The following is a 72089-nucleotide window of genomic DNA, read 5'->3' as shown; positions in this document are numbered from 1 at the left end:
CAGTATACCCCATCTTTCGGAGGCCCGTGTCTTCCTCCCTATAAAGCAAGTAACAGTCAAAATCAGACTTGCTGAGCTTTGATACTGCAATTATTGCTACAAAGAGTTAAAAAAACGTAGTCATTAGTATGCATTGATAATGAAAATAATCTCTATGACCTTTCTTTTGATTATTTAACTGTAATAAAACTTTGTATTGAAATTGATTCTTCAGTTACCTTCGGCATCAGAAATACGTTCTCCCCCTGTAAGATTTTTACACCGAGGGTCAGTGGAATCAAAACATTTAATTAGATGGTGTAATTTTACAAAAAGTGATAAGTTTCTTAATTAAAGTTAATCAAGTCACTGAATCATATTGTTTACCTCCTTCAGGGGTACAGCAGTAGTGTTCTATGGATGAAACGCCACACGGTTAGTTGAAACTCTTTACTATTCAATGAAATCTGTCATGTCAAACATACAGTATACTGTATACACATGGTATACACCATTTAAAACTAAAAGAAGAAATCAAACACTGCTTCACAATAAAAGACAAAACCTAAAATATAGACACTATATAAAATAAAAGTAACAGAAGGGCACAGTTTCAGCACCCCCCAACTCTACGCACCTTCCAGCGTCCCTGGTCAGGAGTGAACTCAAGACTTTTATGAGACCCAATTAATTACACTTTTGTTTTGTTTTCATTTGAATATACAGCTATGGTATCATTGTGAGCTTACCATTGCACCGGGGTTCCTCCTGTTGGGCCTCTTGCCTTTTGAAGGTCCTCTGTGTCCAAATGACCAGTCTATTACACTTGACCCTCCGTCTCCATCTTCTGGGGCTGGTGTCAATGACTGCTCATCGTCACCATGCTAAACAAATAGGTAATTCAATGAGAATTACTTCCCATGCAGTGGGTAGAAGCAGCTCTACACCTGTGTGTCTATGTACTGTATGTCTAAACCCTGTTACCTTAGAGTCTGCATCCAGCTTGGGTCCATTCTGCCATGGCCTCCTGGAGTCTGGCTTAGCAGCTACCGCTGACAAAAGTAAAGCTGCGATACACAAGAGCTGCATTACTTCTGAATAACCTGCAAGAAAACATTAGATTAAATTGAATTCTTACAATGAACCACACCATTTTATGCCCTTAAAACAGACCAGACATTTCACATAGCAAGTCACTTACAGTATAGCAGCAGTATATCTATTGTAACACAGTTATGCTGGGTAAGTATGTTTGTGGCCCCTCATGCATTGGTACTTATAGCAGGCATCAGACATTGAGACACACCACACATTTCTCAAAACAACACATCTTAGTCACGCTTAAATGTTTGCAAAACAGCAATTACTTCACACATTGTTCATAGTTGTCACATTGCTAATTGTCTTTGATCCCTGTTCTTCGCAACAGTACATGAGGACAACAGTGATTGATCGTTAAATAAAATCTGAAAAGACAAAACCTCTTTAGATAATTTTTAACGAGTATACTGTACATATTATTTGCGTAGAAAAGGGAATAGCAGCAACTCATTTCCTAAAACAAAAGTAGAAGAGAAAGAAAAAGAAAGAAAGAAATTCACACTTCATTGGGTGTTTCCTGTTACCTGCCTAAGCCATTAAGTCACTTGATTTGCAATCACAAGACCAGGTATTACCATGTGTGAATCTGTTTTCTGATTTGCCAATACTGAAGGGTGGAGAATAAAGAGAATGCACCTACATACAGTAAAAATGTTAATATAAAATGTTCTCTGACTAAAACTGATTAAGACCTCGTTAGATTTGAATTTTAGACAAATCCAATGCACTAAAGGATATTATTTATGATATAAGCTATAAAATGGATGTTAGATTAACTGGTGGGCTGAGCTGCATGTTGGTAAAAAGAACTGTGTGAATAGTTTTAAGAAGTGAACACAGTACATAGAGACATCTGGGTGAACAATTGCACAAAACTGTAAATGAATGCTACATTTCATGCAATCCAGGTGTGGTTTCCATCTCTGATCATTAGCTACACCTAGAAATGTGGAGGTAGGGGATTTCCTAACATTTGCTGTTTCCCAACATTGCTGTATGCTAATGAGCTGACATCCATTCCAGTAACTGTATATAAGAAAAGCTCCACATTCAGAGCAACACTAACAACCTCCTCGACCGTCTGTGAGACAATCTGCTGAAGTTGTGAAGACTTGAAGGTAATTATATGAATCTTTTGTGTCTGCATTTTCTGTGTGAGATTGGTGGTGATTATGCTGATATTATGAAAAGCTGTTCATCTGATCATGTCTTTAATATTTCCTTTTCAACAGGTGTGATCACTGTAACCATGCTGAAGGTAGTATTTGTGCTTGGATGCCTCCTGAGCTTCGCTCTGGCTCATCCTGTAAGTGTAACATTCTCATATTCAATATTGATACCAGTGTTGTTATGTGTTGATACCATTACTATTATTGTAATAGTATAATGCAGGCAATATCAAACTTGCAACTTGTTGATTTTCTACAGATGGACATGGAGCACAAACGACTTGCTCGGTCAAACTCCGACTCAAACTCCAATGAGGTAAGAAATAGAAATACTGCCCCCCAGCAGCCTACTTCTGACCAGTGGTTCCAGTTCTTGTATTACTACATCCAGCTACGACTAACTACTACTGCAGCACCCGCTACAACTACTACTGCAGCTACTACCACTACTGCACCTACTACTACTACTGCAGCTACTACTACTACTACTGCAGCCACTACTACTACTGCACCTACTACTACTACTGCAGCTACTACTACTACTACTGCAGCCACTACTACTACTGCACCTACTACTACTACTGCAGCTACTACTACTACTACTGCAGCCACCACTACTACTACTACTGCAGCCACTACTACTACTACTACTACTAGACCTGCTACTACCCCTGCCCCAGCTGCTAACTAAATAAAACCATGACTTTAACCACAGATCAATAAGTGAATGAAAACCAGTATTGAATGATGTACATTTTTCACATCAACTGTGTTTTGTTTCTCACGACTGTGTCTTTCCATTTTTAAATTGAAATGATGTTGTCTTAACCAGGGTGTTTTCACACCCTTTATTCTAGTTAAATTAAACATGTGTGTTTTCACTTTTATTTCATATCTGCTGAATAAACCTTATGGAAAACATGAATCAAATATTTTTGTCTTTCTTAAAATTTATATTTATGGGGAACATTAATGAAACTGTTGAATGGTGTGTATCAGAAATGATTAGATAGACAAACAGTTTTAACGCCTTCACTATTTTCCAACACCTCTGTGTGTCTGTCTGCATCTTGAGAAGATTGTGGTCAGAATGAGCCACCACATACATGGTTTTATCACATTTCACACCATTATTAAAAACACAAAATCCACGACCACTTTGACAGCTGATTGGATAACTGATGGGTTAAAATGCCTTTGAAAAGTGGATCTGAAAAACAAGAACCATGGCTAAATTAGACACCCTACATGGCTTACAATACTAATGATTTGAATCAAGGTAATATTATTTCCTTTAAAGAAAGAAGAAGAAAACAGTGACTACACTACAATAGTGCAACAGTGATATGAACAAGGACAAATGCCCATGGACAGAGAAGGTGACATCTTTTTAAAACAATGTGTTAATTTAGCAGCTGAACTTGAACCTTTTTAGTCTTTTGCCCTATGTGGAGTTGGGCGTGGTCTGCAATCAGCTGCAGTGGAGAGAGATGTGGCGATAGAGCAGGGGAGCACTGCCAGTTGAGTTAGTTGTCTCAGCTGTTCATTATTGTACTAATTAAACTCTCCCTTTACATGCAGTAGCGTGCTGGACATTCAGATCTGCCACACAGCACAGAGAAAGGAATGGACTGTGAGAGAACGTTTTGTTAAGTTTTTTGTTAAATCGTTGAGCAATGGGCTGTGCGCCTACCAGTAGCAGGGCAGTCGGAGGCGCACGATTGGTAGTTGTAAAGTTGTGTTGAAGTGTGAGTAGTCAAAAAATAAATACAGTTTGCCTGTAAATTGTCTGCCAGCTGTGTTCCGTGCTGAGGGTAACCCACGGTGGCAGCAAATCTTGCTACACCGTACAAACGAAAATGCCTATCTCACCTATAAACAGCTGGTTTTGATTTTTTACTTCCCAGTATTGTGTTCCTCCTACCCTGTAAATATTGCAAACAACAATCTTCAAATCTGTCTATGAGTCACATGTTCTTTTAACTGCTGTGGTGGTGTTGAGGTATTGTTTTCAATGCCTAATGCAGGTAATTGAGGTCTGTTGAAAGACTTTTTTTGTATCTTAAGGTCTCTGAGGTGAACAAACGAGTGAAGCACCCATGATAGTGATCAGGTCAGTATCTGGACACGTGTTGTAACCCACTTTCAAAATAATCATGCATACTACAGAATAATACATCGCTGTATGAAAAGTGCTTTTCTTCTTAACTGTTTTCCAGATGAACCAGAACTATATGCAGCTTAGTTCCAACCATTTCCTGTCCCCATTCCTGTGCGATTCTCATGGCCTTTTGATTCCCTTTTGTCTTCAAATCTGTCCCTCCACCTGTCTTACCTGTCATCCCTCCAATTGGAAACTTGAAGCGACATTGTGTAAGAATTTCTCCCATCTAGCGGTGAAATTGTATATGACATTAATGAATGAATATTACTTTCTAACCCCTCCCATTCGATAGGGAGATTTCCTTTCATCCCTTAAGAGTGTAACTGTGAAGACAGCCTTTACACCAGTCCCAGCTGTATGGGACCAAAATGTTCAAGTCGGCATATAAATGTACGATGAGTTACTCACAAATAGAATAATAGATGGTTTGGAATTTAAAACACAATCATTTGTGGAAAGCAAAGTTAACTTTTTCAGTTACTATTCCATATAAGTCTGTCTGAAGCTGCTCTTCCAAGGATTTCTAAGGATATTTTAATGTCCTCTGATGCAGGTGATTTTGTGTTGGTACTTCTTGAACTCAGTTCTACGTTGGACACAGTAGACCATCATATCCTGATTAAGAGGTTACATGATTGAGTGGGCATATCAGCCATAGCTTTAGACTGATTTTAATCGTATCTAACTGACAGAAGTTTAACTCTCTATTGGAGACTTTGTGTCAGCTTCCCCTCCACTGTCCTGTGCTGACCTGCAGGGCTCGGTTCTGGGGCACCTAATATTCTATTTATTTATTTATGCTGCCCTTGGGTCAGATCTTAAACAGCTTTAATATTGCTGATAAGACAGTCTTTCTGGTTACTGCTCCATAAGCAGGTTGCCCCCATGATCATGCTATATATTGGGCCTGCGTGATTTAGGGGTAATATTCAACACTTTTGACACCCATGTTTAGCAGCTGACCAGATCTAGTTTTTTTTCCAATCAAGAAACATTAGTAAACTAAGCTCTGTAGTTTCAATTGCTGAACTTGAGATGCTTACATACCTTCATCTCATCTCACATTTACTACTTCTCCTCACTTAGACAGGCTTACATTAACCCTGTACTTAAATCTCTTGACTGGTTTCCTGTTGCATTTAGGATTTAGTTTAAAATCCTCACTCTTACATACAGAGCATTGCACGGTCAGGCTCTTGCATATGTGGCTTAGCTACTTCACCCATATTTGTCTAACATGTTAAATATACTGTTTGTCCCACACACCCGGCTTTAAGGCTAGTTGTGATCAAGGTTTTGAGTCTGTAGCAACTCAACTTTGGAACACTGACTCCACCCATACAGTCTTCAGTTTTTGTGGATTATTTTATAATAAAGACATACCTGTTCAGACAGGCATTTTATTAACCTGTCTGAATTTGGTCTGCACTTTGTGTATTATTTTGTAATTTAAAATGTGTATCATGTTCTCATTAGGTATATGAACGTTTTGTTTTGTTATGGTCATTTTATCGTGTATGATTTTTTTTGTCTCGTATTTTGTGTTGTGTCTGTGAAAAGCACTTTAGAAATAACATTTTACTTCACCTACTACTGAAGCATATTTCTGATTAATTTGTGTGACATACACTGTAATGTAGCACAATGCATTCAATAAAGAAGTGACGTTTACTGTAATAAAAGAATCTTGGTTTATGGTAAATTAAAAAAATAAAGACGTTTACAAAGACAACAGTGATACATATTGCAATATGTGTTGTTTGAGGTCATTGTGTAATGAGTAACACATGTTGACAGTGTTCTGGTACAAGAGTTGATGCAAGTGTTTTGTTTTCATTAGTGCATTTTAGAGTTATATTTGCTGAGATGCATTTTTGAGATCTGCGTGAATAGTTTTGAACAAAGTACGTAGAGAAATTTAGGTGAACAATTGTAAAACAATTGTAAATGAATGCTACATTTCATAAAATCCAGGTGTGGTTTCCAACTATGATCATTAGCCACACCTAGAAATGTGGAGGTAAAGGATTTCCTAATATTCGCTATTTCCCAATAATGCTGTATGCTAATGAGCTGACATCCTGTCCTCTAACTGTATATAAGAAAAGCTCCACATTCAGAGCAACACTACAACAACCTCCTCGACCGTCTGCTGAAGTTGTGAAGACTTGAAGGTGATTATGTGATTTTTTTTTAATGTGTTTTTCTCTGTGAGGTTGCTGGTGATTTTGCTGATATTTTGAAAAGCTGCCCATTTTACATGCATTTAATATTTCCTTTTTCAACAGGTGTGATCACTGCAACCATGCTGAAGGTAGTATTTGTGCTTGGATGCCTCCTGAGCTTCGCCTTGGCTCATCCTGTAAGTGTAACATTCTCATATTCAATATCAATACCAGTGTTCTTATGTTTGTCTTACAAGTTGTTACTATTATTGTAATAGTATAATGCAGGCAATATCAAACTTGCAACTTGTGGATTTTTGACAGACGGACATGGAGCACAAGCGACTTGCTCGGTCACACTCTGGCTCAAACTCCGGCTCAAATTCCAATGAGGTGAGTGCTTTCTCAAACCTCTACAACTCAACATTCAACTCATCTGAATCTCAATTTGTATGATGCATATTTGACAACAAATGTTTCTGTTTCTCTTTAAGCGAACCACCCAGCCACCTACGGTGACTACACCGTCTACGGTGACTATCCCACAGTGGGTCCAGGCCTTACTTGCCCTCATCCAACAAACTACCAAATAGCAGCACCTGCTACTACTACAAAGTAAAATCTGGAATTTCACCAGAGCTCAATAAGTGAATGAAAACCTGTACTGGACGGAATATATTTTTGACAACTGTTTCTTTCTCTTTTCAAATTTAAATTATGTTGTCTTACAGTAAGTTCAATTAAACGTGGATCAAAATCACTTTATTCTCTGTGGTAGCTGACAATAAACTTCATATGGAAAACATGGACCAAATATGTTTGTTTTTCTTACAATCCATATGTATGAGGAACATTGATGAAGCTGTGTAGAAAGGTGTTTCATAGAACATTTTTGACAGATAGATGGTCTAGAATGATGTCAGAATGAGCCACCACATACATGGTTCACATTACATTATGTTTAGAGCACACACATCAGGTTATGACTTACTGACCATTAAACATAATAACATAATTTGTGGGATCAATATGGCACATTTACTGAAACAAACTTACAATTGTCAAAACGTCAAGTACAATCCTCACACCCTGTAGTACATTCTCACACCACTCTGTGACCTGTAAAAGGTGATTACTCAATCAAAAGAATTAACTTGTTCCAAATGTAAATAAATTCATCAATGAATAAGTCATTGTCATCAAAAGGTTCCTTTATCATTGCTTAGAGCAAGACAGTTAAAATTCTGAGACATCTTGTCAAATGACAGTGTACTCTGAAAGTGTGATAGTTACCCACTATGTAATATTGTTCAGTTGCTAACATTGTACATTTAGGCAGCTGAATAGTATTGATGTCAGCCATGACACACACCATACTTTCAACAAAACATTATTTTCTCAATGTACAGTATGTACATACCAGCCAACCACAAATACATAAAAAAAGCTTGTACAGAAAAAATGATATACAGCAGAATTATCAGGAACTTCTGCACAATATGTGCAAGACAAAATAAAATAGGCTGCAGTCTCCAAGCAGCCTCTGTCATACTTAGGCTGTGGTTGATTACATGTTCTATAATTGTTGCCCGTATCTCATTTGATATTTCTCTGTGCCTTCACCTTTCTCTGGCTCTTCCTTATCCTCTGTGCCCCCCTCTCCCTCTTCCTCTGCCCCTCACCATATCACCCCGCACTCTTATGCCCCCTCCTTTTGCAGGAGCAGGCTCTTGCCCCTGTCTGTCTCCTGCATGCTCCATATTCCACAGCTGTAAAATCCAGTCTAACCCTTGCAATATAAATTAGTTTGAGAACTAATTGGTTATGAGTTTGACCTGTCAGCTAAATTGGAAAGCATTTGCATTTGGTTGCTCTAAATTGTAAATAAATTGAATTGTACCCCATCTAGCCTACTTCTATCCATCTGACCACTCTTACCAGTGGCGCAACTACCCAGTGTCAGAGGGGTATGCAGCGACAATTTTGACCCCCCCCCCAAAAAAAAGAAAAAAAAGAAAGTGCCGGACATCATCATGTATGGGCTTTAAATAATAAAGGTTTATTTTAATGTATATCAGCGGCGTTAACGGTTGCACGGTTGCCCTTGGCAACCAAATTGTGACAATTGGCAACCTAATCATCACCCCTGGTTGATGTGATTTGAGTGGTGAGTGGCTTTCCATCTCTGTCTGCACTATTTCTTTCCCCAAAAAGGACACAGTGAATAGGTTGGTCAACAAAACTTCAAACCATACTGGACATTTAGTTTTGTGTGGTCTAATAGAACTCCTACCTGATGTCATCACTAGTCTCATCTCTACTTGATGCCATCGCCGACCTCATGTCTGTCTCATTCACTCCTTGCCTGTGTTCTTCTCCACTAAGACATATTGTCAAACAAACATTATGTAATATATTTTTCATTAGTTTTTCCATATCAATAATATTAAGAAATGAATCTGTTTGTATCAAGTGGCCCCCCCTACACTTCCACCTACCTGTTGCCTTCCCCTGTCTTTCCTGATCCACCATCCTCACACCTCTATGAAATGAACTCACTGTTAAATATAGCAGCCTAAATTCAATTATTATCAGCCTAGTGATGGCATCTGATAAGACAACTATTATGCAGTTAGGTTGTGCTGCTATTGAAATTACATTCACATTTTGTATTTTCAATATTTTTTTCATATTTATTTATTTTTCTTCTTGTCATTTATTGTGCATGCTACCTTATATTTACCAGTTGTTATTTGACCTTTTGAGAAGAAAATTGAGATATGCATGCATGGGATTGGTACCATAGGGTTTAACCAAAATCTAAATGTAGCTATCAGCAACATTGGTTTGCATTAAGTTAGCAAACACTAGCCAGTCTGTTAACATGGATATTTGCAAGCCTCCAAGTTTGGTAGCAAATATATGCATGATTCCATGGTAAACCAGAGTTATAGCATTAGGGTCCGTGTACTTTTTCGTTCATTCGATTTTCATTTCATAAACAGTATTAAAAAACAAAAAACGAATGCTTATTTATTTCTAGCTGAGCTGGGAATCTGCCGCGCTCGTGTTTTAGTCATATTTTCTTTTGTTTGCAGATAGTGATATGCAATGAGGCACTGATGTCAGGCAGGCTTGCTAGTTGCTTTTAGTCGAAGTCTGTGAGATAACAAAACTTCCTTTGAATATAACGTGCATATAAATAGACGGAATAAATAAAAGTCCCCTGAAATAAATAAAAGTAAAACATATGTATTTAGGCTATTGAACTATAATGACTAATGGCTATGTTCATATGTATTGCCTCATTTATGTATTTCATGATCTATTTCATAGCCATATTTATGTATATTTATGTAAAGGGGGGCAAAAAATGGATGATCGGTCGCTCAGGAAGTTATAGGCTACAGTTTCCCTCCACTGCAGCCGGGACATTCTAAAACGCTTAACGTGAAAAAGCTTAACATGGTTTAATCTACCTAAACAATGATCAATCAGATATCAGTCAGTTATCAGCCAGATAACGTCCATAATAATTGGACTTTGGGTTAGATTTTTTGACAGTTTTCAGTGGTTATGAGGAGCAATATGAGATAGAAATTTGGTAATCATTGATCATTGTTTAGGTACATTAAATCACGTTAAGCTTCTTCCTCGCCATAGGCGCCAATGAAGAAGAAAACGTTAACGTGAGAGAACTTCTATAATCGTTGAATTTCAGTTTAGTTTCTTTGACAGGCTAAGTGTTCATGACAAGATATGGCCATGAGAAATATGGTGATGGTTAAGTGTTTTTTTTTTTTCATGTTAAGTGTTTTAGAATGTCCCCTGCAGCCTGAGTTAAAGCAAATATGGTAGTGTATGTTTTGGTCATTCGATTTTCATTTCATGAAATACATAAATGAGGCAATACATATAAACATATGCATTAGGGTTTCCAAAGTAATTTTAGCCTGGGCTGAAAGCACCACTGGTAGGCTACACTGGCGCTGTTGCCGTGGAAATGACAACATCCGGTCTCTGAATATGAAAAAACAAGCCAAAGCCCGTCTAGCCGTTCCATTCCCTATTAAGCCCCATTGTACCTACTTTGGTTGCAGTTCCACCAGAGTTCCACTGGGGGTGATCACGGTCCAGTGCAAAATGAATGGGACTAACTAATGGGCTAAATTTGTCTCTTTCGCCTGATTGTCGTTGAGAAATCTCAGATTTGATTGTAGTTTTTGCAAGTTCAACATGGATTATAGGTCAAAAGTTGAATGAACGAGTACTTATGCCCTTTCGATTTGTTACAGGTTGAGTCGTTGTTGCCCATAACACGCTAGCATTCTGCTAATGAATTCTGATTGGTCAGTGAAGGACTGATTACGATCGGAGATCCCGTTTGACGGCATCCGAAGCAGAACTACGGTGGCCCTGAAGTGAACAGCAATAAGAAAAACGCGACGGCAAATATGAAAACACGACAGCGAATATGAAAACACGACGGCAAATAGGAAAACACAACGGCAAATATGAAAACACGACAAAAAATAGGAAAACACGACAGCAAATAGGAAAACACGACGGCAAATATGAAAACACGACGCCAAATAGGAAAACACGACAGCAAATATGAAAACACGACAGCAAATATGAAAACACGACAGCAAATATGAAAACACGACAGCAAATAGGAAAACACGACGGTAAATATGAAAACACGACGGCAAATAGGAAAACACGACAGCAAATAGAAAAACACGACAGCAAATAGAAAAACACGACAGCAAATAGGAAAACACGACAGCAAATATGAAAACACGACAGCAAATAGAAAAACACGACAGCAAATAGGAAAACACGACAGCAAATATGAAAACACGACAGCAAATATGAAAACACGACAGCAAATAGGAAAACACGACAGCAAATATGAAAACACAACAGCAAATAGGAAAACACTTCAATAAATCGCAAAACACAATGGCATTAACTTCTACCGGAAAAGGTAGGGCCTATCTAGCAGTGGACGGACCCTCCTGATTGGACAGACGCACTGTCTGTCTTTCGCGCTCCCAAATCACCCACAATCCTATGTGCGCGGCTCTGCCGGCTCGTTAAAAAAACAACAACAATGGCGGACCTAAGTGGGAGTTGGAGCGGCATCGCTGATGGCACAATTAACATTTAAATGTAAGTATATTTAGTGTTTGCCGTACATTTGTTATCACCGTTAATGTGTTACATCAATGTCAAGTGTTACGCATTAATGCTGGTACAAATTGCTATTATAATTAGGTAGATACACCCCGAGCTAACGTTAAGCTAACTGAACCTATCATTTAACATTAGGCTGTTAGCTAGCTAGCTGTGTTGCTGTCTTTTATGCCATTTGTGTTCGTAAAGTTTAATGTCCGGTGGCATTTTCATCTCTTTTTGTAAGCCGTTACTGTATATGCGTAATGTTAGCAGAGATTTAGAAATTGGTGTGTTTATCAGTTGTAGCTGCAGGATTGGAGGTAAAGCTGCACCTTGTTAACTTCACTAGCAACGTTAAATGAAAGCTAAAATGTATGAGTAGTTTCCCATGTAACAAGTATAACATTCCATTATAGCATTTATAATGGTAAAGATCTTTTTCTTGTGTTTGCTGTCTTTTAACAGGGACTAAGGAACAAATGGAGGCTGCACTACAACGCTGAAGTTGGCATCCGATTCGCAGCTTCCGATTCGGCAGTTAAGGGGAAATTTAAGGGGAATTTAAAACTGTCCGATTCAGCAGGGAAACATAATTTACATTGCTAAGTGACTGATCCTCCGTTTTTTGAACCTCTTACTGTATTGAATGAGTGTTAGTCATTAAGGTAAATTATTAATTATGTCTAAAACACACTTTTAGATTTGTGAAAGCTTTATTGTCTTTATGAGAACACAATAAAGGGAGATTTCACCGTTTTTCTAAACTTGTCAAATCAGGACTAAATTATCCCAGAGAGTCTAAGGAGTCTTAAAAACACAGTTTGAGATTTGTGAAAGCGTTATTCTATTTGTGAAAATGCAATAAAGGGAGATTTTACTGTATTTTTCACATATAGACTACATTGGACCAGGTCCAGATCCAAAACCACAATACTTAAGACTTGTCAAATCAGGACTAAATTATCCCAGAGAGGCTAAATAAACTGTTTTATTTTATTGCAACAGCATGGCCTTTGCTAATTGACATTCAACGTAGAAGTCCACGTCTCTCCATGTCATTTCTTATATCCATGAGCAGGTCTTCCTTCTCACTTCAAAAGAAAAGTAGAAAAAGTTATTTTTACCTTTTGGAAATCAATCCAAATATCGTCATAGATTTGCCAGTGGTTTAATTTACTCTTCAAATCCTTCTCCTTCAACATAAGTGTTGTTTTCTCACCTTTCCTCAGAAAAAGAGGCAGGACTGAGTATTTATTAAGATTTTTTTTAATTCATACTTCATAGGCCATTGTCTCAGGTGAGGAGCAACCCCACTTCTGGGGAACGCTGGGTCCCGATCTTTGATGATGAAACCCAGCTGGACAGGATTGTGAAATACCTGTCAAACTTCCTCGACAGCTGTGACACACTCTCTGATAAAGTGTGCACCATGGTGTCTTCTGACAGGATCAAATACATCCTAAATGTGTTGCTGTCAGAGATAGGTCCACAGCAGTTCCACATTATATTCATGAAGACATTTTTTTCTATGACTTAAAGTGGCTATATGTAACTTTCAGTTTGTGTTAATTCTAGCGGCCACTTTGGACAAAAGTGTTAGTATTTTCACCACACCTGCTGTCGTAAAGGTCTTTTCTTTACGGTGCTGTATTGCCCACTGTAGATTACCAAGTTTGCGTTACCGTGTTTACACAAGTACAGGGGAAGACCTGCTCATGGATATAATAAATGACATGGAGAGAGTGAGTTAATTCTTGTCCAGTTTTGACAAGTTTAGGTATTGTGGTTTTGGATGTGGACTTGGTCCAATGTGGTCTACATATGCAAAAAACAATCTCCCTTCATGGCATTTTCACAAATAGAATAAAGCTTTCACAAATCCCAAACTGTGTTTTTAAGACTCCTTAGCCTCTCTGGGATAATGTAGTCCAGATTTGACAAGTCTAGGTGGATCTAGACCTAGTCTAATGTGGTTTATATGTGAAAAAAAACTTATTGTGTTCTCATATAGACAATAAAGCTTTCACAAATCTAAAAGTGTGTTTTAGACATAATTATAAATTTACCTTAATGACTAACACTCATTCAATACAGTAAGAGGTTAAAAAAAACAGCTTTAAGTTCCCCTTAACTGCCAAATCAGAAGCTGCGAATCGGATGCCAACTTCAGCGTCGTGGCTGCACTTGTGTCACCAGAAGGGAGAGATGAGGAGGAGAGGGAAAGCAAAAGACAAGCAGGGAGACAGAGGCCAAAAAGAGATGTTGAATAGATTATTTGCTATATTAGAGATTGCCATTCAAAAAATAAATGCATTAAATTAACTAGTTTGTCTGTGTCTTTTAAGTTTTTGGGTGTGTATATAATATAAACTGTTTTTCAATGTTTATTTTTCCATCAAATTATGACCTGGACACAGGAAACTTCTAACTGAGTAATTATGTTCAGATGCTACCTGTTTTAATAACTAGTTAGGTATACAAGCTCTAAAAAGACATTAATGAAACGTGTATCTTTATTATAACATTTATTCAAACATTACTATATACTGTACACAAGTATATTCAACATGAAGCGGCGATCAGACTCAGCTCCCGATGATGGTGTTGCTTCTGGACTGCAGACAGAAGGAGAAAGATTAGGTTAGTCCAGTAGTTATCCAACCTGTCCTGGTAAGATTAGAATTGTATCACAAGTATATTTAAGCATACTGAAACATGAAGGTACTTCATGTAACTGTGTAGTGGTGTAGTTTCTTCATCATGGTCTTAACTGACAACTGTTGACCATTTAACACACTTACACCTACCTTTACTGTATTAGTGGGTGTTTATCAATGGAGGTATTATGACTTTTCATATGTTGGTTGTAGCCTTGTAGCTTGTGTGTTTACAGTACTATTTACCCTTTCTCACTTGCAGTTTAATGCATATCATACTGCCTGTGGTAGCTCATTAGCTGGTAGCGTTTACCTTGTAGTTGCTGATCATATTTTGCACTGCATTTGTCTGAAAGCTAGAAGCTACTGGACAATGAGCTAATGTTGCATACATGCAGTAAACTACAAGCTAATGTAAACGGTTAGCTACTGCAATTCTCCTTACCGGTAAGTGTTATGACTACTGTACAAACATGAACTCCCACGAGTTTTTAATTAATTTATTGACATGGGATAAATAAGACAAAACGACTATTGCTTACATTAAAGCCTATCGGTGTCGGTAACGTTACCTACCTTTGCACGTTGCGAGCAAAGTTCCTGACAGAATATTCTCCTCCTGCAAGCAGACTGACGCCGATTCACCAACAGCACAGTTCATAGTTCCACATCCATTTCGTCCAGTGTTTTGAAATGAGAAACGGCTAGTCCGTCTGTTAAAAGCATAGACAGTGAGGCACTTTTATTTTTTCACCTCTCCTTCCTGTCAAAAGACAGACAGTGCGTCTGTCCAATCAGGAGGGTCCGTCCTCTACTAGATAGGCCCTAACTTTTCCGGTAGAAGTTAATGCCGTTGTGTTTTGTGATTTGTTGAAGTGTTTTCATATTTGCTGTCGTGTTTTCATATTTGCTGTCGTGTTTTCATATTTACTGTCGTGTTTTCCTATTTGCCGTCGTGTTTTCCTATTTGCTGTCGTGTTTTCCTATTTGCTGTCGTGTTTTCCTATTTGCCGTCGTGTTTTCATATTTGCCGTCGTGTTTTCATATTTGCTGTCATGTTTTCCTATTTGCCGTCGTGTTTTCATATTTGCTGTCGTGTTTTCCTATTTGCTGTCGTGTTTTCCTATTTGCCGTCGTGTTTTCATATTTGCCGTCGTGTTTTCATATATGCCGTCGTGTTTTCCTATTTGCTGTCGTGTTTTCATATTTGCCGTCGTGTTTTCCTATTTGCCGTCGTGTTTTCCTATTTGCCGTCGTGTTTTCATATTTGCCGTCGTGTTTTCCTATTTGCCGTCGTGTTTTCCTATTTGCCGTCGTGTTTTAATATTTGCCGTCGTGTTTTCATATTTGCCGTCGTGTTTTCCTATTTGCCGTCGTGTTTTCATATTTGCCGTCGTGTTTTCCTATTTGCCGTCGTGTTTTCATATTTGCTGTCGTGTTTTCATATTTGCCGTCGTGTTTTCATATATGCCGTCGTGTTTTCCTATTTGCTGTCGTGTTTTCATATTTGCCGTCGTGTTTTCCTATTTGCCGTCGTGTTTTCATATTTGCCGTCGTGTTTTCATATTTGCTGTCGTGTTTTCCTATTTGCCGTCGTGTTTTCCTATTTGCCGTTGTGTTTTCCTATTTGCCGTCGTGTTTTCCTATTTGCCGTCGTGTTTTCCTATTTGCCGTCGTGTTTTCATATTTGCTGTCGTGTTTTCATATTTGCCGTCGTGTTTTCATATTTGCCGTCGTGTTTTCCTATTTGCCGTCGTGTTTTCATATTTGCTGTCGTGTCTTCATATTTGCCGTTGTGTTTTTCTATTTGCTGTCGTGTTTTCATATTTGCTGTCGTGTTTTCATATTTGCTGTCGTGTTTTCCTATTTGCTGTCGTGTTTTCTTATTTGCCGTTTTGTTTTCATATTTGCTGTCGTGTTTTCATTTTTTCTGTTGTGTTTTCCTATTTGCCGTTGTGTTTTATGATTTGTTGTTGCGTTTCTCTAATTGCTGTGGTGATTTGCACTTCAGGGCCACCGTAAGAACCAGAATGCCAGATTGAATATTTCGGCGTGGTCTTTAAAACATTAGCAAACCTCTTTCTAGCACGTGTATTGACAGGGAGAGTCTAATCTGTCAGCTGTGTTGTCGATGCCTCGAGAGAAAAAAGGAAGTGACTCAGAGCTTGCCGTAAAGCAGAATCTCTGGCTGTATATGTGTATGACGTCATTGACATTTTAAAAGGCTTTTTATAACAAAAAAGCCACTTTAAAAAAATCTAACACGCAGCAGTGTGTATTTTCTTAGCCTCCCCTTTCAAATGCAACATTCAAATTACTAGACAAAAAATTATATCCTGAGAAAAGTGGATTTTGAGGAGTATAGTTCCATAGAGTCCCATTCATTCTGCACTGGCCTGTGAGCGCCCCCTATATGGAACTCTGGTGGAACTGCAACCAGTTCAGAAGCCGGAAGTAACGAGAGAGTGGAACTTCTTCCCATATTAGAAATTCTTTGAACAAGCCTTTTTTCGTTTCTATTTTCGAGTGATTTTATTTTTTGTTATATGAAATAGAAAATGAAAATCAAAGTATATTTTAAATTTCTCCCATCCCCTTTTGACCATGAAAAGGAAAAAATGCCTTGTATTTCAATTTCAAATTTTGTATTTTAAAACGAAAATCAAATAACCATTCGTTTTTTGTTTTTAATACCTGTTTATGAAATGAAAATCGAATGAACGAAAAAGACCCGTGTGGGTCCGTGTACGTTTTGATAGTTTGTTTTTTCGTTTGAACCACAAAACAAAATAACGAGAAACCACCTGTTTTTCGTTTGTAGTTTCAAACCAAAAACAAAGAAACGGTAAAAAAAGAGCCGTTCTCCTGTTTTTGGTTTCTGAATCCAAAAACGAAAAACGACTAAACCAAATTCAAATAACGGTCCGATTTGTTTTTTTTTTAAATTCCTTTTTTCATTTCTCCGTTTGAATATCTACATTAAAAGAAAGACAAGTTGGCCAAGTGACCCGGAAGTAATAGTAAATATAGCCTATAAGGTCCGTGTACTTGGTGGCCAACGGATTTTCGTTTTGAAAGGAAAAAAACAAAAACGAAAAACGGCCAGTTTCCCAATTACCATTAATAAATAGGAAAACAAAAAACGGAAAACAACCCATTATTCGTTTTTTGTTTTGATATTAAAAATCGGAAAACGAAAAACAATCTCGTTATCCGATTTTCTTTGATGTATTTGTAGATGGAACTCGGAAATTAAAATGTGTGTATAAATCTTATTCCTTTGTCAGTACCCGATCCGTACCGCCTGTAAAATCCGTTCTGTGCACTGCCTGATCAGTTCTACGCTTGCGCGAACACCGGCAAACTTCACAGCTCTATGCACGCATTGGCATAAGGATGTTTGGACATTCCCGGTTACCGGAAGAAAACATTAGACAGTGACAGTAGACCATTATGATGGCAAAGATGAAGTTTACAAGGTGTTTGCTGGAGTTGCCTAAAGTATCTGTTAATGATATACGGAGCGTCGTCTGGCCATCCAGTACAACACCATGTAGCAAATTAAATAAAGGCATCAAATTTTACGTTTCGTCATTTCTTTGCAACTTTGAAGGTAATTTGCTAACGCTAGCTAGCCTGAGCTAGAAGCCTTGCTTTGGTGTTATAAGTCATGACTCCGTCCTGCTTCAGGTTAACCATGTTTTAAATAAAGTTTAAGCATGTGTATACCTCTCACTTCATGTGTTTGTACTTTTATGAAAGTATCAGGTAAAAACAGGGCTACAAATGAGATCTCTGTGAGAGACCAGCATACTCCTAGCAAACTATTATGTAGCTCAATGCTGGACATTTCACCCCTAATTCCGGTCACTTTACTGTATTTGTATTTGTTTAGTATTTGGTTTAGAAGCCTTTATTGGTGATTTTTTACGGTACAAAGTCCTGCTATATACGTACATAGCTAGCTATATATGCTCCGCTATGTCGTGTTAGCATGCAGCTACAATAGTTAGCTATGAGTATGCTAACGTTAGATTGTAGTGGAACGAAGCAGCACTTTCTAACGTCAAAAATCGCAGACCAAACACTACACAATCGGACATGTTTCAGCAGGAATGTGACCCGGAATTGGGGAGAATTTAACAACATTGCCAGCTAAGATGACCGTTAGCATGTAGCTACTATAGTGTTTACTGCCGTTAGCATGTAGCTACTATAGTGGTATACAGCAGTGGTGGCTGGGAGAGCTGTCATCCCATCTTCAAAAGGACACTTATGTACGTTTACACTTCATCGCATTAATAATAGACAGTCTATGGTTATTAGTCAAGACGAAGTATTAGGTAAAAACATTAACGTAAACAACACAACAACGATGTCGCTACACGGTTTTGGATCAGTGACAAGTTTCGAATGTTTGTAGCTATGACTATTGTATAATAAAGATTTAATAAAAAAAGATTTAATAAAAAAGTTGTAATGTTTGGTCGTAAAGTGTTGACACGTTACTTATATACAGTCTATGGTTACAAATGCACAGGGACATTGTTAGTTTTCTACTACGTAATTATGCGCATGCACAGAACGGATATTACAGGCGGTACTGGCCAATAAATGCTATTGAAGGGCGGGTCTTGGCGTGGCGGGAGTAAACGAAAAAAATACCAATGCAAAATTAAGGAATACGACTTATACACACGTATTTTAATTTCCGAGTTCCATCTACAAATACATCAAAGACAATCGGATAACGAGATTGTTTTTCGTTTTCCGTTTTTTAATATCAAAACAAAAAACGAATAATGGGTTGTTTTCCGTTTTTTGTTTTCCTATTTACTAATGGTAATTGGGAAACTGGCCGTTTTTCGTTTTTGTTTTTTTCCTTTCAAAACGAAAATCCGTTGGCCACCAAGTACACGGACCCTATAAAAATAAAAGCCAAGCTTTTAGAACGGTCATAATATGCAGCACTAACATTATACCAGAGTAACGTTAGAAGAAAAAAAATCAATCAATAAATAAATAGGCTTATATAAACCTGGACCGAAAGAAATCTGTTAGCAACAGTAGTTTATTACAGTGATTTAATATCGTGCCTATCCACGTATGCATCACCAGTCACGTTTAATCAGCGCATTGTTTGGTTCAATACAGTTGGTAATAGTTAACCTAAGAACTTATTGTGTGTGCAGAGTTGTTACTGTTATATTATATAATTAAATTAATATAATGGAAAAGCTACAGAAAAGTTTTGGGCCCATGGTGGGGCTATCATTGGATACCGCCTGATGCATTTTGTTTTTCTAGCACCTCATATTCATTCAAGTAGTCTTCTTTGAAATGTGTACCTTGACAATGTTTTGTTTACATTCCAGATTGATTATAAAGGCTAGTTGTTGTCAGCAATTACTAGGCATATTGGTAATATTAAGCAGAATAGCCTACGCTCTTAGAAATCGCTGTATATTTAGCAGCACAGTAGGCTACTGTAAAAATCTACAGTGCAATACCACATTTCTTCATTACAGTAAAATACTTCATTTTATGTTGCATTGTGGGTAATTTTGATGAAGCGGGAATATTTTACAGTATATTTTAGGCTTGCTGTAACCTGGCTGTAATATGCCATGGCAATAATACAGCATTGCTGTAAAAAACGACTCCTGATGTCAGTTACTCAGACAGAACACCAAACTGGCCCCCAGATACTGAAGGAGAAGCCTTGCTAGCGGGGGATGTTTGGGAGTTTTGGTAAGTTTGGTTTATTTTATGTATTTCATGCTAACTTTTATCATGATGTTTCATGATTATACGCTCAAGTGTAACGTTACCACAACATCGTTCTTTTTTTTATAGTGTGGGGTGCACTGGGCATCCTAAAGTTGCGATATCCTCACACAGAGTAATTTTCTAGCTAACCTTGTGACTTTAGTGTGGATAGCAAGTGGCTATCCTCTGAACATATTGTAGCCTACAGTTAATTGCATATCTTGTTTTTTTTTCTCTGAACAAAATACCCTTACATTTGTTCATACTAACTTACTTGTTACAGTTAACGTTACGTTAACATTAGTCTAGCTAGCCAGACTCCGTTAATATATTGCTCAATTTAAAAGATCTGGGTTCCCCTTGACACATATAGCTAGCTAATACTCCTATTTTATAACATATGACTTTGTATGACTCCTAAAAAAAGGCTTTTCATTTCAGCTTGTATTTAACTTAAACAGCTATTCTGTAAACTACCTTTAAACTAAAGTGAGGTGAAAAAAAACCTAGCTAGCTAACGTTACTGTTTGACATCCCGAAACAACGCCAGTTAGCATGTCCACGGAGCTTGTATAACTTATTATTTCATTAAATTAGAGTTCTGCTTCGTGAAACATGATGCCGATTTGATCAGAATAACTTAGTGAATTACGAAAAGTCTGTTTGATAATTTTATTTACAGAAATGACTGACAACGAGGCAAATAAAATCTTCAACTCGTTCACTGTCTGAGGCAAAGAGTCCATTAATATATCATTAAATTAAACAGAGCCGAGCTTTACCAGTAAACATCTACTCCTTCTTAAAGATCATTTATGTTTTCTTACGACTCATAAACATTCACTAACTATTTCGGCGATCATGATTTAACATAATTTGGTTTTAACTCTAACTCCATGTAAAGAGATTAATGATGTTTCCCAGGTAACGTTAATGTTCGTCTGCTTAACGTCGCAGTTTACACATTTTTATTATTACTGATTCATTAAATCAGAGTTCTACAGAGTCAAACATGATGCCGAATTTAACGGTAGCAGAATAACTAACTTATTAAGACAAGGTATTTTTTGTCAGGTAACAAACATCAGTATCTATTGTCTCATAACCAATAATGACATCCAAAGTGAACCCACATTCATCACTATAGTCTACTCATGTTTCCTGGGACACTGTAACAACTCTTTGCTTAATGTTGTTTTATCATGATGCAGGTCACTGCAACCCAAGCAGACATTGAGGCACATCAGATGACCAGACAGACACCCCCACCCTCATTGTGATGGTAAGTAAAGTACAATCCCTTTATAATGGAATCCAGTCAGTTCCTTCCATTTGTGCAACACAATAGTAATAATATATGTGTATGATTTCAGAATAAAATACTGTAGGTAACAGGTTTTTTTTTATTATTTTCAGGTGGATCTATTGAGGGAATTTTCATCATGAGAGCTGGACAGCAGTGAAACTTTGCAGCTGCCTGCTGCTGCTCTTTGTGGAAACATGTTGAAGGATATCAACACTATCACATTTGACTGAAAGTTGCTGCAGCTCTCTGGGCTGAACTTGCAGGAAAAATGTTTAAATAAAATATTTTTTTAAATTAAGAACAATGTTTGGATTGCCTTTTGATTTGTATTTGTTATTCTGAAGTATACCTTATTAGTAGTACAATATTAGTAGCTGGAGATTATTATATAATATTATTTATAATAGTAATGATCAATAATATAGTAATAATTAACAGTAATGTATAAATATTAATAAAACTACATATTACAGTACAATAGCATCAAATTACAAAATACCATAAAAATATAGTAAAATACTGTATGTGCTTTTACAGTATTGTTATATATACTGTAAATTGCATTACAGTGCAGCTGCAGTAGTTTGCTGTAAAATCGATTTACAGCAACTTACTGGCAACCGTGCTACCTGTAATTTACTGTAAATATACAAAAATTGTTTACACTTAACAACTGCCATCATTATGTATTGCTACAGGACCACACTACAGAGAACACCTCCTAAAGTTTGGATAATATTTATGGAATATCATTTATGGAATTGTATTTTTACTTTTACATACACACATTTTCCAGATAAAGTTCATGCAGTGATGCACAGTTCACTTCTCCATCATCTATTGCTACGATATCTGTCATTGCACAGTCCAAATGATATACTGAGCTGCAGTCAGAGGAGTGAAAGCAAACAAATGTTGATTGCTTATGCTGCTTAAGACACATAGGTGTACAGACACATTCTCATTTCTTAATTTTATGCCATTCTAAAACATTTTTATGTTAACATTTAAGCTTTCATGAAATATAAAGACAGTGCTGCAAGTCTGATCATAAGTAAGGACAGTCAAAGTGTGGACAGATGAGGTCACCACCCAGGAGAGCCTTGAGGATTATACATCATCAGTGTGACATCTTACATCAGCAAATGTGTTGATGATGTGGTGATCACCTGACCGGAAACATCACAAACTGGTATGGGATGTGCACGGCCCAGGACCGGAGGGCTCTGCAGCGGGAGATTAAAACTGCTCAGAAGATCATTGGTACCCATCTCCCGAGCATCAGTGATGTCGGTGAGGTGAGGTGAGGTGCCTACGCAGAGCCCAAAGGATACTAAAGGACAGTACCCACCCAGCCACAGCCTGTTCACCCTGCTGCCTTCTGGAAAGAGATATAGAAGTTTCTGCTGCCGCACCACCAGACTGCAGAGCAGCTTTTCCCCCAAGCTATCAGACTCTTAAACTCTAGTTCATCCTCAGCACTGCTCCACTGATTAACATTAATTTGATTTTAAATAAAATCAAAATCAAAAACCAAATGAAATGAACAACAATAAATACATCTGTATCAGTAATCTTGATTTAAAACAGTTACCAAAGACACCATACAGTCAGTCATTTAAATACTGCCACCTGCTGGTAGAAAGGGGGAACATTACGGTGGAAACCACATTAAATATTCATTTAATTATATAATATAGTGCTAACAGTAACAACTCTGCACACACAATAAGTTCTTAGGTTAACTATTACCAACTGGATTGAACCAAACAATGCGCTCATTAAACGTGACTGGTGATGTATACGTGGATAGGCACGAAATTAAATCACTGTAATGAACTACTGTTGCTAACAGATTTCTTCCGGTCCAGGTTTACATAAGCCTATTTATTGATTGATTTTTTTCTTCTAACGTCACTCTGGTATAACGTTAGTGCTGCATATTATGACCGTTCTAACAGCTTGGCTTTTATTTTTATAGGCCATATTTACTATTACTTCCGGGTCACTTGGCCAACCTGTCTTTCCTTTAATGTAGATATTCAAACGGAGAAATGAAAAAAGGAATTAAAAGAACCCAAATCGAACCGTTATTTGAATTTGGTTTAGTCGTTTTTCGTTTTTGGATTCAGAAACCAAAAACGGGAGAACGGCTCTTTTTTTACCGTTTCTTTGTTTTTGGTTTGAAACGACAAACGAAAAACAGGTGGTTTCTCGTTATTTTGTTTTGTGGTTCAAACGAAAAAACAAACTATCAAAACGTACACGGACCCCGTGTATCATCCGATCATTTGTTTTTGTTTTCACATATGAAAACGAAAAAACGGGAAAACAACTCCTTTTTTTTGATATTCCAATTTCCCCCTGTGGGTGGTGCTAAATCTGATTGGCAGGATATGCATTCATTGTTTTTCAAATTAAGAGTTTACACACACTGTATTTGTTAGCCTGTAAAATTAATAGTCTATATGCATGCTTTTTGTCACCCAATTATTTGGCTTAACTCACTGAAAAAAATCTATTGAAATAGCCTAAATTTAAACATGTTCATGCATTGACAGACAAAAGGCACGATCTGTTTTTGTAGGCGAGGGGAAGACCCATCTCATCGTTTAATCCTGTTGTGTTCAAAGTCATGTTAAACCATTTTTTGTTCCCAGTCAAAAATAGATAGCTAGATAGATAGATAGATAGATAGATAGGTAGATAGATAGATAGATAGATAGATAGATAGATAGATAGATAGATAGATACGTTATTGATCCCCAAGGGGAAATTCAAGGTCCCAATAGCTTAAGACATCACACACAACATACACATACATCATAAACAGGATCATAAAAAAAAAAAAAAAAGCAAATCCACATGAATAGCATGGACAATAAAAGAAAAAATACTAAATACTAAATAAATTAAAAAATAATAATACTAAATAAATTAAAAAATAAAAAATCCAATAAAAAATCCACATGAATGTACTAAGGGATGTATAAGCATGAGACGCTTGCAGTGAGAGGGCAGGGACTGACCCTGTGATTCAGTATGAGAGTGTGTGTGTGAGGCAGACAGACTAAGAAGTCTCTCTCTCCTCTTCTCTTTAGTGACGCATTGTAGAGTTGTATGGCCCTGGGGACAAATTACTTTCTCAGTCTGTCATGACTGACAAAATGACCGTTCCATTAATACTCATTATACAAATTTAAATAATACATTAATTCTTTGTTTTAGGTGTTTTTATTAACTTAAATTCTTATGAATAATACAATTTTTTTAATGTCTATTTGTTATTTATGGCCTGTATGCCTCATTGATACCTTATACATCTTGAATTCGATCGAGTACTAAAAAACAGAATTGCTGGATTATTTTGACTATAATAAATAATAATAAAGAATAGCCTAACATTAACATGTTCTCCGAGTTACATTTTCTTTTTGTTTTGCTTTTCTTCAGAAACACACACAAATAAGCAGTGACCTACATACAAATTAACCATAAACCATATTATTGATTTTTATTAAAATGAGAGAGATCGTATTAGGACTTGTGTTCAAAATAAACTTTTTCAAACCCTTTATGGTTGCAACTATTTATTTTTAACAGTGTTCTTCTTCTTCTTCTTCTTGTTATTATTATTATTATTGTTGTTATTATTAATTATATTAATATCATGTCTTTTATTCAAATGGGGAGGCCCCGGTGATCTCTGAAGGGAGGCTCACTGTCTTACACTTTGAAAACCCCTGCGGTATGATATTCTGAACTGAGATGCATTACCGGAAACCACAGACAGGGGGCGATAGAGGTTAGCCTGTTTTACTTTCCCTGAGGAGACAAAGTAATTAATCTTCCCCCACCTGGGTCAAAAATGGACACTTGTATTGTTTTCAGGGGCAACAGACGGGTCTCTTTAAAACTGGACGACATGCGAGCAGAGAGAATATCTTGGATTTTTAATCAATAAACTATTGATTGCTCAATTAGCCTAGTTAAATTGCAAAATTTTAACATATGGCTGCTAAAGGTTAGCTGCTACGTTGATCGACAAATGAATGTGTTAGCTTGATTCTTGCTAATTGAAAAATGTTTGGTTTTCTTGTAGAGCAAATTTAGTGATATTGCATGGCCGTGTGCAGGGTTTGGTAGGTTTAATAACAGAAAATGGGCCTTTATGCTTCAAACCTCTTTATTTCAGATCGATGTGGGCAGTATTTATTTGACCAATGCTACCAACGTAGTTATTTTCCCTTTGGAAGATGGTCACTTCAGCAATTTTGATTTAACTGAGCGGGCACATTACGAAGTTCAGCCATCTTGGTCGAGTGCCAACCGGTGCAGACCACCGGCATTCATTTGGATTTCTTCAACCAACTAATGTGCCCTCTTCAAACCTGCCACCACGTGCGAGCACACCGAGATCATTCCAAAGGTACCACATTACATTTAATTACTGTGCATTTGCAAGTGAGGCAAAATAGCCTATACATAACATAAATGGCTCTAATCCAAATTGTATATGTACAGTAATGTTTTACCTGTTCATTTCAGATCAATTCACATCTCTGAACCAAGGGATGGAAAACTCTTCTCTACAAAAGTAGTTGTGGTGAGATTTTTGGAGTCCGAAGCAACTCTCCCTTCAATCCTGGATAAGGTGAAGTTGGCCATGGGGAACAATGAGATTTATGTCCTTACTGATGCGCATGGAAATCAAGTGTTGGAATCAGAGGGGACTACTGGTAATGAAAATACTGTATATGTTCCATTATCAGTGTGTTGTTTAGCCATTTGCAAAAACAAAATGGTATGTTTATTGCACTAATTTGTAACCCTCTGTTGTTAAAGGGTCATTTTATTGGAGGCAAAATTCGAGAAACATTCATGCCATCGAGCAGGCCACCTTTAAGCAGTGGCAACAGAGTAGGACTTCAACAAGGTAAGTGAAAAGAGTAAATACAATATTTAACATTTTTTACACTTTCTGTTCTCCGTAGGCTGTTGAAAAGCATACTGCCAACATAACTATTGCAGAATATATATTTTGTGTAGAAGCCTTAAAGTCATGGCTGACTTTTGTCTCCCTGCTCTCCCTTGTGAGAAAGCGGTCCAAAAAAATAACAATCCTGAGCATGCATATCATGTGAAGAGTAGGTTTATCTCACCACTGTCAGGTTTTCAGTCTGACGGTGGTGACGTACAGTCTGACGGTGTTGACAAAAACCTTCAAATGGTCCTCAACGGAGGTTAGAATATAATTGTTGATCACAATAAATATGTGGTTCGGCCGCAGCCTTGTGGCCGCACCACAGCTGTGAAGATGTCCACGAACACCTGACGGTGGTGACGTCTGACGTCTGAAAAACCTACTCTTTCACATGATATGCATGAGTTGTTCACATTAGCCATCTTGTTTCCCCTCTGTTGCTAGCTAGGCTACTTCAGACCTCTTCTTAAAGAGTATACATTTATGTCATAATCTAATCTAATATTTTTGACATGTTATGGTGGTGACAGCAGTGTACAAAAATATGAACAAGTTTAAGAGAAAATCGCAAACTTAAGAGAGCTTGAGTGATTTTGAAGCATGCAGTACAGTTGGTTTGAAAATGGGGTCCTCAGGAATGTAGTTGACCTTGTAGTTGCCTGATTTTATTGCTTTTTATAAATATCTGACGGTGGTGACGAATATGTGGGACACATTTTGAGCAACCACAAAATAATAGTAAATATTGTTAAAAACTCACGGTTTGTAGTTTTTAAAACACATTACAATGTACTCTTTCATGTGGTAAAGATATTATTCAATTATTACTTTTTGTTTTTTTAATCAAGTTGGAATGATTATCTCCTATCAGAGGACAACTGATTTTGTAGGCAATGGGCCAGCATATAATCATTAAATTAATAAAAATTAAAAAATAAACGTATATAAGAACCTTACATATGTGCAAAGGACCCCATAAAAAGGAATATAAACCTGTATGGTCTAGGCTGCTGTGCATCACCCAGGTGGGTGCTAGACATTGGTGGTGATAGAAGAGAGTAGCCCCCCTCCCCTGAAGCGATTTGAGTGTCAGTAGCTAAGTTTCCATCCACTTGTCAATCGAATTATCTGAAGTTCGGTAAAAAAACTCATGCGAATAAAGCTGGTGAAAGTGTGTTTCCATCCAACGGCTTTAAAGCGAATAAAAACCTGTGCGTAATGACGTCACATGCTGTTTTGCGATCAAATTGGTATATCGAATTGATTTTAGACATTTTAAGGTGTTTTCATTCATTTTCGCACTGAATCGCACAACATTCAAGCTAACTTTTGCGAAGAAAGTTTTGCTAGACAAAATGGATTATGCCATCTACCAACAATGATCAATATTGCACAAGTTGTAATAGTGCTTATGTGCCAGCTGATAGCGACATATCAAGCTATAATAAGAAAACTACGACGCTATCAACACATTGCTATGATGATGCAGATGCAGATGCAGATGCACGTAAATGCCCGACGACAACGGAGGCGGCCTGTGGTGTGGGAACGACAGCGCTCCAAACAGTTCACGGAAACCCTTTGGTTGAAGCATTTTCGGATGACCAAGACAACATTTGACCTGTTGTGTAATTTTTTTGGCCCGTCCCTTTTCCCAGATGTCGCAAGCTATCGCCCTCCGGTTCCAACCGAGAAGCGTATCACCATTGCGCTCTACAAACTGGCTACATGCGCAGAGCACAGAGTGGTAGGCGAAATGTTTGGAGTCAGCAAAACCACCGTGCACCTGTGTGTTTGCGCCGTGTGCAATGCCATACGAACGAGGATGATGCGAAGGTATATATACCTACCTGGAGTGGATAAGGGGCATGATATCTCGCTGCGTAACTCCAGAGCGCACCTTGTGCCACAGGTGTATGGCGCAATAGACGGGACTCACGTCCCGATTAGACCCCCTGCTGAAGGCTACAGGGATTTTGTCAATAGAAAGGGCTGGCCATCAATCGTACTACAGGCTGTAGTAGACGATCGTTGCGTCATAAGGGACATTTGTGTCGGCACTCCCGGTAGTGCGTCACTTTGTTCGTCCACTTACATCTGTCTTTGTTGACACCCGCCTTGTGTGCAAACAGAGCGGAAATACTGGGCGGAAATGAACTAAAACTTCTTCTTCTTTGTTTTGTGGCGGGTTGCAACCATAAAATGACCTAAAACTTAATCGCAATTCATTATTTATTCGGCAAATAACGTTTCCATCAGTGTTTATCGCATAAGCCGTATATTGATCAAGATAAAATCCGATGAGACCGAACGTATTTCATTTGAGTCGATATTCATGAAATTCAATCGAATTTTACTGTTTCCATAAGGCATTTTTCATTCAATATCACTTAATTCGGATAAAAACGTGTGGATGGAAACATAGCTTATGATAAAGTGCTACATAAATGTAATTAATTATTATTATTACAAACAACTCACAGATAATTCTCCGCCAGATCTACTAGGCCTATGCTGCACACACTGCAATCCAAAACTTGCGTACACAAGTTGAGACTTGACGTGAGATTTGATCGTTGCCAACACTCAAGCCCAGAAAATTTGAATGAAGTTGAACGTTGGTCAACTTTCCCAGTCGCCAAGTTGCTGGCCACTAAGTAGCTAGCTGCTTTTTCGCTCACTGTCAACCATAGTCACCCGGTGCTCATTGAAATGAATGAAAGCCTGTCGCTTTGTACCTGACTGTAGCTGGCGGTGTGAATGCAGGGTAATACAGGCGAAGTAGCCTATTTATCACTTGTTTTTTCTAGTCGCAGGAATGAGGAATCCTCTGGCCTGTTTGATGTTAGGGATCAGATAGAGGAGCTGCTGGAAGCCTCTCGAGGCCTAGAAGATGTGACCAGACACATCAAAGAGATTGCAGCCACATCAAGGGACCTGACGGCAGTACAGACCTGTGAATTGAAGGAGGCTTTCGCCTGTTTGGTTTGCAAAGGTATAGTTTGACTTGAAAGTATTTCTGTAGGTTACATATTTTTACAAAAGTTAGCATTTTTGATAAGTTCACAAGACCCTCAAAGAGTTACTTATGACATGTTCTGGCACCCTGAAACGAAGTTTATGCGGGGTTCACGCTACACGATTTTAGCCCAGTTTTCAGCTCGCCAAGTTTTTCAGAGGAGAATCACAGCTCACTCATGTGATCGATCGTGTAGTGTGAACTGCTTACAACTGGATATTTAGCATGTTTAATATCTGGACCTGTCGGAGTCCAAATCGTGTTGTGACTGACAATGACAGCAGCGATGTCCTACAGCCAATGAGAGCGTGAGACAAGGACGTGATGGAAACAAATTGGAGGAGTAATTGCATTACGGTATTGCATATAGAATCTTCTGTGATATTAACAATGATTAATACATGTTGCATTTTTGGTTATTTGTTTTCCAGGTACAATGGAAAACCCAATGTTTTCGGCATGCTGCAGGAGCCTGGTGGGGCGTAAGACATGTGTAGATGAATGGATGGCAACTTCATCTTGTTGCCTGAAGTGCAGAACAAATGACCCTGTTGTGACTGAGGTTGTGGGTCTGTCTGCTGCTCTGGATATCTTTTTTTTTTTTAAATAAATAAATAAAATTATATATATATATATATATATATATACACACAGTATCTCACAAAAGTGAGTACACCCCTCACATTTTAGTAAATATTTCATTATATCTTTTAATGGGACAACACTGAAGAAATTACACTTTGCTACAATGTAAAGTATTAAGTGTACAGCTTGTATAACAGTGTAAATGTGCTGTCCCCTCAAAATAACTCAACACACAGCCATTAATGTCTAAACTGCTGGCAACTAAAGTGAGTACACCCCTATGTTAAATTCCCATAGAGGCAGGCAGATTTTTATTTTTAAAGGCCAGTTATTTCATGGATCCAGGATACTATGCATCCTGATAAAGTTCCCTTGGCCTTTGGAGTTAAAATAGCCCCACATCATCACATACCCTTCACCATACCTAGAGGTTGGCATGGTTTTATTTCAGTTAGCCTAATAGCTGGTTTGATTTGCATTGAGAGATGATTTTATGGAAAGTACCCCATGCCAATCTCTAGGTATGGTGAAGGGTATGTGATGATGTGGGGCTATTTTAATTCCAAAATGCTATATAAAATATAAAAACATATAAAATAATATAATAAATATAATAATATATACATTTAAAATATATAATAAAATATAAAATATGATCTGAAAATCTGCCTGCCTCTATGGGAATTTAACATAGGGGTGTACTCACTTTTGTTGCCAGCGGTTTAGACATTAATGGCTATGTGTTGAGTTATTTTGAGGGGACAGCACATTTACACTGTTATACAAGCTGTACACTTAATACTTTACATACTCTCTCCCTCTCTCTCCCTCTCCCTCTCTCCCTCTCTCTCTCTCCCTCCCTCTCTCTCCCTCCCTCTCTCTCCTTCTCTCTCTCCATTATATCTTTTAATGGGACAACACTGAAGAAATTACACTTTGCTACAATGTAAAGTATTAAACTTAACTTTTGTTTCCTGCTGCTCCCATCATCAGCCAGGTAATAATTTTTTTTTACCAAAGCAGTATATGAACTCTGATGTATTACCTACCACCATTTAGTTGTTTTGTGTTATTTAAGATATTTATTTAATATCTGGTCATGCTAGATGTAATTATTCCACAAATTTGTTAAACAATGCAATTACCCGTTTGAGCCACCAGGAGGCAGTGCTCCTCCTGCCCCCCCCCCCCAGCAAACTCCGCGTATGCGTTCAGACCATCTGCTAGGGGGCCGAGACTGAGAGCTACATGGATAAATATGCACCAAACAAGCCACTTTGAAATTTTGCTCTTTTCATGAATAAAAAAGTTGGGTGACCCCCCCCACCCAGACTAAAAAATGTTGGATGACCCTCCCCTCAGCAAAATATAAAAAGACATGACCCTCCCCTATTTTCCTCCGGGATACCGAACGGTCCCTTAGATGTTTGTTTTAAAGTGCCCATATTATTATTATTATTCTAACTCAAGATGGCGCCGCAGAATGGCGACACGGTGTGTTGGAGCGCTCTGTTTTGTTTTGTTTTGTGTTTTAATTCTGTTTCTTGCGATGGTACCCGTATCTCATTCACAAGTGAAGAGCTCGTGAACTTCAGGGCAACAACACCATCAGACTTATTTCCCACTTTTCTTCTCCCTTCACTGGAAATTTTGGACATTCTGGTCAAAGGTGCGCTCACCTTTGCTCACGCAGAGAAACGCCGGAGGAGAGGGAAACGGGCCGGTGCGCTGGTGCGTCTCCGCCAGCGAGGATCACGCACACCGTTACCTGGAATATTCCTCTCTAACGTGCGCTCTCTGCCCAACAAAGTGGAGGAATTACAACTGCTGTTGAGGGGAAACAGGGACTTTTCTTCATCTGCTGTTTTGTGCTTCACGGAGACGTGGCTCTGTGGATTAATACCGGACTCTGCGCTGCAGCTGGCAGGCTTCCAGCTTTTCAGAGCGGACAGAGACACGGACCTCTCCGGCAAAACTAAAGGTGGAGGAATCTGTTTCTACATCAACAGCGGTTGGTGCAACGACGTGACAGTGATCCAGCAGCATTGTTCTCCTGACCTGGAGTATTTCACCATAAACTGTAAGCCTTTTTATTCACCCCGTGAGTTCCATTCATTCATTCTGGTCGGTGTTTACATCTCACCGCAGGCCAACGTGCAGGACGCGCAGCGCATGCTTGCCGACCAGATACTGTGTGTGGAGCGGACCAACCCGGACTCCCTAGTTATTGTCCTTGGTGACTTTAATAAAGGGAACCTCACTCATGAACTCCCTAAATATAGACAACATATTAAATGCCCGACCAGAGAGGAGAACATTCTGGATCACTGTTACACCACAGTCAGGGATGCTTATCACGCCGTCCCCCGTGCTGCACTGGGGCACTCTGACCACGTCATGGTCCACCTGATCCCCGCCTACAGGCAGAAACTAAAGCTCTGCAAACCTGTAGCGAGGACATCAAGGAAGTGGACCAGTGTAGCTGTGGAGGATCTCCAGTCGTGTTTGGATTGTACTGACTGGGATGTGTTCAGGACTGCTACCCACAGTCTGGATGAGTACACAGAGGCTGTGACGTCATACAACAGCTTCTGTGAGGACTGCTGTGTTCCATCAAGCACCAGGGTGAGTTACAACAATGACAAACCCTGGTTCACAGCCAAACTCAGAAGGTTAAGGCTGGCTAAGGAAGAGGCGTTCAGGAGTGGGGACAAAGACAGATTTAAAGAGTCAAAGTACAAATTTAGCAAGGCAGTGAAGGAGGCTAAACATCGGTACTCTGAGAAGCTCCAACGCCAGTTCTCAGCTAATGACTCTGCGACTGTCTGGAAAGGACTTAGGCAGATCACCAACTTCAAGCCTAAAACCCCCCACTCCTTCAATGACCGACACCTAGCCAATGACCTGAACGAGTTCTACTGTCGATTTGAAAGACAAAAGGACAGTCCTGACACCATCCCCCACGACACCTCCCTACAGCTACAGCCACTGTGCATGACCTCCACCTCGCCCACCTCAGCAGGGTCCTGGGCCCCCCCACCAATGCCCTCCTTAAAGGTCCCCTCCACCTCCACCCCCCCTCCCACCTCAGTGACGACTCTCTCCATTCACGAGAGGGACGTCAACAGACTGTTCAGGAGACAGAATCCCAGGAAAGCTGCTGGACTGGATGCTGTCTCCCCATCCAGCTTGAAGCACTGCGCTGACCAGCTGTCTCCAGTGTTCACAGACATCTTTAACACCTCACTGGAGACATGTCACGTGCCAGCCTGCTTCAAGACCTCAACCATAATCCCTGTCCCCAAGAAGCCAAGGACCACAGGACTTAATGACTTCAGACCCGTCGCCCTGACCTCTGTGGTTATGAAGTCCTTTGAGCGCCTTGTGCTTTCACACCTCAAAGACCTCACCGACCCCCTCCTGGACCCCCTGCAGTTTGCCTACAGAGCCAATAGGTCTGTAGAAGATGCAGTCAACCTGGCCCTCCACTACATCCTCCGGCACCTGGACTCCGCAGGAACCTACGCCAGGATCCTGTTTGTGGACTTCAGCTCTGCCTTCAATACCATCATCCCGGCTCTGCTTCAGCAGAAACTCTCCCAGCTTGGTGTGCCTGACTCCACCTGCAGGTGGATCACTGACTTCCTGTCTGACAGGAAGCAGCATGTGAAGCTGGGGAAACACGTCTCCGACTCACAGACCATCAGCACCGGATCCCCCCAGGGCTGCGTTCTTTCTCCTCTGCTCTTCTCCCTGTACACCAACAGCTGCACCTCCAGTCACCAGTCCGTCAAGCTTCTGAAGTTTGCGGACGACACCTCCCTCATCGGACTCATCTCTGATGGAGACGAGTCCGCCTACAGGTGGGAGGCTGACCACCTGGTGACCTGGTGCAAGCAAAACAATCTAGAGCTCAACGCTCTAAAGACAGTGGAGATGGTTGTGGACTTCAGAAAGAACCCAGCCTCACCTGCCCCCATCACCCTCTGTGGCTCCACAATTGACACTGTGGAGTCTTTCCGCTTCCTGGGAACTACCATCTCCCAGGACCTCAAGTGGGAGCTGAACATCAGCTCCCTCGTCAAGAAAGCACAACAGAGGATGTACTTCCTGCGGCAGCTGAAGAAATTCAACCTGCCAAAGACAATGATGGTGCACTTTTACACAGCCATTGAGTCCATCCTCCCATCCTCCATCACCATCTGGTACGCTGCTGCCACTGCCAAGGACAAGGGCAGGCTGCAGCGTGTCATTCGGTCAGCTGAGAAGGTGATTGGCTGCAATCTGCCGCCGCTCCAGGACCTATACGCCACCAGGACTCTGAAGCGTGCTGGAAAGATTGTGGCTGACCCCTCCCACCCCGGACACAAGCTCTTTGAGCCACTCCCCTCTGGCAGGAGGATGAGGTCCATTAGGACCAAAACCTCACGCCACATAAACAGTTTTTTCCCCTCCGCCACTAGCCTTCTAAACAAGGCTCGGAATCCATCCTGACTCTCTCCACACCCCACCTCTGGCTCCTCATGCCACTGTACCTACTCTGCTGTAGCGTCCCTTTTCACTACTGTTTAACTTATTTTACTATTTATTTAAATTTATTTTATCATTATTAATACGTACTGTGTGTATATGTTTATACTTATATTGTTTATATCTTTTTATCCTTCTTATATTTGTATGTGTGACATGCTCCAACAACACCATGACAAATTCCTCGTATGTGCAACGTACTTGGCAATAAAGCCCTTTCTGATTCTGATTCTGATTCTGATTATGAAAAAATCACTTTTTCTGGGATTTGGGGTGTTATGTTATGTCTCTGGTGCTTCCACACACATACAAACTTTGAAAAAAATCCATCCATGCTGTTTAGAGTGAGATACAGTTTCTGAATGTGTCCTGCCTTCAGTCTCTGGGTGAGCTGTTCAAAATCGTCACGGCTTGTGACGTCACAAGCCGAAACGAGCAGGCTAACCGCAACCATTAGCTCGTAGCGTTAATGCTAACGCTAGCATGCTAACGCTAGCATGCTAACGCTAGCATGCTACCTCGTTCTCAATAGCAAAGCTCTGCTACAACACACACAAGTTCACCATAATCTACAAAAGAACTACTTACATGTACGCCCTCATTTAGAAGTCTCCCAGCTAATCCTGCCTTGTAACTGACCGAAGTTGTAGAAACAGCCTCTTTTACTGTCTATGGAGCTAGCTAGCTGACATGATCTACATCTGAGCTACTGCACATGTGCGAGTGCAATCAAAGATAGTACAGAAGAAGAAGAAGAAAAGAGGTCTCACTCTGTAGCTAAAACAGAGACCAGGTGAAAAGAGGATCTGCAGCAGTGAGAGAGAGCGGTGCAGTACAACAAAAATATGGTGTTTTTTGAAAATTAAACCATGTAAACCTATTCTGGTACAACCATAAAATACAATTATGAACCTGAAAATGAGCATAATATGGCTGCTTTAATGCATCAAAACATGTATTGAGCACTGGCCTGGAGATATCTGAACTCTAAGGGTTACCTTTGTCCATTGATTTGGTTTCTCCAGATATTAATCCTGGTGTAAATTGGATATACCATTTTTACCTAAGTATATTTTAAATGTGATGTAAATTTTTTTTAGGAAGCATGCACAACACAGGGATTACATACAGAGATTAGATTAGTTGTAAATCTTGCATAGACAGACAACACACTTTTAGGATTAACTCTTAGGACAAACCTCTACAACTCAACATTCAACTCATCTGAATCTCAATTTGTATGATGTATATTTGATAACAAATGTTTCTGATTTTCTTTGAGTGCACCCGGACACCTACGGTGACTATCCCGTCTACGGTGACTATCCCACAGTGGGCCATGGACTTACTTGCCCTCATCCAACAAACTACTACTGCAGCACCTGCTACTACTACTACTGCAGCACCTACTACTACTACTACTACAAAGTAAAATCTGGAATATAATCAGAGATCAATACGTGAATCAAAACCTGTATCGGACGGCATAGAATTTTGACATCAGCTTTGTTCATCAGCAAACAACTGTTTCTTTTTCTTTTCAAATTTAAATGATGTTGTCTTACAGTAAGTTCAATTAAACATGTGGATCAAAATCACTTTATTCTCTGTAGTAGCTGACAAATAAACTTCATACATGAAAAACATGGAGCAAATATGTTTGTTTTTCTTACAATCCATATGTATGAGGAACATTAATGAAGCTGTGTAAAAAGTTGTGTATTTGGAATTTTTTTTTGATATATATATATATATATATATATATATATATATATATATATATATTTTGTTTCCATAGATACATAGATACAATACACAGATAGATAGACAGAAATAGTTTCAGCAACTTCACTGTTTCCCAACAGCTACGAGATTAGTTGTAAGTCTTGCATGAACAGTAAACAACACGTTTAAGGATTATCCCCCAAATACATAATTTCATCACATTTCAGACTTTTGAGACAGATATAAAATCAAAACACCTTTGACAGCTGATTGGATGACTGAAGGCATGATCTTTTCTTTAAAAAGTGCACCTGCAGTCACAAAACTCTGGGCTGTAGAAAGGCATTTTCTATGTGCCCCTCCCCACATCCACAACTATTCATTCTAGCAAATTTTTGGGCCCTCCTCACATGAGGGCCCTGGGTACTCAGTCCCCTTTCCAACACCACTGCCTGCAGTTCCTCAGACCAAATTTCCTGGAATCTGTATTTAACCTTCATTGTTGACGTCACTCTTGACTTTGAAGCATAAATTAATAAGATATAAAATAAATGTTTTTTTTCCTGTGTTTTGCAGATGTGCTTACATGATGTATGTGCTTCAGATACTTTTTGTTTCAGTATCGGTCACTTTACTCCACCTATCAAACTAACCAAGCTTTGACAGCGTAGCTGCAATTTATGGTGGCATGTCTTATGTAATACTCCTCCAGCAGGAAAATTAGGAAACAAACTAGCAAACAGAGAAAAGCTGAATTCAAGCTATGCTAACTGTTTCTCGTGTTCAGCATTTATTTCTTGACTCAAAATAAAAAGCAAAAATCATTACTGAAAAATAAATCAATGATCAATATGGACTATTTTATTCTTCGACAGACAGACAGACAGACATAGTTTCAACACCATCTCTGTTTCCCAACACATTTGAGTGTCTCTCTGACTCTTGTGAGGACTGTGGTCAGAATGAGCCACCACATACAGTACATGGTTCACATTACATTATGTTTACAGCACATACAGTATGTCAGCTTGCGACTTACTGACCATTATCCATCATAACATAATTTGTGGGAAGCAAAGACTGTCTTCAGTTATTGGTCCATATCATTGTAAAATCTGTAAATCAATATCTATTCATTGATTGCATCTTACTTTAAATAATTGCATCAGATAAATGTTCTGCCTAACATAAACAGTAGTGTAGTTTTTAAAGTTGTGTATTCTATTGTATTTTAATTACATTATTTGTTTGTTTTAATGCATCAAAACATGTATTGAGCAATTTAGGTTCAATATCCTCTGTTTCATTTCTTTATAAAAGTAATGTCTGGCCTGGAGATATCTGAACTCTAAGGGCTACCTTTGTCCTTTTATTTGGTTTCTCCAGATAATAATCCTGCAGTGTAAATTGGATATACCGTTTTTGCCCAAGTATATTTTAAATGTGATGTACATTTTTTTTTAGGAAGCATACACAAACAACATACAGCTGTACATCAATCATGTCCAGTGAACACCACTTCACTGTTTCCCAACAGCTACGAGATTAGTTGTGTCTTGCATAGACACACAACACACTTTTAGGATTATCTCTCAAATACATCATTTCATCACATTTCCCACTTTTGAGACAAATATAAAATTAAAACACCATTGAAGGCTGATTGGATGACTAAAGGCATAATCTTGTTTTTAAAAAGTGCACCTGCAGTTCTTCAGACCAAATTTCCTGGAATCTGTATTTAACCTTCATTGTTGACGTCACTCTTGACTTTGAAGCATACATTATTAAGCTATAAAATACATGTTTTTTACTGTGTTCCCCAGATGTACTAATTATTACGTCAGTACCTCTCACTTTACTCCAGCTATCAACCTAACCAAGCCGTGACAACAATTTCTGTTGGCAAGTCTTAATACTCCTCCTCCTCCAGCAGGAAAATGAGGCAACAAACTAGGAAAGAGAGAAAAGCTGAATTCAAGATATGCTAACGGTTTCTCGTGTTCAGCATTTATTTCTCGAGTGACTCAAAATAAAAAACAAAAATCCTTACTGAAAAATAAATAAATGATCAAGGTATGGACTATTTTATTCTTTTGTTTTAATTTTAATTTTTCAAAGGCATTTAATCATTCTTCGCCACCTATTTGAAACCACAATACTTTATTCTGACAGAACAACAATATCATATAATGTTACTACATTAGTTATCAAAACAAATGTTTGGTGTTGTCTAAAGTAATGGCAAACATCAATATTCTTATTTATTTTTTATTTAACCTTTATTTATACAGGTAATCTCATTTAGACACTTGGTCACATTTGCAAGAGAGACCTGGTGGAGGATTAGCCACACCTTGAAATGTGGAAATGGCAGGTTTCCTAATATTTGCTGTTTCCCAACAATACTGTATGCTAATGAGATGACATCCTCTGCTCTAACTGTATATAAGAAAAGCTCCACATTCAGAGCAACACTAACAACCTCCTCGACCGTCTGCGAGACAATCTGCTGAAGTTGTGAAGACTTGAAGGTAATTTTATGAATTGTGAAAACTGTGATTTTCCTGATATTTTGAAAAGCTGTCCATCTGAGCACATCTTTAATATTTCCTTTTCAACAGGTGTGATCACTGTAACCATGCTGAAGGTAGTATTTGTACTTGCATGCCTCCTGAGCTTCGCTCTGGCTCAGCCTGTAAGTGTTCTATTCCCATGTTCAATATCAATACCAGTGTTTTTATATGTTGATACCATTACTATTATTGTAATAGTACTATGTAGGCAATATCAAACTTGCAACTTGTGGATTTTCTACAGGTGGACATGGAGCAAAAACGACTTGCTCGGTCACACTCTGGCTCTCACCACAGCTCACATTCCAATGAGGTGAGTGCCTTCTCAAACCTCTACAACTCAACATTCAACTCATTTGAATCTCAATTTGTACAATGCATATTTGACAACAAATGTTTCTGATTTTCTTTAAGCGCACCCGGACACCTACGGTGACTATCCCGTCTACGGTGACTATCCCACAGTGGGTCATGGACTTACTTGCCCTCCTCCAACAAGCTACTACTGCAGCACTTGCTACTACTACTACTACTGCAGCAGCTACTACTACTACTACTACTACTACAAAATAAAATCTGGAATATAACCAGAGATCAATAAGTGAATCAAAACCTTTTTTTGACATCAGCTTTGTTTTGTGTCAGCTTTTCACAACAACTGTTTCTTTCTCTTTTCAAATTTAAATGATGTTGTCTTACACTAGGTTCAATTAAACATGTGGATCAAAATCACTTTATTCTCTGTAGTAGCTGAAAAATAAACTTCATACATGAAAAACATGGAGCAAATATGTTTGTTTTTCTTACAATCCATATGTATGAGGAACATTAATGAAACTGTGTAAAAAGTTGTGTATTTAGAACATTTTTGATAGATAGATTAATAGATGGATAGATAGATTAATAGATAGGTAGACAGATAGATAGGTAGATATGTAGATAGATAGATATATATATAGATACACACATATATATATATTCCATAGATACATAGATACAATATACAAATAGATAGACAGACATAGTTTCAGCAACTTCACTGTTTCCCAAAAGCTACGAGATTAGTTGTAAATCTTGCATGAACAGTAAACAACACGTTTAAGGATTATCCCCCAAATACATAATTTCATCACATTTCAGACTTTTGAGACAGATATAAAATCAAAACACCTTTGACAGCTGATTGGATGACTGAAGGCATGATCTTTTCTTTAAAAAGTGCACCTGCAGTCACAAAACTCTGGGCTGTAGAAAGGCATTTTCTATGTGCCCCTCCCCACATCCACAACTATTCATTCTAGCAGATTTTTGGGCCCTCCTCACATGAGGGCCCTGGGTACTCAGTCCCCTTTCCATCCCCAGTCCAACACCACTGCCTGAAGTTCCTCAGACCAAATTTCCTGGAATCTGTATTTAACCTTCATTGTTGACGTCACTCTTGACTTTGAAGCATAAATTAATAAGATATAAAATAAATGTTTTTTTTCCTGTGTTTTGCAGATGTGCTTACATGATGTATGTGCTGACAGATACTTTTTGTTTCAGTATCGGTCACTTTACTCCACCTATCAAACTAACCAAGCTTTGACAGCGTTGCTGCAATTTCTTGTGTAATACTCTTCCAGCAGGAAAATTAGGCAACAAACTAGCAAAAAGAGAAAAGCTGAATTCAAGATATGCTAACTGTTTCTCGTGTTCAGCATTTATTTCTTGACTCAAAATAAAAATTAAAATCATTACTGGAAAATAAATCAATGATCAAGATATGGACTATTTTATTCTTCGACAGACAGACAGATAGACAGACATACATACATAGTTTCAACAGCTACAAGATTAGTTGTGTCTTGCATAGACACACAACACTTGTGGGAAGCAAAGACTGTCTTCAGTTATTGGTCCATATCACTGTAAAATCTGTAAATCAATATCTATTCATTGATTGCATCTCACTTTAAATAAATTGCATCAGTTAAATATTCTGCCTTACATAACCAGTTGTGTAGTTTTTAGAGTTGTGTATTCTATTGTATTTTAATTACATTAGATGTTTGTTTTAATGCTGCTATTAATGTGGTTGCAGAGCACCACGCTTTCAGAAAAAGAGTTCATGGATCCCAGGAAACAATAGTACAATACATTGCTGCATTAAGACAACTTGCCGCAACATGCAAATTCCGAAATGGAGATGATATGATTCGAGATCAGCTTGTTGAGCATGTGGCTAACCCTCATATTAGAGAGAGACTGTTATTGAAAGAGAAACTTACATTAACTGAAGCCATTACTATAGCCACTCAAGTTGAATTAGCAACCCAGCAAACTAAAACTATGGCAGGTGACCAGCACTTACCTGTACAAGTGGTCCTGACCAAAAGTGCAGAGCGCAGACGAAGACCACAACACCAGGGCACCACTATGAAGTTGCGCCAAGGTTCCGCTGCAAGATCAGCTTCAAAACCTACCTCAGCTTCCTCTGCATGTACCTGCTTCCGCTGTAGTTCAGATAAACACCTTGCCAATTCACGTGAATGCCAAGCAGCAAAAGCAACCTTCAGGAATTGCAGTAAAAAAGGACATTTTGCCAGTTTGCCAGTCTATGCAGACTCATTCAGTGAAAGAGGTTGAAGTGCCTGAATATACACTTCTGCTTGTGGAAGGAACAGACACTCCTGATACAATACAATGTACAGTGGACATTCAAGCTGCACAGATTGTGAAGACAGTGAAATTAACTGTGGACACTGGTGCTTCAGTTTCAGTCTTACCCAGATGTATCTATGAGGAACATTTCTAGGAAGCTCCTCTCCAACATACTTCTGTTCGTCTGGTGACATATTCGAGAACACCTATCAACGTGCTGGGCTGTATGCAAGCAACTGTTCATATGCATGGTGTAGCGACTTCTTTGCAACCTCCATAAGCCGCCGAGAGGCTGAGTCAGGGAACAATCATGAATCATGAATGTATGACGCGGCGTTAGAATAATTCAGATCCACTCTGAGATATGCTTTCAACTTTTTGTTCGTTTGAAAGTCGGAAAAAATATGAATAAACAATATCCAATTGCCTGCAAAATAATGCAAAAAGGTGAACGTAAATGTGGAAACTTGCGGTCAACAGAAAATGCAAAAACCCAAGCTCACCCCCTCTCTAGCCTCCGCCATGCAGGTGTCCAGGTGTATAAATAGACTGTTTATTGTGAGACCAACCCCCATGACGTCCTACGTTACGTAATAGGTGAAAACTATAAACCATAAACAAACATACATGGCTCCTATATTCCGGCCCCTAATTATTATATGGCAATAATAATAATAATTCATATATAACATAGGAAACCTGTAAATAAAAAAGCCTGAGTTGCGAGGAGCTGAATCATCAACTATGATGACGATATCTCCAGGGATGAAGTTCTGTTTTACACCTGACCATATTTGACGCTCCTGTAGTTGCAGCAGATATTCCGCGATCCATCTTTTCCAAAATAGATTGGATATGTATTGTACTTGTCTCTACGACGGGCATATACATCCTCCTTTAGGAACTGTCCTGGTGGCAGAGATGGCATGGTTTTTAAAAGTAAAAGATGGTTAGGGGTTAGTGCTTCCAGGTCGTTAAGATCAGTGGATGCTTTGGTTATGGGACGGCTGTTAATAATAGCTTCCACTTCACAGAGGACTGTGTGAAGACCTTCCTCGTCCAGGCACCGCACCTTTAGTGTTGAATACAGGACCTTTCGCACAGATCTGATCAATCTCTCCCATACACTTCCATGGTGTGAACTAGCTGGGGGATTGAAAACCCACTTTATTTCCTTTTGGAGAAGGGTATCATGGATCTGAGCAAGATTCCAGTTTTTGATGGCTTCCCTTAACTCACGCTCAGCTCCCACAAAGTTGGTGCCATTATCCGAGCGTAGTTCTAACACTTGTCCACGTTTTGCTATGAACCGATGAAGAGCACTGATGAAGGAATCCGTATCCAATGACAGTGCAACTTCAATGTGGACAGCCCTTATGGCTAAGCATATGAAAACAACTCAATATCTCTTCACTACACTCCTTCCATGCTTTACCTCAAAGGGTCCAAAATAGTCCACTCCAACATGTGTGATGGAGGTTCGTCCGGGGAAACTCTATCCTGAGGCAAGTCTGCCATCTGCTGGCGCCCCGGAGCAGCATGTAACCTCCGACAGACAACACAGTTAGACAGGGCTTTCCTTATGGCCACACTTGCACCTGGAATCCAATATCTTTGTCGCAGCATAGATAGCATGTGGTTACGACCACAATGTCCCACCTGATGATGTATATGTCGAAGAATGATGTCGGAGATGTGAAGATCCTTTGATAGTATAACAGGGTGTTTAGAATCTTCAGGCATGGCTGCCCTACTGAGCCGTCCACCAACTCTTAAGACACCATCTTTGAGCACTGGGTTCAGCTTGTAAATGTGTCTGTTTCTTTTCACAGCCTCTCCTTTCTCTAGGCTAGAAATCTCAGCTGGAAATCTTCTTTTCTGACAGAAGCGGATTATCTCCAACTCCGCTTTCCTTAGTTCCTCTATTGAGAGGTAACCACCATTAGCCTGAGCTTTGATACTCTGAATTTCCTTTTCCAGAGATTGCTTTTGTTGGGCTTCATCCATGCCAGATTGAGCAAGTTCAAGGCTTTTTTGCTTCCTCTTCTGACTAAGACACAAAAGCAGATTCTTGAGCCTAAGGATCCAACATACTATCCTTTTCAAGTGAATCCAAGACGAGAAGTAGTTGATAATTTGTGTTACTGCATCGACATCCTCAACTTTAGTCTGTATGGTATTCACTGTGACACTCCTTTTAACCTCAGGGTCCTCTGGTGGGATTTCTCGTAAACCATCAGGGTTTACAGGCCACTCCTCCACAGGCTGGACGAGAAACTGAGGCCCAGACACCCATGTCCGATTCTTCAAGAAGGATTCCACTTTCAACCCCCTAGAGGCCAAATCTGCAGGATTACTTAAAGTGTTCACATACCTCCACTGTGATGGTCTTGAAACTTTAAGGATCTCAGGAACCCTGTTTGCCACGAATGTTCGAAATCTTGAGGTTTCATTGTTGATATACTTCAAAACAGAAGTGCTATCCGTCCAAAAAATTGAGTCTTGAAGTTGCATTTGCAGCTCCTTCCTCCACATCATGTCCATACGACTTGCAACTGTGGCAGCCGTAAGCTCCATACGAGGTATCGTAATCGGCTTCAATGGGGCAACTCTGGACTTTCCCATTACAAAGGCACAGTGCATCTTTTGATGATTGTTTTGTAACAACAAATAAGTCACTGTTCCATAGCCCCCTTCACTTGCATCTGCAAAATGGTGTAGTTGAGCGGATGTTTCTTCTCCAAACTCTGCAGGTTTCAAACATCTATTTACCTTGAAGTCTTCGAGCTGACAGAGCTCCTCCATCCAACTTCTCCATTTTTGAGCAATTGATGGTGGTACAGTGTCATCCCATCCAAGCTCCTATCTACATAGATCTTGTAAGATCTTTTTAGCAGAGAGCACCACAGGAGCCAGAAATCCTAAGGGATCATAAATCAAACTGACTGTGGAGAGGATCCCCCTTCTGGTAGGAGGTCTATCTTGGAATGTTATCTTGAACTTGAATGTATCAGATTGGACACACCACTGTACACCCAACACTCTTTCCACAGGAAGTTGATCATAGACCAAATCCAGGTCTTTCATCTCTTTTACTCTTTGCTCTTCAGGTATAGCAGCCAGCACGTGACTGTTACTCATCCATTTTGTAAGTACAAAACCCCCATTAAAGCAGATGGCTCTCAGGTCATGGTAGAGAGATACTGCCTCCTCCTCTGTAGCAACTGAAACCAGGCAGTCATCAACATAGCAGTTGTGCAGAATGGTGTCGACTACCTTGTCACTGAAATCCTCTTTGTTATCCTCTGCACATTTTCTGAGGGCGAAGTTTGCACAACTGGGTGATGAAGTAGCCCCAAACAGATGAACATTTACCCTGTACTCCTCCAAGTCCTGACTGAAAACCCCACTGGGCCACCAGAGAAATCGTAGGAGGTCCGAGTCTTCATGTGGTACCTTCACCTGATAAAACATAGCTTCAATGTTCGCGATAATTGCAACAGGCTCTTTTCTGAATCTAGTCATGACTCCAATCAATGGACAAGTAAGATCCGGGCCTTGCAGGAGTTGATCATTCAAAGATGTCCCTTGGAATGATGCTGCACAGTCAAATACCACCCGAATCTTCTTTTTCTTAGGGTGAGAAACTCCATGATGTGGAAAATACCACACCCTACCATCACTGCGTTCCAAGTCTTCAGCTGGAACTCTCTGTGCATAACCCTTGGAAATGATATCATTCATAAAGACAGAGTAATCTGTGTGAAATTAGGCATCTTTATTAAACCTCCTCCTCAGGTTCAAAGCACGCTGTTCTGCCATCCTGCGATTGTTAGGCATGTTTATTTCCTTGTTCCATAAAGGTAAGCCAATTTCATAATGGCCTCCAACTTTTTTAGCTGACTTTGCAACAAGGTCCATAAACTGGCAGTCCTCTCTTGATAATCCCTGCTGTTCCTCTTGATCACTTTCAGTAAAGTCAATCTTAAACTGCTGCTTCCACAGTTCATCCAGTCTTACAACCAAGATCCTGTTGACACAGACCTGGGGCTGTTCGCAAACAGTTTCACAACTGCGGTCACCTCCCAAAGGTCCAGTCCATCCTAGAATTGTTTTGACAGCATAGGGTCCTTCATCTACACTTTGGATGACTCCCAAAGGTTCCAATGCCTTGGGCACATTTGAGCCGATTAACAGCTCAATCTCAGAATCTATTACATTTCTCAGGTGAGGCCATCTGTGAATATCTTCCTGCCACGGAATGTTACCTCTGTGCACTGACATATTCTTCTGTGTGTATGTGTTGGGTAGCTCACAGTAACAGTCACTGTCTAAGCCAGCTACTTCTAAATCAGGAACAATGTAGCTTTCCACAATCTTCTCCTGTCCCATGGTTCGCAATAAAATGCTCGATCCTCTTCCAGAGAGATTCAGTTTGTTCATTAGTCCCACTGTACAAAATGATGCTGTGCTCCCATGATATAGAAAAGCATAAGTGTGCACTGTCTTATGCCCCTTCTTAGATTTGACTTGCACAGGTACTATGGAAAGTTTACAGTTATGGTCACCAGCCCCGGTAAGACCACCGGTTTGAACAGAGACTGCAGCACTGCTCTTTGCTGCCTCAACTTGCTGTTTTGCTCGTTCTGCATATCTTTCTTTCCCCTTTTGGTAGATGTGCAGAATGTCAGGATGCTTTAGACTGCATACTTTACATGTGAGATGCTTCCTACAGTCTTTGCTGATGTGCCCAATGCCCAGACAGCCAAAACATACACTACTTTCTTTTAAGAAGCCAATCTTCTCACTATGTGCCTTCTTCTCCAATAGAGCGCACAACTCCAATGCATGTCCACCATCACAGAACAGACATTTCTTCTTAGTACACGTTCCACTCTCCGTCTTTACAGTTCCCGTATCCGCTTTCTTTTCCACAGCTGAAATAATAGTTGCGAAGCTACTCCTCTTCACCTTATAACGCGGCTGTGACTTGAATTTTGTCATGTCCTTGTTTGCTGCAAACACTGGAGTATCTTTTATGTCCCCAAACACTGGATCGGATTCAATCCTCACTTGTCTTTCGATAAAGTTGACGATGTCTGCAAATGTAGCTCTGTGATTGTGCCTTTCCTGCATCTCACAGGCTACAGTCCTCCATCTGTCCCTTAGCTTATAGGGCAGTTTCTTTATAACAGATAACATATTGGCGGGCATATCCAACTCAGACATGTACTGGATTTCTTCCATAGCATTGCAACATCCTCTGAGAAAGAGACTGTAAGCTTGTAAAGCTTTTGAATCATCAGATTTTATTGATGCCCATGAAAGAACCTTTTCCATGTAGGCTGTTGCCATCTTCTGTTCATTTCCAAAATGCTCTCGTAACAAAGCTTTGGCCTTGGCATGACCTCTATCAGAGGCCATATGCTGACAGCTTCTGATGAGCTCTCTTGGCTGCCCCCTCGTGTACTGCTCGAGAAAATGTAAGCAGTCTCTTGCGTTCGACCAGATATTAAATAAATATCTTAAATAACACAAAACAACTAAATGGTGATAGGTAATACATCTGATTTCATATACTGCTTTGGTAAAAAAAATGATTACCTGGCTGACGATGGGAGCAGCAGGACGCAAAAAAACGAAAATTACTGTTGCACTAGTCTGGACATCTTGCCGTGCCAACCTTGCAATAAAGGTTTCCTAAATGCCATGTATATAAATGTGATGTCAGCTTACTAATTGATTGCGGGTTTTGTGTAGATTTGGACTTTTATACGTTTATTCCACTTTGTTTAAACGGCGAAGTGGAGAGGCCTCGTATGTGACGCTCATATAGGCCTTGCTGGATACACCGTATCATTTACCTTTTTGTGGATCTACTGATCGCTGTGGATTACTTTTTTTTTTGTGTCATTGGATTACGGCAAAATGCAGATCTTTTTTCTCAACGTGTCTTAATGTTTTTAATGGTGTGACTGCGCTTGGTTTCTGCGTTTGGAGAGGCATCTCAACAGACTATAGGTCCAACACTGATTGTTCACTGTTACATTTTAGTTGAATTTAAGCGTCTGTCTATTGAGTTCCAAAACAGCCGTGCCGCGATTGGATTTCATAAGGGCGAATTGTTAAATTGTTACAATGTAACTTAAAAACTTTAAAAATAAACATATGTGTTTTGGAGTATAATGTTCAGCTTCGGCAGCTTTACCTATGTGCTAAAATATACAATGACGATAGTGACAAGTCCATAGCAACCAGTGTTGAATTGGTTATATCCCAGCATCCTTTGCTGAATGGTCACAATGTTGTGTGCTTCCACAACAATGTTAGTGAGTAAATCTACTGAAATGGCCACCACACCATAACAGAGGAGTGTGATGTGTAAGATGAGAATGCAGAGGTTAACTCCTATATTTCATGGCTGTAAAAATCAAGTGGTATCTGTACTTCTTTGTTAAGTGCAAACTTGCATGTGAGGGGAGGGTCATTCCTTTTTTTCAAATCGTTTGGAGGGTCATAGGAAAATTATTACTGACGAGGGGAGGGTCATGTCTTTTTAGGTTAGAGGCCACAAAACTCCTCCGGTGGCCCTTAATTAAATAACGAACAGTCCCTTAGTTTTGCTTTCAATGCTGTGCTCAAATGCTCTTATAAAAGCTTGATATTGTAGAGGATCACCATCAAATACCTCAATCTCTATCTTCGGCAAAGATGAGAGACACTGCTGCTGAGCTAACAAAGCTGTTATTTCATTTTGTTTTCCATGATTGAAAATACAGGATTTTGTCTGCTGCTTCCTGACACCACTGCTGCTTTGTGTGAGGTTATGTTTGATGAATGAAATTCTGCGTTGGGGCGTTGTGATGTATCTTCGTGTCTCTGGGGCTCAGTGTGGCTCAATAATGTAGTTTTAAGTCTACGTTTCCCATTTACATCCTTAGATCTGGCACCCGCCAAATGAGGGTCAGCATTGTCACCTGCTGGCTGACTTTGTCGATCCCGTTGAATGCTTTGAGGCAAGAATAAACCAGCTTCAGCATTGAGCGCTTTTGTTTCATATTTTCCTCTCTCAAAATACAATTCCATGCCATCAGATATGACACTTGGATTAGGAGAGCCTCTGAGCACGTTCACTTTAGCCCTGGTTGCTGCAATTTAAACTTGAAGTTTGAGTTGCTCTTTCTTTTTCCGTCTTTATCCTTCAATAAATGTTGCCGTGTTATGAGTGCAGCCATTTAATGCACGCTGGGGAGGTGGTTGAATGACTGGACCTCCTGCCGATAGAGCTTGATTGACTGTGGCTTCTGCACCCTGCAGAAGTTTGTCTTCCTGAGTTTCCCCTTCCAACATTTGAGACACTGTCACTTGGTTTTATATCATCTTGTGTTTCATGTGGCACAGTATCAGGCAATTTGACAGCAGAGATGCAAGTTTTATCCTGAACCAGTTGGTCATCTTCAGTTATACTGTGTAGTGCTGTATTTATATTCATGTCGTCGGAAAAAGGTCTTCCCAGTTCAGATAGCCATCTCTTTACATCCTTAATAAATCCAGTGGTGCGTTCACTGATGCTTGTAAACCATTCCTTCTGTCTTTCCTTTTCTTCTTCAGGAAGTAAGGCAATCACTGCTTCATGTTGTAGAATTACGTCTTCAAACTATTTTATTATATTTCCCAGTTGTGATCGTACAATAGAAGCATTTTAATCCATTTGCATTAAATCATTTGTAGAGTGAATGACAGCTTTGATTTTGTTAACATTTGCTTGCCGTTCCTTCTGAAGCTTTTGTAGTTTTCCTGCCAAGGCCTTGACAGTGAGATTTCTTTGTCTCTTAGATTCATCCATTCCAGGGCCAATTACGTCAGAACCAGCCTTTAATTCACTCATCATTTGCATTTCCACGTCAGAATCATCCTTTAATTCACTCATCATTTCCCAGTATGATATTTGTACAATTAATGCATCCAAGCTTTCGGCCAAGAAACAACATTTGATTCTACTTCGACCTCATAAAGCACATCCAAAACAAACAATCCAGCAACACGTGAATCCACCACACTGGCGGACCACAGCGCCAAGACAATTAAACGGAGATCCAAGCCTCTGACAAAACAAGCACGCACATACCAACAACCAATTTGTCCCCAATGGACCAGCGGCAGTAACGATTCCTAAGCTGTATTCAAACAACAATACACAGCCAGAATCAATACAAAGTTACATACCACATTGTTGAGTGCGTTATTTGTCGGGCCAATTAATCCTCACATTCCATTAGGCACTTTCCAGTCATTCATTCAGCGTGAGCGCTGAGTCCAACGGAGTTCTTCCGTGATCCAGTGTTGTCCGTTTTTCATTTCAATTTTCTGTTGACTAATGACTGTTGACAGGCTGAGTCAGGGAACAATCATCTGTATGACGCGCCGTTAGAATAATTCAGATCCACTCTGAGATATGCTTTCAACTTTTTATTGTTCGTTTGAAAGTCGGAAAAAATATGAATAAACGAAATCCAATTGCCTGAAAAATAATGCAAAAAGGTGAACGTAAATGTGGAGAAACTTGCGGTCAACAGAAAATGCAAAAACCCAAGCTCACCCCCTCTCTAGCCTCCACCATGCAGGTGTCCAGGTGTATAAATAGACTGTTTATTGTGAGACCAACCCCCATGACTTCCTACGTTACGTAATAGGTGAAAACTATAAACCATAAAGAAACATAATATACATGGCTCCTATAGATGGTGTTAAAGGTCGAGTCAACTTCTATGTTGTGGACTCAGGGACTGCACTGATGGGCATGGATCTAATATCTGCTCTCCACCTGCGCATTGAGGGCAATACTGTGTACCCACCATCTACATCAACCTCTCCTCCACCATCCATAGTGTCAGTGGGGCATCTGACCACACTGACCACAGTATGGATAATGGGCCACAATTTACAGCTGCTGCTTTCTCTGCATTCCTCAAAGACCGGGGAATCACACTTATCCATTAGTCTGTGTACCATCCCTCCTCCAACGGTGCCATAGAGAGATTCAACAGAGTCTTTAAAGGCTGTATCCAAGCTGCAATCCTCCAGAATAAACCGTGGAAACGTGCAACAACTGAGTTCCTTCAGGCATATCGTGCCACACCTCATGCCATGACCGACGCATCGCCATTTGAACTCATGCATGGCCGAAAGATGAGAACTAAGCTCAATGTTCCCCGCTCCTCCGTCTGTGACAGCTCATGACTATGACATGCGTCACAGAGTTTCAACCCATCAAGATCAAGAGGCAAATGGGTCCTAGCACCTACATCTTGGATGATGGGAAAACCTGGCATGCTTCCCACCTGGCGTCTGTACCCGTCAGACTTCCAGAGGTTCTAGCTCAGCCAAAGACTGGTTCTGAAGATACAGCTGAGCCAGGAAATGACCAAGAAGCAAGAGACCGTCCTGCCAGAGCACATAAGCCACCAGGTTGGCTCAAGCATTATCAAACTTAAAGAATTAACATTAAATGTTTGGACTGTGATACTTGGTTCAAGGAAATTGCCTTTAAGAACTATTAAACATCTTTGGCATTCCTTCAATGCAAATGTATCTCTATTAGAACAGGTATAGTGTTAAAATGATTGGCTCAGGTTATTAGAACATTTTGGATTGTTGAAGTTTTATTTTGATTCTGCCTAAGGTATTGAAACTTTATAGCTAAAGGATTTTGCTTCTTAATTCTGTCCGTGAGAGGAAGAAAAGTTGTTTAAGTAAAATGGGGATTTTGTGTTTACTTACCATGTATATTCCACATTACACCACTAGGTGGTGCAGTGAGTAATTTGACCGTAGTCGTTAGACAGGAAGTACTGTTGTTGTTGTTCTTACCTGCGTGTGGATGTAGATTGCGCCATGCTGCTCTGATTAAAACATCTATAAAACATCCTACCTGATAGTCAATTATTGGACATCCAAACCTTACATAATCCTGCAGTGTAAATTGGATATACCATTTTTACCTAAGTATATTTTAAACAGTGTTGTGAGTAACACGATTACAGTAATTTATTCCTTTTTGCTGTAACGAAGTACTATAACGAATTACTAATTTACTAAATTTCAGTAATATTATACCTGTTACAATCTCAGTAACGCGAGTTACTATGCACTTAACGCAACATTTAGTGGTGTTTTGTTTTTTTAAGAATTCACCAACAGGAGTATTATTTCCTGTTACTGTATTCGATGGTTGAGATGACTGTAGAGACAGATACATCTGTGACATGGACATTATTTTCAGGATTTATTACGCTGTGCTGAACTTAGCTGTCCCGTCACTGTTCCTGTGGTCAGAGCCAGAACCAGAGACGGTATGGACAACATCTGTGTCCCAACAGTTGACGGTACGTCAGGGCAGACAGCAGTGTGTCCGAGCTGCTGACAGATCTGGGTATTAATTTTGAGGCTTGCTACACATAAATATCATTGCATTTTATCAGCAGTGGAAAGTAACTATGCTGTACTTCATTACAACTGTAAGGTACTTTTAATTGAGTATTTTCATTTTCTCCTACTTGCCTATTGTACGTTTTACTTCTCTATTTTTATAACTTTAGTTACTTTGCATATTCATATTAATTATACAAAATATTATGAATAATCTCTGATGTATTAAAGTAGATAAATAGGAGACTTTATTGATCCAGTTGTGAAATTCACAAGCTACCTGCCAAGTCAAACTTCCGCTGTTATTTTGGTGAAAGTAACTCAAAAGTAATGCAAAAGTAGTGTAAACCATTACAATTCAGAGACAGTAATATTGTAATGTAACGAATTACTCTCAAATGACAGTAACTAGTAATTACATTTTGGAAGAAACTTGCCCAACACAGATTTTAAATGTGGTGTCAATTGTTTTTTAGGAAGCATGCACAAACAACATAAAGCTGTACATGAATCATGTCCAGTGAACACCACTTCACTGTTTCCCAGCAGCTATGAGATTAGTTGTGTCTTGCATAGACAGACAACACACTAAGGATTTCGCACTTTTGAGACAAATATAAAATGAAAACACCTTTGATAGCTGATTAGATGACTAAAGGCATAATCTTATCTAACAATTGCACCTGCAGTTCTTCAGATCAAATTTCCTGGCATCTGTATTTTACCTTCATTGTTGACATTGTTACTGTCACTCTTGACTTTGAAGCATAAATTACTAAGCTATAAAATAAATATTTTTACTGTGTTCCCTAGATGTGCTAATTATTACGTCAGTACCTCTCACTTTACTCCAGCTATAAACCTAACCAAGCCGTGACAACAATTTCTGTTGGCAAGTCTTAATACTCCTCCTCCTCCAGCAGGAAAATGAGGCAACAAACTAGGAAAGAGAGAAAAGCTGAATTCAAGATATGTTAACTGTTTCTCATGTTCAGCATTTATTTCTCGAGTGACTCAAAATAACAACATCATTACTAAAAAAATAAATAAATGATCAAGACATAGACCTCTATTTTTCAAAAGCAGTTGAGCATTGTGCTTATTTAACACCACACTACTTTATTCTGACAGAATAAAACTATTACATTAGTTATCAAAAGTAAAAACACAGAATAGCCTAAAATGTGTGATTTGGTTAAAGAGATAGCAATGCGATACAGTAGTTTTGGGGATTTTTTCTGTTTTCCCACTTTCCAAGAGTCACAAACTAATAAATGCCTTCAGGCAGACCTTTTAAAAAAATGTTGTCTAAAGGTGCGTCAAACAGCAATAATCTTATTAATTTTTATTTAACCTTTAATTATATAGGTAATTTCATTGAGACACTTGGTGAAGGATTAGCCACACCTTGAAATGTGGAAATGGCAGATTTCCTAATATTTGCTTTTTCCCAACAATACTTTATGCTAATGAGATGACATCCATTCCAGTAACTGTATATAAGAAAAGCTCCACGTTCAGAGCAACACTAACAGCCTCCTCGACCTGAAGGTAATTATATGAATTGTGAAAACTGTGATTTTTCCTGATATTTTGAAAAGCTGTCCATCTGAGCACATCTTTAATATTTCATTTTCAACAGGTGTGATCACTGTAACCATGCTGAAGGTAGTATTTGTGCTTGGATGCCTCCTGAGCTTCGCTCTGGCTCATCCTGTAAGTGTAACATTCTCATATTCAGTATCAATACCATTGTTCTTATATGGTGATATCATTATTATTATTGTAATAGTATAATGTAGACAATATCAAACTTGCTATTGTGAATTTTCTACAGACTGATATGGAGCACAAACGACTTGCTCGGTCAAACTCCGACTCAAATTCCAATGAGGTGAGTGCTTTCTCAAACCTCTACAGCTCAACATTCAACTCATCTGAATCTCAATTTGTATGATGTATATTTGACAACAAATGTTTCTGTTTCTCTTTAAGCGTATATACCGGCCACGTCCTCCGGTGTATATGCCACCTCAGGTGGTTATGCCTCCTCAGGTGATTATGCCACCTACGGTGACTAGCCCGCCTACGTTGAATATCCCATGGTGGCTCAGGCCCTTACTTGCCCTCTTCCAATAAACTACTAAGTAAAATCTGGAATTTCACTAGAGATCAATAAGTGAATGAATTTTGACATCAGCTTTATTTTGTGTCAGCTTTTCACGACAACTGTTTCTTTCTCTTTTCAAATTTAATGATGTTGTCTTACACTAGGTTCAATTAAACATGTGGATCAAAATCACTTTTTTCTCTGTAGTAGCTGAAAAATAAACCCCATATGGAAAATATGGACCAAATACAGTATGTTTGTTTTTCTTACAATCCATATGTATGAGGAACATTGATGAAGCTGTGTAAAAAGTTGTGTATAATCAAACTTTTTCGATAGATAGATAGATAGATAGATAGATAGATAGATAGATAGACAATGTTTCAACACCTTCACTGTTTCCCAACACATTTGAGTGTCTGTCTGACTGTTGTGAGGACTGTGGTCAGAATGAGCCACCAGATACATGGTTCACATTACATTATGTTTAGAGCAAGTTGCAACTTACTGACCATTTAACAGAATAACATAATTTGTGGTAGGCAAAGTTGACTTTCTTCAGTTATTAGTCATGCGTAAAAGTGTAAATCAATATCTATTTATGGATTGCAGCTCGCTTTAAATAATTGCATCAGTTAAATAGATGATTGTTATCATTAACTTTTAATGCATCAAAACATTTAGGGACCGTTCGTTATTTAATTAAGGGGCCACCGGAGGAGTTTTGTGGCCTCGAACCTAAAAAGACTTGACCCTCCCTTTGTCAGTAAGAATTTTCCTATGACCCTCCAAAATGATTCGAAAAATAGGCATGACCCTCCCCTTGGGTGCAAGTTTGCACTTAACAAAGAAGTACAGATGCCATTTGATTTTTACAACCATGATGTACAGGAGCAGTGTTGCCAGATCTTGCGAGACAAATAAGCAACCAGGCCTGTGAAAATAAGCCCAAAACAAGCGACTTTTTCTACGGAGCCCCCCTAGGTTCCGGAAAGAGAAAAATAAATAAACTGTGTGCACGGTTTTACAATCCGTGGGGACGGATTTTAAACTGTGGGTACAGATTGTCAATTTACATCCATGTGGACAGATTGGTAAACTGTGCGCAGTTTTGCAAAACTGTACACACGGTAGTTTATTTATTTTTCTCCCCCCTGAGCTTCAGGACAATTATCACAAGTTAGTTAAACCACCTTTTAACATTATTTAACATTAGAAAACTGATGGGATATCAAATATAGACTGATGTACCAAGTACATTATATACACAGTAAACCTCTGATAGCCTAATTAAAATTTGCACACACAAATAAATATCATCCTGAATTCACAAATTCGTTATTTATTATTGCAGGGACTGCAGAAGATCCCATTTGTAAATAACTATAACCCAGAAACAGAAGAAATTATTAACAATCTTAGTGTGCAGCAATAAAGTTTTTTCTTAAGACTCCTAACACTTTAGCCTCATATATATGAAGAGTAACACCACCATTATCTTTCTCATCACTCACTGACGTTTTCCTAAACAGAAAAAAAAACGATTGCCCTGCTCTGCCTCTGATTGGCTAGTACTCGTTGCCATCTGGGTCAGAGCCAATTAGAAGCAGGATGTGGGTGGGAAAAAACTCTGCTGTCTCCTGTGTGTATGGGGAAAGGGGAGGGACAGAAGGAACAGGTAAGGCAAACTCCTATGTTTAGAAAATATCTGCTTGACAACTTATTATGGAGCTAGGAACAAGCCCAAATAAGCAACTACCCTTTAGAAACAAGCCCAAAAAAACCGCGACCCGCGACTACCAATATTTGTAAGCGACTTTACAGAAAAACAAGCCCAAAGTCGCTTATAATAAGTGGACTTGGCAACACTGTACAGGAGTTAACCTCTGCATTCTCATCTTACACATCCCACTCCTCTGTTATGGTGTGGTGGCCATTTCAGTAGATTTACTCACTAACATAGTTGTGAAAACACAATAAGCATGGGAACTAAATGCACACTTCCTGCATTACTGCATTCCTTCAAATACTAAGTTACTCCTCTAGTAAACTAGTATTCATATGAAATAAAACAATAAAACATTGAGACCATTCAGCAAAGGACACAGGGAAATAACAATTCAACACTGGTTGCTATGGACTCGTCACTAGGCTTCCTCAGTCACTGTATATTTTAGAACATATGTAAAGCTGCCGAAGCTGAACATTATATTCCAAAACACATATGTTTATTTTTAAAGCAGATTTTAAATTACATTGTAAGAATTTAACAATTTGCCCTTATGAAATCCAATCGCGGCACGGCTGTTTTGGAAAGCAATAGACAGACGCTTAAATTCAACTAAAATGTAACAGTGAACAATCAGTTTTGGACCTACAGTCTGTGTAGATGCCTCTCCAAACTCACCATAAAACGTTAAGACACGTTAAGAAAAAAGATCCGTATTTTGCCGTAATCCAATGCAGGGGCGATTCTAGGGTCAGAGCTTTAGGGGTGCTGAGCACCCAATGAGCCCCACTGCCACCACCCACCCTCTTTTCACACAAAAAACAAAAATATAATTTTTATCATTTTAACATTGGTTCAACTAACTCCAACATCCAGATTGTTTTTCTTTTTTTTGAGACCTTTTCAGAGCACCAGCTTAATTGTGAGAGTTCACACAGACAGCCCCCTGTAACAAACACAAAACCTTCTTCACTCAGCTGGTTTTCCTGACCATTAACTCTATGTGCCTCCTTTTTGTATCAACAGTCATCAGATTGGTTAGATTAGATTCAATTTTATTGTCATTGAACAAAGTAACAGGTACTTGGATAACAAAATGTAATTCATCTTCTGTAAATGATTTATTATTATTAAATTATTTTTTGTGTGCCAAACTGAGTATGAGTGTATTGAGACAGCTTTAACTGTTTAGGACCAGTGTCCTTATCCCCTAAGTCTGAACAGCTCTCTTCTGTCTCTGCTGCTTTGGCTTGGTGGTCTCTATGTTGCACTCCCTCTGTCTCTTCATTTCTTTCACTTGTCAATTCCCTCTCATCCCTTATGGACTCTCCCTGTTGTTTTCCTCCTCCTTTATTATGAAGAAATGTGGTGAAAAATAATTTTACAAAAAGTAAATGTAATATAGGCTACTTAATGCCAATAAGTTAGTATAGGAGTATGAGTAGTTACTGTTTTGCTTGCCACTATTCTCTATATGTCGAGAGAGAGAGAGAGAGAGAGAGAGAGAGAGAGAGAGAGAGAGAGAGAGAGAGAGAGAGAGAGAGAGAGGCTATGAGTTCAGGAGTTAAGCCTGGTTCAGGTTAAATCCTCTGTGTGTGAGGAATGAATAAATACAGCAAAAGAAAAACATTAAACTTTCTTTTATTGTCTAGTTTGATAGTCAGCCACAACTGAAAAATAACAGATATAAATCTAGGAATGAATAACAATTCATTTAAAAAGCCACAGTGAGTGTTTTCACACATAGGCCTACTGGTAGTATATAAAGGTTTTATATGTTTGTTTTTTCACTCTGGTCCAAACGCCAGGGCCAGAGTGATAGAGAAAGACTATGGCTCTGGCCAGGGCTTCATGTTTCCATGACGACTGACCAGAAAAGACGCACGTGATGTGCGTTGCTATGGTACTGATAAACAAACCTGCTAATGCTAATTGGTTAGCTAGCAACAGACACCGAACGATTGACATTATACCGCTATATCACATTTAACCGACGTGACATGTCAACGTCCTGGGCAGCTGTTCTCCACGCAGCAGCCTTTCTGTTTATATCTGTATAAGAGAGGTCAGAGAGAATCGGACATTCAGACACTTATCACTCGTTCTAGTCTCTCTGCCATTTTTGTGAGTCGCTTCCGAAGCTTTTCAACGGTGTAGTACGACGTCTGCTGGGGGCGTATTGCGTATTATGGAGAGGATTTCAACTGCCAGTGTGAAGGCGGCGTTATTATAGGTGTACACGTGATTCAGGTACTCACCGATATGGTTTGTGAGACACAGCTTTGGAGCAACTTAGTTGATTCACAACACTACATAACGGGTTCTCACTCTGCGTGTGTTTCGCGCTGGATGACGGTCGTGCTGAGCGGTGCAGGTACAGAGGAGAAGTAGAAGAAGAGAAGAGGATGATACCATTTGCTAAGCGGGGATGTTTTCATTTTCATCCTTAACACATACATTTTAAACCACAAACTACGGAGTATGTTTTGGACATTATTTAACCTTGTCAAAGACGAACAAAAATGTTAGAATAACAACATTTCTTACTCCAAGTTTTAGGGGTGCTGAGCTCCTTTTTAGGGGTGCTTCAGCACCCCTAAAAAGGGGCTAGCCTCGCCCTTGATCCAATGACACGGTAAAAAAGTAATCCACAGCGCTCAGGAGATCCACAAACAGAGTCACGGTGTATCCAGCAAGGCCGATACGAGCGTCACATTCACCAGCCAGCTCCAAACAGGTGAACGAGGCCTCTCCATTTCGCCGTTTAAACAAAGTGGAATAAACGTATAAAGGTCCAAATCTACACAAAACCCGCAATCAATTAGTAAGCTGACATCACATTTATATACATGAGATTTAGGAAACCTTTATTGCAAGGTTGGCACGGCAAGATGTCCAGACTAGTGCAACAGTAACTTTCGTTTTTTTGCGTCCTGCTGCTCCCATCGTCAGCCAGGTAATATTTTTTTTACTAAAGCAGTATATGAAATCAGATGTGTTACCTATCACCATTTAGTTGTTTTGTGTTATTTAAGATATTTATAAAATATCTGGTCGTAATTATTCCACTCTTTTTTAAACAATGCAATTACCCGTTTCAGACACCAGGGGGCAGTGCTCCTCCTGCCCCCCCAGCAAACTCCACGTATGCGGTCAGACCATCTGCTAGGGGGCCGAGACTGAGAGCTACATGGATAAATATGCACCAAACAAGCCACTTTGAAATGTTGCTCTTTTCATGAATAAAAAAGTTGGGTGACCCCCCCACCCAGACTGTAAAATGTTGGATGACCCTCCCCTCAACAAAAAATAAAAAGATATGACCCTCGACTATTTTCCTCCGGTGGTCCATTCCATAAATACCGAACGGTCCCTTATTGAGCAATTTAGGTTCACTATCCTCTGTTTTATTTTTTTATAAAAAGTAATCTCTGGCCTGGAGATATCTGAACTCTAAGTGCTACCTTTGTCCTTTTATTTGGTTTCTTCAGATCTTTTTTTTTTTAAGATTATATTTTGGGCATTTTTAGGCCTTTATTTGACAGGACAGCTGATGACATGAAAGGGGAGAGAGAGGGGGAATGACATGCAGCATAGGGCCACAGGTCGGACTCAAACCCGGGCATGCTGCGTCGAGGAGTAAACCTTTTTATATGGGCACCCGCTCTACCAACTGAGTTATCTGGGCGCCCGGTTTTTCCAGATAATAACCCTGTAGTGTAAATTGGATATATAATTTTTACTTAAGTATATTTAAAATGTGGTGTCAATTATTTAGGAAGCATGCACAAACAACATAAAGCTGTACATGAATCATGTCCAGTGAACACCACTTCATTGTTTCCCAACAGCAACGAGATTAGTTGTAAGTCTTGCATGGACATTAGACAACTCATTCTTAGGATTATCCCCAGTGCATCTGTGATATCTTTAGTTGCAATGGTGTGATGATGTGTTGGAGAGGAATCCACTTGACACTGTTCTTGATCATAAAGGTTTTATTACATCACGTTTTCAGCATCCTTACAAGCCCTGCAGAGCTTGGAGAGTACACAGCCAATGAACATACTCTGTCTTGCTGCAGCAGTCCATAATGGACATGTTCTCCTATTCCATTTCTTGAATGTGGGTGTGGAACATAGACATGAGTTAGTGAATTTGCCAGAGGTAGATCTCAGCAAAGTCGTTTTCAAAAAACTTCTTGACTACTATGGTTGGCTTTTGCTGAGACAGAAAATATGCCCTTTAAAGCTGGAAACATCTGTATCATCCTCTCAATGCTTGGGAACAATGACAGCCACCTTGTCTTGCTGTGAGAGAGCATCCTTCTGTAATCAATCTCAACAAAATCACAGTACTCCTTCAGGCTCTCAGTGCGCACAGTGTAAATGTGGAAGTACTGGTAGATTTTGAAGATGATATTCTCAATGTCAACATCTATTGTGTCTGCCCCATGATGAGCACAATTATTCAATATGTGTGCTGGGCAAACCACACTGATCAGAGTCTTGTTCTGCAGCAACTTCTTCAAATTTGCAAACACATTCTTTCCTGCTTCATCAAGTCGGATTCCTCCAAAATTTGTGTTGCAAAAATTGCAACACAAATTCTATCCAAAATTGTCGGCAGTACATGCAATACATTTTTCAGATGAATTGTTTTTTGCCGGTGTTTCCATGAGCTATTTTGCGATGGTTTATGCTGTCTCATTAGGTGTGTCCTTAACCTCAATTTTTTTGCAGTTCAACTGTGAAGCTGCACCTACGCTTTGGCATTTTGTGTGCTGCTGCTCAGCTGTCTGCTCTGCTCCCTGTGTATGTATGCGTCGCAGAGCCGCCCACAAGGCAGCCTCTCGGGAATTACGTCACGCAACAAAGTACCGTAGTATTGTGTGAAAAGCGGCAGTTAATTTAAGTACATGCTTAATGGTCCCATGAAAAACATACATACATTTTCATGAATTTATAAAACCCCCCCGGACGCCCCGGACGCCCCGGACAGTACGTAAAAAGTGGTCATGTCCGGACAAAGAGGGCATTTGGTCAACCTACCGAACCCCCAACTGTGCCTTTAATGGGTTTTAATCTGACATCTCTCCATTTGTGTATGTACAAGGTCTTGTTTTTACCTTTATTGTTGACTTCACTCTAGGCCTGTTTGTAATATGTGTAATGTGTAACACCAACAGAGTGTAAAAATGTAATTTCTTCATGCAGGATTAATAAAGTATGTCTTCTTCTACTTAGATTAACTTTTGGGAACTACCATTCACCTTCTTTCTCTGGAATGCATTTGATAGGTGTGTGGCTGTCTAGATGATTTATTGCTTTTAATTAGTTGAAATGGTGGCATGCCGGTAACAAAAAAAAAGTTTGTTTTCATGAGGTGCTCTAATAACAACTGTGATTGGCTGAAAGAAACTGTATATGCCAACACTGAAGACTGGTTCTGCACTTATGTTAATGAATCAAAGAGTGAAACACTGAGAAAGGTAAGAACAGATTCTACATGAAGTAACACTAAAAACATGGGCAAGATGGGATCTTTGCATTCATCAGTGATTTTTTCATGTGACAATTGGCTTGTTTTTATTTATTTATTTTTTTTTTAGATGAAGGCATTTGGAATAAAGGCCGTTGCTCTTGTTGTGGTGATTGCGCTCGTCTCCAGCTCTTTTGTAAGTCAGTCTGTAAACTCTACCAAAATTTACAACAAGGACGAACTGTGGAAGTCTCAGTGTTTATTGTAAAACGTTTAGAGTTAAATTTTTGTGCTTAATTTTAAAGGCTAATCCTACCATGTCATTGAGAAGCGCTCAATTGAGGAGGTCAGTATTTAGTTTGGATATAATGATGTAAATCACATAGTCTTTTCTTAATTTAAACTGCCATTTTCTAATCAACTATGGAAGGAAAAATAGAGATAAAATTGAAATGTATATCATTCTTGTACACCTTCTTGATTTCCCCCTGTACAGACCAACAACAACAACGCCCCATCCTTGGCCCGTGTTACTGATGTGCTCATGATCCTGAAGTACCTCAAGGACTTGACTCAACAAAATACTGCAACCATGATGTGATCATGCTCTGATTAAATAACTTGCTGGTTCAATACAAATGAAAGCAATAAAGAACCAAAGCTGTTCATTTCCTCTTGGTCTTTATTTCTAAGAATATCTAGTTGTACAAAAAGTGGGAGAAAGATAAAATACACTTTGTTGGAGTCTGACATAATATTTAACAGCTTTCATACCAGAATAAAAAATATTTTAATTTACAAACCATGTTTTGGTATTCTGTAACTGTGCATGTTGGTCTGCTCCCCATAGCTTCATGAAGGAAACAATACTGCCACCAAGCAACTGTTAAAAGTTACTGCTATCACATAGTGTTCAAGCATAGACAAGAATTGCCATAGCAACCCCACAACAGGGAATACAGTAACGACTCACGCGTGTGTCTGACCCTGTGAGATTCTACCTGGAAATTCAATGAGAAGAAAAACATAAAAATGCCCTAAAATGACCTTTTTAGTTTTGTTTGATTTCATGGATTACATGTGCAATGCTTAAATCACACATTCACATATTTGTTCATAGTTCAACGTGATGCATTGATACTCTCTGTTGCAGTTTAACACAGTAACACAGTATTAACCACATCTGTCCCCTGCTTTATGATGCTTTTCTAAACTGTGTCAGCAGCTGTTTCTGGTGTTGTACTGCAATTTGTTGGGTTTTCTTGATCTCCATATCACACCAGGGATGAAAACACAATCATTTGATTTTGTATGGGTTGCTTTAACAAAAGAACACAAAGTGGCATTTAAACAGATCCCTTTTCTCTGTGATCTTATTTCAAAGCAACCTCATAGGCAGTGTGAAGCTGCACATTGTCACCTGTTCGTCATATGAGTTAAGTAAGAAGCAATTTTCTCATAGAGACACACATTTATTAACACCAGGAGCATCAGTGATTGAAATAAAGGACTGAAGACATGGGTAGTGGCACGAACAGGTGTGTCATAATGGTGAACAGAAAAGTGAAACTTAGAGAAAGTCAAATTGTTAGGAAGAGATAGTTTTGCAAAGAGATAGACTGAAAGGCAACATGCACATTGTTTTTTATGAGGAAGAGATCTCTGGAAAATACTATACAAAAACAACACAAAAACAAATTACCAACTCCTAACATATTTTAGAAACTCTTTAACCAGATTTCAGTGTTACCCAGTGTTATTTAATTACACCAAATGGGAAATTGTATATGTCTTCTGCATACTTTTATACAAATTGCCCAGTAATTTCATGTGACATAACATTTGTAATCTTTGGGATTTCCAAAATAATGAAATTTGTAGTTCAGTTATTTTGTGCAAAGCTTGGCTGTGCATAATGACTGAAAAGGCAATCATTTTCCTAGATGTATCTGTCACGTCTCGTCCAGTGTCAAGTTTCTGTGTTTAGTTGGTTTCCTGTTTTCTGTTTGGTTTTCTATTTCCTGTTTTAATTTGTAGTCTCTCTGTTCCCCTATGTGTTGTCTTGTTTTACTTCCTGTCTTTTGGTTTTCCCACCTTTGTGATTGTTTGCTCCACCCTGATGTCTTTCACCTGTTCCCCAGCTTTGTGTCACCTGTCCCTTGTTGCCTCGTTACCAGTGGCGCAAAAAGTGGATATGTGCTATATGCGGCGCATAGGGGCCCAGCACCATGGGGGCGCCAAAGCGATGGTAAAAAGAATCATTTCTGCATTTCTAAAAATAGAAAAAGAAAGAGGGAAAATGAGATGGTATGTCCAGGGATGCGACAGCAGTTAAATAAGTGGATAGTGAAAGGTAGGATTTAAAGTGTGACGTCTGTGCTTGGAGGCTTGCAAATATTAATGTTAACAGACTAGCTAGCGTTTGCTAACACTGGGAATGTAGCAGCCAAATAGGGGTTTACCATGGAATCATGCATATATTTGCTACCAAACTTGGAGGCTTAAAAATATTCATGTTAACATACTGTTCTCAGACTAGCTAGTGTTTGCTAACACTTGCAGCTAAAGTGGGGTTTACATCTAGCTTAATGCAAACCAATGTTGCTGATAGCTACATTTAGATTTTGGTTAAACCCTATGGTACCAATCCCATGCATGACATATCTCAATTTTATTAAGGTAAAATAACAACTGGTAAATATAATGTAGCATGCAACATAACTTATGCAATAACTCTGGTTTACCATGGAATCATTATTAGATTTTGTTTTACCATTAGCTGTTCATGTTAGCTGTGCTGTCAGACATACAGTCTATAGTTACATCTTTTGGGTGACATGTAATTGCTGTAATTACAGGGTCACATCTGTCTCTTTAAAGGTCTATGCTAAGTGGCTCTCCATATTTGTACTTTTTAAAATCCAAAATGTGAATGTAATTTAAACAGCAGCACAACCTTACTGCATAATAGTTGTCTTATCTGATGCCATCACTAGGCTGATAAGAATTGAATTTAGGCTGCTATATTTAACAGTGAGTTCATTTCATTCAGGTGTGAGGATGGTGGATTAGGAAAGACAGGGGAAGGCAACAGGTAGGTGGAAGTGTAGGGGGGCCACTTGATACCAACAGATTCATTTCTTAATATTATTAATATGGAAAAACTAATATATAAAAATATATTACATAATGTTTGTTTGACAATATGTCTTAGTGGAGAAGAACACAGGCAAGGAGTGAATGACATGAGGTCGGCGATGGCATCAAGTAGAGATGAGACCAGTGGTGACATCAGGTAGGAGTTCTATTAGACCACACAAAACTAAATGTCCAGTTCAAGCTCCGAGTCCTCCTCACATTTGTTTCATTTTGCACTTTAACGTTAGTGTTGCTTACAGATGAAGTCTGATTACTTCTAATGCTAAATCGAAATAATTGAACATGTTTTGTTATATGCTATTAGGCTAATCTTGCCATTGCGAATGAAAAATGCATTTCTGTATCAAAACCCGGCACATGTAGGAAATACAACAATTAGCCTATGTCTGACAGCGGGGACGTAGTAAACAAATCAGAACGCAAATTGCCATCAATGATGATTTATTTATTGTAATGAAAATAAAGTATATATATATACACCATATCATTATTTATAATTATGCTAGGCCTACAGTGGCTAATATACTTTAAAATAAACCTTTATTATTTAAACCCCATACATGATGATGTCCGGCACACTTATTTATTTACTTGTTTATTTATTTATATTTATATGCCAAAATTGTTGCTGCATACCCCTCTGACACTGGGTAGTTGCGCCCCTGCTCGTTATCCTGTGTATTTAGTCTCTGTGCTTTCTGTGTCAGTTGCTGGTTGATTGTCATTCGTCATTCATCATCTGTCTTTTGTGTCTGTGTATTACTGTGTTTTTGTGCTCCTGGATTTTTACCCGTTCTTTCCGTGTTCCAGTTTTTCTGGATTTACTCACCTGCTCAGCTTACAGGTTTGTAAGTCTCTTTGTGTTCTCATTAAATTATTATTATTTCAAACTGCTGCACACTCCTCGCCTTCCTGCACTTGGGTCCAAGCCTGCACCGTGACAGTATCTTCATATATGTCTGCAGACATTGTGGGGTTCCTGCATTACTAAACATGCAGCCTGTCAAGAAACGACACATGATAAAACCTGTTGCCAAGATGATCATTTTATGAGCTGCTTGTCAATGATGTTTTATTCAGATTTTTACCTGATTCCTTTTGCTTTTGCCCCTATCACATTTCACACTTTTGAGACAAATACAAAATTGAAAGACCTTTGACAGCTGATTGGATGACTAAAGGCATAATCATTTCTTTAAAAAGTGCACCTGCAGCTCTTCAGACCAAATTTCCTAACCAAACCGTGACAACATTTTCTGTTGGCAAGTCTTAATACTCCTCCTCCTCCAGCAGGAAAATGAGACAACAAACTAGCAAAGAGAGAAAAGCTGAATTCAAGATATGCTAACTGTTTCTCATGTTCAGCATTTATTTCTCGAGTGACTCAAAATAATAGCATTACTAAAAAAATAAATAAATGATCAAGACATAGACCTCCAATTTTATTCTTTCATTGTTTTTATTTTTCAAAAGCATTTGAGCATTGTGCTTATTTAACACCACACTACTTTATTCTGACAGAACAAAACTATTACATTAGTTATCAAAAGGAAAAACACAGAATAGCCTAAAATGTGTGATTTGGTTAAAGAGATAGCAATGCGATACAGTAGTTTTGGGGATTTTTTTGTTTTCCAACTTTCCAAAAGTCTCAAACTAATAAATGCCTTCAGACAGACCTTTTGAAAATGTTTGGTGTTGTCTAAAGTTATGTCAAACAGCAATAATCTTATTAATTTTTATTTAACCTTTAATTATACAGGTAATCTCATTGAGACACTTGGTCATATTTGTAAGAGCAGCCTGGTCGCACAGAATTCCGTGAAATAATCACGAATTGTTAACAGCGCATTACGTGGTGGTGGCACGGAATGTGTGAAAAATCTGTGTGGCCACCACGGAAAAGAATGCCAATGTAAAGTCAATGAGAAGATGACGTAGCATTAAGAGCGACTACGGTAGCGAGTACTATGTAACGCCGAAATTCCACGTAAGGAGGTTGGTTGGGTCAAACACAGGACTTTCACCCAGGATACCGGGGTTCGTGTCCCGCGTGTCAAGTTTCGGTAAGTCGCTTTCTTCTTTTCCGTCCCGTTCTTCCCGCGTGTCACAGAACCGTAAGCCCACCCACGACCTTTTCCTTAACTTAAGGGGCCGTGTTTATTTAACGGAATTCTTCCGTGGGCCCATCACGGAATTTTCGGCGATGCATGTTCATGTCACGGAATTCTTCCATGGGCCCATTACGGGATGTTTTGCGATTCCGTGAAACTGACACAGACTTTGAGTTAAGGGGCCATGTTCATTTCACAGAATTCTGTGAGATCAGGTTGGCATGAGACACCTGGTGGAGGATTAGCCACACCTTGAAATGTAGAAATGGCAGATTTCTTAATATTTGCTCTGGCTCAGTCTGTAAGTGTAACATTCTCATATTCAGTATCAATACCAGTGTTCTTATATGGTGATATCATTATTATTATTGTAATATAATGTAGGCAATATCAAACCTGCTATTGTGGATTTTATACAGACGGATATGGAGCACAAACGACTTGCTCGGTCACAATCCGGCTCAAACTCCGGCTCAAATTCCAATGAGGTGAGTGCTTTCTCAAACCTCTACAGCTCAACATTCAACTCATCCAAATCTAAATTTGTATGATGCATATTTGATAACAAATGTTTCTGTTTCTCTTTAAGCGTATATACCGGCCACCTCCGGTGGTTATGCCTCCTCCGGTAGTTGTGCCACCTCCGGTGGTTGTGCCACCTCCGGTGGTTACGCCACCTACGGTGCCTATCCCACAGTGGATCAAGAACATACTTGCCTTCTTCCAATAAACTACTAAGTAAAATCTGGAATTTCGCTAGAGATCAATAAGTGAATGAATTTTGACATCAGCTTTGTTTTGTGTCAGCTTTTCACGACAACTGTTTCTTTCTCTTTTCAAATTTAAATGATGTTTTCTTACACTAGTTTCAATTAAACATGTGGATCAAAATCACTTTATTCTCTGTAGTAGCTGAAAAATAAACCCCATATGGAAAACGTTTGTTTTTCTTACAATTCATATATATGAGGAACATTGATGAAGCTGTGTAAAAACTTCTGTATAATCAAACTTTTTCGATAGATAGATAGATAGATAGATAGATAGATAGATAGACAAAGTTCCAAGGCAAGGCAAGGCAGCTTTATTTGTATAGCACATTTCAGCAACAGGGCAATTCAAAGTGCTTTACATGAAGACAGAATAAAAAAATTTAAAACAGTTAAAATACAAGAATAAAAGTTACAGTGCAGTATAAGAAATGAAACATTAAAGAGCAATTAAAACAGTTAAATATATAAAAGCAGATAAAATATGAATTTCTCTTTATATGCATATATAGATTGTTATACAGTGTCAACAATGCAACTTCAGTCTTTGTTTGTACTTAGTGTTCCATTTTTACCAATATGACAAACATCTCAAGCAGTCCGGTCCATATTTTTCCAACCATCTCACCCACAATGGGCCCAGATGCTTCGCACGGCTTTGAGCTTTCATTACTCATAATAACAGAAGCTAGTATACTTTTTTCTTACAATGTGATCGTCACCACAAGGCTCGGTTCTTTTTTTTTCGGCAAACCTTGTAAAAACCCGGTACAGCCCTGCAGACAAAAACCTTTCAGTAGTCAATAACTTTTTCTTAAACTATCTTATTTCCTTCTGCAGTCTGTCTCTAAATAGACAGGGACCCCCTTGGAGTATGTTAGTCTATTTGTATTTAGGCCTTCTGCCTAATTTTAGTTAGTTTTCTTCTTCTAACTCTTGATCAGCCCGACGTCTGACTCTTCTGTTATTCCCTTGCCATGCTGTGTCAGAGAATTAATCAGGTATATGCCCGTTTCTGTAAGAGAATGTCACTTGTAATATAACAAATGAACAGTTATTTAAAGAAAGGCAACATCAAATAGATAGGTCTTCAGCCTTGATTTAAAAGAACTGAGAGTTGCGGCAGACCTGCAGTTTTCTGGGAGTTTGTTCCAGATATGTGGAGCATAGAAACGAAATGCTGCTTCCCCCTGTTTAGTTCTGACTCTAGGGACAACAAGCAGACCTGTCCCAGACGACCTGAGAGGTCTGGGTGGGTCATACTGTACTGCAGATCAGAAATGTATTTAGGCCCTAAACCGTTTAGTGATTTATAAACCAACAAAAGTATTTTGAAATCAATTCTTTGAGGCACTGGAAGCCAGTGTAGAGACTTCAGTACTGGCGTGATGTGATCCACTTTCTTGGTCTTAGTGAGGACTCGAGCAGCAGCGTTCTGAATCAGCTGCAGCTGTCTGATTGTTTTTTTAGGGAGACCTGTGAAGATAAGTTTTTCCAAGTCCTGCTGAGACATAAGTCCATTAACCCTTGATATATTTTTAAGGTGGTAATAGGCTGACTTTGTAATTGTCTTAATGTGGCTGTTAAAATTCAGGTCTGAGTCCATGACTACACCAAGATTTCTGGCTTTGTCTGTTGTTTTTAACATTATCGTTTGAAGCTGAGTGCTGACTTTTAATCGTTCCTCTTTTGCTCCAAAAACAACCACCTCAGTTTTTTCTTCATTTAATTTAAGAAAGTTCTGGCACATCCAGTCGTTAATTTTCTCAATGCACTTAGTCAGTTGTTGTATTGGACTATATTCTCCTGGCGATAAGGTTATATAAAGTTGTGTGTCATCCGCATAACTATGGTAGCTTATTTTGTTGTTTTCCATAATTTGAGCCAGTGGAAGCATGTAGATGTTAAACAGGAGAGGCCCCAGAACTGAGCCTTGGGGAACTCCGCACGTCATATTTGTATGCTCAGATGTATAATTCCCTATAGACACAAAGTAGTCCCTATTCTTTAAATAAGACTCAAACCACTTTAGTACTGAGCCAGAAATGCCAACCCAGTTTTCCAATCGGTCTAGTAATATGTCATGGTCGACCGTATCAAATGCAGCACTGAGATCATTAATTAAGAGAATTAAGAGTGGCTTAATGACTGCAGTTTTCAGGGCCTGTGGGGAGATACCTGAGAGAAGAGACGTGTTTACAATCTGTAGAAGATCTGGAGCCAAACAATTTGCAACATTTTTGAAAAGGCCCGTTGGTAGAATATCAAGGCAGCATGAGGAGGTTTTCAGATGTTGTATAATGTCCTCCAGGTTTTTACGGTTAATCATATGAAATTGGGTCATATTGGAATCTGTTTTGCCTGGACACTGTGACAACACATACCCTGTACTCAATATGGAAGCACTGACTGTTTGTCTAATTTTCTGAATTTTGTCATTGAAGAAGGTGGCAAAATCATTGCAGGCCTTTGTGGATAAAAGTTCCGATGCTACTGGTACTGGAGGGTTTGTTAACCTATCGACAGTAGCAAACAAAGCACGTGAATTATTATTGTTTTTGGCAATAATGTCCGAGAAGAAGGACCGCCTTGCATTCCTCAGTTCCAAATTATAAATGCGAAGTCTCTCTTTATAGGTGTTGTAGTGGACCTGGAGATTAGTTTTTCGCCACCTGCGTTCTGCTTTTCGACACTCTCTTTTTTCTGTTCTTACCAGTATGGCATTTCTCCATGGAGATCTTTTCTTATCAGAGACAGTTTTTACCTTAATGGGAGCAATGGCATCTATAACATTTGTAATTTTACAATTGAAATTGTCTACAAGCTCAGTGACTGACACCCCTGAGAGGGTGGGTGTGGACGAGAAAAGCTGAATGAATGTTTCACTGGTGTTGTCAGTGATATACCGTTTTCTTATTAACTTTGTTTGGACACTTTTTTGCACAGAGATAGTGCCATTAAAGAAAACACAGGAATGATCAGAGAGAGCAGCATCAGTCACCACAACCTTGGAAATGTTCAAACCCTTCGAGATAATCAAGTCCAGAGTGTGCCCCTTGTTGTGTGTGGGCTCTGTCACATGCTGAGTCAGTCCATAGTTCTCAAAAATACAACACAGTTCTTTGGTCCCTCTATTCTGGGGGTTGTCAACATGAATGTTGAAATCACCAGCAATAACTACACAGTCAAAGTTAATACAGATTAAAGACAGCAGTCCACTAAAGTCGTTGTGGTGTCTTAAATAGTAATGCTGTGATGCTGTATGAAGAGGAATCCGCTGACACTGTTCTTGATTATAAAAAGGTTTATTACAACAAAGATTCAGCATCAATTTAACAAACTCCTGCAGTGAGCTCGGAGAACGACCAACCCAAATTCTTCCAAAAGTCGTTCTCTCTTTCCTTTGTGTGAGCAACGTATATATCCTATGCATTGTATCAACATAGGGCGTGATATGTGTGAATACAGGTTTGACACGGTGCAATCCCTCAACGCACACACAGAGCCACACATGAACTGACCAGCGCCCAAATCAGTGAGAAAGCTCACCTCATAGTCGACCAATGAAGCGGGAGTCAGTCCCTGGGTGCCCATGATGAAACGATGACCTGGGAGATGCAACCGATCCCATCCTCGTCGCCAAAATTGTGGTGTCTTAAATAGTAATGCTGTGATGCTGTATGAAGAGGAATCCGCTGACACTGTTCTTGATTCAGCATCAATTTAACAAACTCCTGCAGTGAGCTCGGAGAACGACCAACCCAAATTCTTCCAAAAGTCGTTCTGTCTTTCCTTTGTGTGAGCAACGTATATATCCTATGCATTGTATCAACATAGGGTGTGATATGTGTGAATACATGATTCGACCACAGAACTGAACTGGCCAATCCATGCCTGTTATCTGGCACAACTCCAAAAAAGGTCTCTTCTGTCTTGGGGGGACCTCCGCTCTGCTTAACAATTTCCAGATGTTCTCAGTGAATGTAAAGTAAAGTTCATAGGACTCCCTTATAACAAACCTTTAAGCAAAGTTTATAGAAAGTTATAGAATGGTCATATACTACATCGTCAAAGAAGGATGCACAGTATTTAGGTGGCCTGTAGATAATTAGAAATATAGGTCGAGAGGGGGACCTTAGCTGAAGAGCCACATATTCAAAAGAAGCAAAGTTTCCACAAGCTATTTGAGTACATTGGAACGAGTCGTTAAACAAAATGGCGACTCCACCTCCTTTCTTATTCACTCTATTCTCACTCATAAAACTGAAGTTAGGGGGAGCTGACTCAATGAGAACAGCATCACTGTTATTATGGTCTAACCAGGTTTCAGTTAAAAACATAAAATCAAGATTGTGTTTAATAATAAAATCATTGATTAAAAATGATTTACCCGCCAAAGACCTGACATTTAGTAAGGCTAATTTTAGTGTGTTAAAATAGTTATCTGTCTCGTTTTTTGGGACAGGCTGTGGCTGACGAGGAATGGATGCTAAATTTGCTAAGTTGGCAGTTAAGTGCTTCTTTTTCTTACAAGCATACTTATCAGTCTGTTGAGAAGGAGTTAGCTGCCGTCCTTGAGGGGGCAGAGATGCCTGGCGTTTTACTTTCAGTGGTTGAGTCCAAACAGGGTCAGTTTGATGCTGGGGGCGAGTGATGGGAGAAGGTAGTGGGGTAAACTTGGTTCCAGCATCTACCAGCTGCTCCATCCGGTCAGTGAACCCCAACATGTAGCAGGGGGAAACAGG

At 39.2% G+C, this 72089-nt stretch overlaps 1 protein-coding gene across 5 annotated transcripts; it reads left to right on the top strand.

The window, feature by feature from the left end:
* Positions 1–38763: 38763 nt before the first annotated feature.
* Positions 38764–67318, top strand: LOC116034280 (glutelin-2-like). Of its 5 annotated transcripts, none has more exons than XM_031276891.2 (4): positions 38764–38868; positions 38959–39032; positions 66994–67062; positions 67164–67318. In XM_031276891.2, exons 2-4 carry the CDS (start codon positions 38976–38978, stop codon positions 67302–67304), a joined length of 267 nt encoding a protein of 88 aa, XP_031132751.1. In that variant the 5' UTR covers positions 38764–38868; positions 38959–38975; the 3' UTR covers positions 67305–67318. The 5 variants fall into 5 exon arrangements, with proteins under 5 accessions (XP_031132751.1, XP_031132749.1, XP_031132750.1 ...); XM_031276889.2 differs by lacking the exons at positions 66994–67062; positions 67164–67318 and adding exons at positions 39155–39223; positions 39325–39528; XM_031276890.2 differs by lacking the exon at positions 38959–39032 and adding an exon at positions 53624–53697 and having other exon boundaries at positions 38780–38868.
* Positions 67319–72089: the final 4771 nt, after the last annotated feature.

This window comes from Sander lucioperca, chromosome 4 (genome assembly GCF_008315115.2).
Source record: "Sander lucioperca isolate FBNREF2018 chromosome 4, SLUC_FBN_1.2, whole genome shotgun sequence".
Taxonomy (NCBI): domain Eukaryota; kingdom Metazoa; phylum Chordata; class Actinopteri; order Perciformes; family Percidae; genus Sander; species Sander lucioperca.
Note: the sequence above shows the minus strand (reverse complement) of the source record. Positions and strands in the feature narration are given on the sequence as shown.

Coding starts and splice junctions, on each gene's coding strand:
- LOC116034280 (XM_031276889.2), top strand. CDS start 38,976: ATGCTGAAGGTAGTATTTGTACTTGCATGCCTCCTGAGCTTCGCTCTG. Junction 39,033..39,154: donor GCTTCGCTCTGGCTCAGCCT/GTAAGTGTTCTA, acceptor GATTTTCTACAG/GTGGACATGGAGCAAAAACG. Junction 39,224..39,324: donor ACAGCTCACATTCCAATGAG/GTGAGTGCCTTC, acceptor ATTTTCTTTAAG/CGCACCCGGACACCTACGGT.